This window comes from Nelumbo lutea, chromosome 1, assembly GCF_056320005.1.
Source record: "Nelumbo lutea isolate HS-2025 chromosome 1, American lotus-T2T, whole genome shotgun sequence".
NCBI classification, from domain to species: domain Eukaryota; kingdom Viridiplantae; phylum Streptophyta; class Magnoliopsida; order Proteales; family Nelumbonaceae; genus Nelumbo; species Nelumbo lutea.
The window spans coordinates 208,369,126-208,441,214 of NC_142684.1; the positions used below are offsets into that span (position 1 = coordinate 208,369,126).

Sequence of the window (72,089 nt, forward strand, 5' to 3'; positions counted from 1 at the left end):
GTGCCCCCAGTGGCCAACCCGAACCAGTTGGAAGACTTAATGCAATTCATGCGAGCCATGCAAGATCAAATGCAACAGTTCTAACAGTTCCAATTTTACCAACAACAAGTGTTGCATCAGGTCTCCCAATACTAGTGCTAGCAGCAGCTTCCCTCCTTGCCTCAGGCCCAGCCGCCGCTTCCCCCTCGGCACCCAGCCATGAAGCAGACCAAGCCCTCCCACCGAAGCGAACGACCTCACTGGGGAGAGGCCTCCCAGGCCCAGGATCCCGCCAAGAGCCAAGCCTCTTCCCATGGTAGGAAGGAGAGGCCAGCCACCCCTGCCTCATATTCTATGGGCAGGTCAGAGGCCTCCCAGCCAATCAAGCCCGCCTCGCCCCAAAATTCATAGTTCGAGCTCCCACTCGCAGAGAACCCATTTGAGGTCCTAGCCACAAACTACAGGCAAGGCTATTTAGTTCAGAGCCACTACCAACAATCCGAGCCCATTGAGCTCGGTGACATTGAAGCATCGGGCACCATCGTTGAGCCAGCAAAGCAGCAGCGGAGACGCCGGCAAGCTTGTCAGACTACTACCCGGGTCTCTCCTGAGCTCAGAGGAAAAGAGGAGGTTGGCAAGGGGATCAGAGTAGAGACGCTCCCGAGTCCAGCAGGCAAGTGGAATAGCCACAGAAGCAACCCCCCGAAGAGAGACTAGTTCAGGGAACCATCCACGTCATTGTTGGAGGTTCAATTGTGGCGGGCTGCACCTCAGCTGCAGCTCGCACATCAGCTCGCGAGGCCGCCAGGGAAGAGCAGAACCCCCCAAAGCGGCCAATGATGGAAGACCCCATCTTCTTCACAGAAGACGATGCACGAAGGGGCCACTACCCCCATGATGACGCGCTCATCATAAAGGTGAAGATCAACGACTTCGAAGTCAAGCGCATCCTCGTTGACTCAAGCAACTCAACGGACATCCTCTTCAAAGAAGCCTTCAACCAACTTCAACTCCAAGAGAGTGACTTGAAGCCCGTGAATATTCCCCTAGTAGGCTTTAGCGGAGAGGAAGTCAAGCCCCTAGGAAGGATTACAGTACCCATGGAGGTCGGCACTTGGCCTAGCATAGTGAGGCTCAACCACGATTTCTTAGTGGTCGCAACCCCCATCCCGTATAACATCATAGTAGGTCAACCGATTACCCATGCCTTATGGGTTGTGGTGTCCACTTACTACTGCCTTCATAACCGAGCTTGGCCTGTACTCCTACAAGGTCATGCCCTTTGGGCTAAAAAATGTCAGGGCAACCTTTCAAAGACTTGTAAATAAACTGTTTGAGCCATTGATTGGCCAAAAAGTAGAATGTTATGTAGATGACATGGTCGTCTAAACACAGTTTTCATGTGACTTAATACAAGACTTGCATTTTGTCTTTGAAATTCTGCGTAGATTTAATATGAAGTTGAACCCAAATAAGTGTGTCTTTGGCATCACCTCGGGTAAATTCCTGTGATACATTGTAAATCGGCACGGCATTGAGGCCAACCCGGACAAGATAAAGGCCATCCTAGACATGAGACCACCCCGAAAAATGAAGGAGGTTCAAAGGTTGAATGATAGAATAGCTGCTCTAAGCCGCTTCATGTACAAGTCGTCAGACCGCTGCCTACCTTTCTTTAAGGCAATTAAAAGCAAAGGGTTTGAATGGACCCAAGATTGTCAGCCCACATTTGACAAGCTCAAAAAGTACCTTGCTAGCATACCGGTCTTAACCTGGCCCGAAGAGGGCGATGTTTTAGAGCTGTACCTCTCGAAAAGTGACGAAATGGTCAGCTCGGTACTAATAAAAGAAGTAGATCGGGTCCAACGACATATCTACTATGTTAGTAAAGTGTTGCAGGGAGCAGAGACAAGATATCCGGAGATAGAAAAACTGGCATATGCACTGGTTATTACAGCCCGAAAGCTTCGTTCGTACTTTCAAGCTCATACTATTATCGTCCTCACCAACAAACCTCTGAGGCAAGTCCTACTCAAGCCCGAGGTCTCTGGTCGACTGACGAAGTGGGCCATTGAGCTTAGCGAGTACGATCTCCAATACAAGCCATGAACTGCTATTAAGGCCCAAGCCTTAGTAGACTTCATCGGGGAGTGCACTTTCAGCTCTGAAGTCCCTAGGCCGGTTGAGCACGAGGCCCCTAGTTCGGGCGAGCCCAGTGCTCCCAGGCCGGTTGAGTCCGAGCACCGTGAGGTAGCAGCCAATGCGGCATCTCTCCTAGTTAGGCCAAGCGCAAATTGGGAAGAGGAGCCCTGGATCCTTCACGTAGATGGCTCCTCGAACCAGCAGGGTAGCGGAGCCGAAATAGTTCTGCACTACCCAAGTGGTACGCAACTGGAGTATGCACTATGCTTCGAGTTCGCTGCATCCAACAATGAAGTAGAGTACGAAGCGTTGATAGTCGGGCTAGCTCTAGCCAAAGAAGTGAAAGCCAAGCATATCATCATTTGCAGCAATTCCCATCTCGTGGTGAATCAAGTCACAGGTGAATACGAAGCTCGCGAACCGACTATGATTGCCTACTTAGCCAAAGTAAGAGAGGCTCTGCTCAACTTCCAGTCACACTTCATCAGGTAAGTCCTGAGGTCGGAGAACGTTGAGGCCGACGCTCTGTCCCGGTTAGCCAGCACCAGTGATAACACCATGAGAACTATGTACATAGAGAACCTACCTCAGCCTAGCATTCTCACGGAGGGGCAGAGGAGGTCGTTCCTGTCAGTCAAGCAGAGCCGAGCTGGATTGACCCGCTCATGAGCTTCCTGCTACATGGGACCCTCCCTGCAGATCACAATGCCACCAGAAGGGTAGAGCGTCAGGCGGCCAAATATGTCATGATAGACGAACGACTGTACCGAAGATCCTACACGCTCCCCTACTTGCGCTGCTTGCGACCTTCCGAAGCTGAGATCGTACTCCGCAACACTCATGAGGGCCTGTGAGGCGGACACTTGGGGGGCAGGGCCCTCGCCCAAAAAGCACTACGACAGGGGTACTACTGGCCAACAATGAAAGCAGACACTATTGAGCTCGTCAGAAAGTGTGACAAGTGCCAGAAGCATGCCAATATCCACCACCAGCCAGCTGTCGACCTCAAGTATCTTACCAGCCCGTGGCCTTTCGCACAATTGGACATCGATATACTCGGACCGTTTCCACCATCGTCAGGCCAGAGGAAGTTCATAGTAGTAGCAGTGGATTATTTCACCAAGTGGGTAGAAGCTGAACCTCTCGTGACAATCACAACTCGAAACGTCCAGAACTTCTTTTGAAAGAACATAGTGTGCCGCTTCGGGTTACCTCGGGTACTGATTCTGATAATGGTAAGTAGTTCGAGGACATTAAATTCCAGAATTGGTGCCAAGACATGGGGATCCAATAGAACATTACTTCAGTCGCACACCCTCAAGCAAATGGTCCAGAATAGGTCATGAATAGAGCTATCCTCCGCGGACTGAAGGCTCAGTTAGACTGAGCTAAAGGACTATGGGCAGATGAGCTACCCAGTGTTCTATGGGCTTACCGAACCACAGAGAAGACCGCCACAGGAGAGACCCCCTTCAACCTCACCTACGGCACCGAAGCAGTCATCCCATTTGAGATCGAGGTTCCCTCGCTATGACTGGAAGCATATGACAACAAGGCAAATGAAGACGAGCTACGTACCAACCTCGACCTACTAGATGAAGTAAGGAACCTCGCATATATCAGGACCACGGCTTACCAACAAAGAGTAGCTTGGTACTATAACGCCAGGGTTAAGAAGCGAAAGCTTCGCGTTGTTGACCTGATCCTTCGCAAAGTTATGGTACCTGAGCCCAACGTGGGTAAGCTTGGACCGAATTGGGAAGGACCCTACCGAGTGAAACGGGTGCTCGGGGAAGGTACATACGAGCTCGAAACCCCTGAAGGGAAACAAGTACCTTGGGCATGGAATATTGTCAACTTAAGGCAGTATTACTTGTAACTACTGAGTAGACCACGAGTCACTCACAGAGCCTAAGGGCCAAAATGCCGAGCTTATACGACATCGGCGCAATAAGACCCAGTCGCCTCTATGGCATGGGTGAACTAATGAGTAGACCATGTGTCGCTCTCAAAGCCTAAGGGGTAAAATGCCGAGCTAACACGACCTCGGCGCAATAAGACCCGATTGCCTCCATGTTATGGGCAAAATCCAAGGGCAGACTATAAGTCACCCCCTCAGCCTAAGGGCTAAAACATCGAGCTAACCAAGACCTTGGCACCATGAAAGACTTAACCACTTCATTGGTAAAGGTGAAGTATGAAGTACCAGAGATGCAAGCAGCTCGGGTCTAAACCCTACGAAGCATAGCTCGTCTCAGTACATCGGTTGAACCAAATAAGGAACAACCTACAAACATACAGTTCGGGCATACATGGTAACTATTTCATGGTATACTATAAAAATGCCTCAAAACACTAAGGGATAGCTCGGGGTAATAATTACCGAAAAATCCTATTTCGGGTATGTAGCTCTAATAGCTCGAGTGGTGAGATCGCTTTGGCAAAAAATAAAAGAGCACACCATACTTAGCAGAAAAAAGGGAAAATTTCATTACTATTTCATAAATAAAAACCGAGCTAAAAAGCTTAGAAAAATTCAACAAAAAGTAAAAAAGGGCACAACTACCCAAGAAGAAGATTTTTGAAAATCGAGTTTTGGCACCCGGGAACCACTAGAAGTCAATCAGAAGAAAAGAAAAATAGAAGAGCCGCCAGCCTCAAGGGTCCACCTCGTCCTCATCCTCCGGGGAGTCAGGCTCCTCCTCCTCTGCTTGGTCCGCCATCTCGGGAGCCAAGCCCTTCATTGTGATGTCGTCGAGGTTGAGCTCAAAGAACTTCTTCCGGACCAACCAATGGTAGAGCTTGAATCCAGAGCGGTACGAGCTTGAGCCATACTCCACTTGAAGGTCGTGATACTCCTGGGAGTCCTTGAAGTCCTAGACTGCCTTAGCCCGCTCGCCCTCCACCATGGTGTTGAAGTTCCGAGTTCGGTCTAGAAGTGTAGACTCCAAGCCTCGAACTTGCTGGCGAAGGAGCTCCCTCTCTGCTGCCACCCTCGACGACTCTTCCCTGTAGTGCGCACTCTCCTCAGAAAGCCTGGCGATCTGCGCCTCCTAGTCACGGGCAAGCAGCTCCTGGGCCTTGCTCCCCTTGCGAGCCTGAAGGATCTCACCTCGGGCCTGGTTGAGCTTGCCTTGGAGCTTCTGGACGTTGGCCCTCTGATTGCGAGCGTTGGCGGAGTGGTTGTTGGTGTGGAGGGCCATGGCATGGATGGCGGAGTTCACCTGCCAACAAGAGACTAAGGTTAGAAAACAGGAAAAGAAAGGAAAGAACGAGAAGAAAGAGAAAAGACCACTTACCACCATCCAGTGAGAAGCAACAAGTGCGGAGAGCGCCTTGGGCTCCATCTCCCCCCACCTAGTAACCTCCTCGTGGCAGATCGCCCTTTGGCTCTTCCGCCCAGTCATGAGGTAATCATTGACACCCTCCTAGTTCCCCATCGGGAACTGCAGATAGGGAAATAGGCGGGAAGGCCCAGGAGGAAACAACCCTTGCCTCAGGAGCTCGCCCTCCTCGAGGTCGCCTTCTTTGGCACCTCCTTCAGATGGGATCGGTGGAACCTCAGGCGGTGGAGAAACAAAGTCTGGCTCAGCAGGCTCGAACTCAATGCCCCTAGAAGTGGAAGCTCGGTCAGGATGCAACCTCTTCACCTTACGCTTCTGGTTGCTGGAAAGAAGGCGGCGCGCATATATATATATATGTATATGTATATTTTTAATGGACTAATACCTTGTGGTTTTCTTGCAGCCATCATGTCTGTATATATATATATATATATGTATACTTTTACAAGGCACTACGCAACCTAAAAGGCAACCTACCTGGAATCAGGCAAGCCTGCGCGAGCTTTTCCTCAGTCAAGTAGTCTGAACAAAGAAGGCCTATTGCTGCCCAAGATAACAGCATTTTCTGAGTTTCAAGGTTTCGGGGTCCAAATCAACCCCAGAATCCTAGATGGTAGCCCTCCAAGAAGTTGGGAAGGGCCACCCCTCGGGGTTATGGACCACAAAATATTCCCGCTTCCAGGCCGGAATCCTATTCGACAGCTTGTGCAAGAGCTTGAAGCCGCAACGGGGAGAAAAGTAGTAGGAATGCCTTTCCGAAGGCGCTCCGCGAGTAGCATTCTTGACGTAGAGAATGGAAGAAAAGATATCAAGATCAAGGGGAAGACAATACTCATAGCTCAGAGAAATAGCCCCAACTACATTCCGAATGGCGTTGGGATGGAGCTGGTCAATGGTGATGTTGAAATGATTCAACACCTCCACTATTAGAGGGTGCAAAGGAAGACGCAGGCCAGCCTCGAGCTGTTCCTAGAAAATCACTATGTCATTGGGACCATGCTCCCAGGGAAAGTTACCGAAGGGGAGACTGTAGATGAGGTCCCCGGTAAGGTTAAACTAGTGAACTAGAGATCTAAGTCTCTCCATCGTCATAGAGGAGGGACAGAAGCTATTGGGCTCCCTGCCCCGAGACGTAGAAGCCATCTCGCCAGAGGCCTCCCGAGCCTCTGAAGCCTGCCCCCAAGCTCTCCCCGAGCTCGAGGGGGCATCATCCTGGTTACCGTCCCGGGGATAAATGTGGTACGGATACCTAGACATGATTGACAGAATGATTAGACTCACTAGAAAAGATGAAACAATGTGAACTGGAGAAGAGCTCGGGCAGACTAGATGGATGCGCAACCTCAGAATCCGAAGACAAAGCAAGTTAGCATAAAAGAAATTGAGGCCTAGGGGGCCCTCCTATTTATAGACACTGTGCCCCCAAATCAATGGCCCAGATTGAGACAGATCTGACGGTTCGTAGTCAAGCTGACCGCGTGAATTCTGAGACCGAAATGTGACTGGATGCACGTCTTCCATGATTGAGGTAATGACGGCTGCACGACATTCGGAATTAAGAGCCGCTTCGGCGCGTTTCTCGATATTCGAAAAGTCAGAATCCCTTGGCTTCCGCATGCACATTTAATGCAAGCAGTCAATCAAGTTTGAACTTTGGTCAAATTCACCCGTTACACTTCATGAACTCCTCACACTAAGGTAGCACTCTTAGCCCGAGGAGTGGGGGACAATTGATGGAGGATGATTTGACCCGACCCCTTGAGACGATGACACGTGGACCCTACTCAGCACGAGCAACAGCTCAACATCACAGCCCGATTGCGACTAAGTAACGAGCTCGCAGGATAGCTTGCTTCGTCATAGCTCGCTATAGGGGGAGTTCGCTATAATGCGAGCTCGAGGACCTCTGATCTACTGAAAGGGAATACTCCAATTCTATTCCACCTCGCGAGCTAGGGTAATCAACTCGCTCCAACACTTCGGCAAAAAAACTATCCCAGCTCGAAGCACCCCTAGGAGCTCACTATAAAGTAGCTCGCGATAAGGTAGCTCGCAACTAAGCGACGCGATGCTTTCAGGAAGCTTCTATTTGACAAGATCATACCCGCCAGACTGCGCCATATCTCCTGGCTGACGGTGTAGTCCCTACCAATTCAACAGACTGCACCCACGTCTCTCGATAGATGGTGGCGCGCCTGTCTTCCCGGGACGTGTTACTCACCCGATTGGGTAGTACCCTGCAACGGTTACCTGTGCAGCCCTGGTAGATAACGGCTGTGACAGAAGCCCAGTGGCTGTTACACCCGATTTGATAAGAACACCTGTATAAGAGCCCCTTAGTCGAAGGGGAGGGGATGGGATCTGAATTTTGGGTCTTGAATCATCTTACTTGCTCTCGAGCTAATCTGGAGCACTTAGTGATCTAGCGCGACCTACACTCTTAGCCTCTTTACACTCTTTACTATTTTCCCCAGAGTTCTAACTTAAGCATCGGAGTATTCCCACCGGGCAAGTCCCTTGGGAATTCTTCACTGTCTTCTTCTCAGGTGCCATCCGTTGCTAGGTAGGAGGCAGTCAACAACCCGCTAGGAGTGCCCGAATCGTGCAGCATCAGTATTAAACTTTAATGTCATAAAAATAATAAAAATTAATAAAATATAAGAATAAAAAATATATGCATATTTTGCAAATAAAAGCATTCAGACATATGTATAACTAGTAAAAGTGTACATGCATTGCATGTGGCAATACCAAATGATGATGATGATGATGATAACAGTCAACAACCAAATGACCTTTTTGGTTGAACCATTAACCTATTTAACAAGGAAAATGGACTATGATTAAGACATTAATTCATTTTTTCTTTGTATTTTAGCCATTTCTATCTTTACTAACAATAATTTTTATTTTTCAAAGATATTTTTGTTTAATATGAAGAATATATATTATTAATGCATGTTCAAATTTTTCTATAAAATTCATAAAAAAGTTATATGTTTTTATTTATTATTATTTAATTTACGAGATAATAAAAACTACTTATTTACCAAGAGATAAAAATGTAATTCCAATATATTTTTTGAATATTAGTTTTTAATATTGTGGTGAAATCAATTATGTTTATATATATCATTTATATATAATTATATAATATATATGTTATTTATTATTTATTTATAAATATGTTATTTATATTGCATTTTTATAAACATATTATATGATGAAAATAGTTGAAAAAAAACTTATATTTTTATTTTTCTTTATTTCAACTATTATATTTTCTTTTCCTTTTAATAATTTATTATTTTTTAAATTAAATTGGGTCATATCAGATTCGGATATCCAACATATTGATCGGATTCAAATTTGAATCAATATTTATGAGATCTAATTAGATCTTTGGGTTGAATCGAATTCGAATATACATTGATTCAAATCCGACGTAGTCTATTTGCATCCCTACCAAACCACTTGCCCACAATGACCTATCTAATTAAATCATTAAACCACTTGTCATGATTAGTGGGGTCATGTGTTAGACATTAATGCCCTTTATTTTTTATCCCATTTCTATCATTAATGAAAATAATTCTCATTAGTCACACTTTTTTATATGATGAATATATAATATTATAGAATGTATCCAGAATTATCGATAAATTTATACATTTTCTAGAATTTTATGTATTTCATTATTTAATAATAACATTGATTTGACATGGATAGTTTAACTACTAATTCATCACTTGGATGGAAAAACCATTTTCATTGTCGATAAAAGTAATTCTTATTTTTGTATTTATTTTTGTTTAATATTGTGAATATATAACAATAGGATTGTATCAAAATGCTTTATACAAAGCTTATATTTTTCTTTGAGTTTATATGTATGTATGTATGTATTTAATATTTGTTACTTAATTATGACATCATAGATTGACCCATTTGACCTAGAATGTTAGATCATTGACCTACCTACCAATCTAGATATGTAAATGGTTTCATTTTTCAAACTGATTTAAATTTTGCATTTCATTTATATCATTGATAAAATAATTATTATTTGTCATATTTATTTTGTTTATATTATTAGTATATAATATTATAGATGTGCCCAAAATTGTTTCATATTTTTTTGTACTATTTAAAAAAAATATTTTTAAATATACATCATGGGTTAACCTATTTGACCTGAAAGGTTGAACCACTAACCAACCCCATTGGTAGGAAGACGACTTAATTTCCCATCGGTTTTAAGTTGTATATTTGATGTCCATCATTAATAAAATTGTATATTTTATCATATTTATTTTTTAATATGACAAATATATAAGAATAGAAACACACCCATTTTTTTATTCAAAATTTATTTTTTTTTATATTTTTTGTATTTCTTATATTTCTAAATTTGTATTATTTATTCATGACAACATCAAATTATCCATTTGACCCAAATGGTTTAAGTACTTACCCATGACCTAGCTAGATGGAAGACATGATTTCATTTCTAGGTTTATTTTAAAATATAAAATTTCATTCTATTAATAATTATTGTGTATGGATTTATTAGTGAAATTTAATGATGATAAACAAAAGTATAAATATTGGATTTAATGAGAGAGAATGTGATTTATTTAATGGCTCAAATGTGAGGATTAATGAGAGGTAATTTAATGTACTTAATGGAATTATTTAATTACATTTTTTTTGCCATTTCAATGGAGATGAACTAAATTCAAGATGAAGGGTATTTTAGTAAAGAAAAATCCAGAAGCCAATACCTCCCCATTCACACTTTTATAAGTAGTATAGATGTCACATATTTGCCATATTAAACAAAAAGTAAGTGTAAAATATCAAAATTAGTTTTACACACAAAAATACAAAAAACTATAGTAAAAATTGAACACATCTATAATTCTAATTTACACTACTATGAAAAATATGAATAAGATTGTGGAATTTAATTTTAACTAAAATACCCATTTTTGAATTTAATCCCTATTTAATTTTGATGTTTAATTTGCAATTGAACTACTATTTTTTACCACATTCAACTCACTCTATTTAAATCTTACATTTTTTTTGATAAATGAACAAAAAAAAAATGATACACAAAAAAAAAAAACATTACAAAATGATGAATCTAGCCTAGTAGTTGGGGTGCAAACAAATATCTTTTTGTCGAATTCGGAAATCCATAGTTGGGAACTTTGAATCGGATCAGGTTGGATAATACGATCCGATAAAAAACTAGATCGAATTTGGACCATTCCCTATTCGATCCAATATATATATGTATATGTTATTTATTTATTTATAAATATATTATTTATATTGCATTTTTGTAAAATTGTTATATTATTTATTTTTTTGATAAATGATGAAAATTGTTGAAAAGATACTTGTTTTTTGTTTTTATTTATTTAAATTGTTATATTTTAATTTTTTAATATCTTATTATTTTTAAATTAAATTGGAATAGATCAGATCCAAATATCTAACTTCCTCATTGATTTCGTATTTAAATCCATGTTTACGAGATGCGATCAGATCTGTCATTAATGGTATTGGATCAAATTTGGATATACCATGATTTGAATCCGATTCTATCCGTTTGCATCCCTATCAAGCAGGTAAGCTTGTCAATAATATATGAAACTTTACAATTCAATCCGATTATCACATATTTGGACGAGGTGTTTATGTAATCGGGTTTGGATTTTGTAATATACATTCGATTAATAATAAAAAATAAAAAATATAAAAACGAAAAAAAAATTATAGAAAATTATGAATATATTATTACTATCATTATCACCATCTAGATCATTGTCATGTACAAAGCATGTGCATGCTTATTAGAATTGATTAATAACGGGATATAATTCATTGAAAGCCACCATATACAGGTTACATGTTATATACCGGTCCTAGGCATCCTCAATCTAAGCAATCCTTTCCAACCCCAACCTTAGACAAAGAATCAGCCTGCATGTTGACACTCCGAGTCCTAGACACCCACTCAAATGAGATGTTTAATGCAACACCTAAAGAATATTTAGATAACAATTGATGGGGTTAGTAGAATCCTGTAACCTTCATTATCCATGCTTTTTAATCATGCTTCTGTAAAGACAAATTTGGATAAAAGACAAATACAATGCTTGATGGGTTTTTTCTTTCACCTAAGTTCAGTTTGAAAGTAAATACAAATATGTAGAATACAAAACCTTGTATTTTGTATTCATTTGCACTGTACATATTGTATTTGTACTCTTTCCAAACTGAGCCTTAGGTTATATTTTTTTTGCTTTCTTAAGATTTAATCTGTTTTTGTTGATTAAGGGGGCATGTGTTTGAATGAATGATTGAAGTGGTGGGAAGTTCAATTCATGATGAAGTTGGAAGTGCATAAATGTGGATACACAGATTTCAGTCAATATATAATCCCCTTTAAAGGTCTTACACTCCTGCTAAAAATTTTTACAGAAATTGAACTTCAACATTTTACAGGCTCTTCCAAGAGGCCTTTCAGCGGGATTTTCATCCTAGAGTTCCTGCATGTTGACTTGCGTCTTTGCTGTAAACTTCAACAGATCTCAGCCTCTTTTGTACTGTATATTACAGAAGGGTGCATCCATTTCAACTCTTGATATCCCACTTTCTTCAATTCCAAATGGCTGCAGACTGCAGCCATCTTTTAGGCCCTTATTTGGCATCTTTCTGTCGTAGACAACAACAAGTTTTAGGCTGCATTTAGTATTTCTTATTTTACGAATTATCTCCTTTTTGCACTTAAAAACTCAGTGTTCAGAAGTCCTTAAAATAAGAAATGTCAAATGCAGCCTTAGTTCCTTTGGTTTCTGTTGCAGATAGCAATAGATTATAATGCTAAGATGGAATTCACTTCTGCGTCCCACATGGCACACTCCAAAAAGGCCCCACAGCACATCCCAACTGTGTATTAGGAACATCTCCCAATGACAAAGTACAGGAAATGTAGACAACAACAAGTTTTAGGCTGCATTTGGTATTTCTTATTTTACGAATTATCTCCTTTTTGCACTTAAAAACTCAGTGTTCAGAAGTCCTTAAAATAAGAAATGTCAAATGCAGCCTTAGTTCCTTTGGTTTCTGTTGCAGATAGCAATAGATTATAATGCTAAGATGGAATTCACTTCTGCGTCCCACATGGCACACTCCAAAAAGGCCCCACAGCACATCCCAACTGTGTATTAGGAACATCTCCCAATGACAAAGTACAGGAAATGTTCTCAATGCACGCTTAGATGTTCTGTGGGGCGATTTTAGGGTGTGCTGGGTGGGGCACAGATGTGAAGATGATGATTGGTTGAATTTTGATATCTTTGATCTGAACATGATTTTCTCATTTTCAGTCTTGATTTGCAAAAGCAAAAATTAAAAAAAAAGAAAACAAAATCATGATGGTTGTGTTTTGCATTTCATTCTCTTTTAACTTGCTTGCAGCTTTTTTATTACTAATTTGCAAAATAAAAAAATGAAGAGAAAAAGAAGAAAAGAGAAGTAAAGTGAATAGCAAAGTTGTGCATGATTATGATATAATTCTATTGTATTTTAGTTTTTTTTTAACTTAATTGATGATTCATTTTTAGTTTTTTTTTTTTAACTTAATTGATGATTCATTCATTTAATTATAACCCTTTTATTTTATTTTGTTTTCATTTGTTAATTTAATAATAATATGTTTGATTTGATTTGATTACTTAATCTTAATTTTCTATCGACCCATGAATTGCATGGGTGGTTTGTGAACAAACTTAGGACCCATTTGGTACGTGGGAATAGGGTCTAGAACCATTTTGATTCCTTGTGAACCAGACGGACCGTTAAATCGGAATCGGAATGATCATTCTAAATTCTAATTCTTCGCTTGTATGGTTCAGACGGGAATTGAAATCGGAATAAACTGAAATTAATTCTCACCATTTCGATTCCGATTTCAGACTCCTGTTCCCGCGAGCCAAACGGACCCTTGACCTCGAACTTCCTCTTTCCCCACATTAACTCGAATCTTCCTTTCGAAAAAGGCATCATTTCCACCAGCTGCCTCCTGACGGGCGACGGCCTTTGCGATAAAGATCCCATACTTTTACATTCATTTCTTCCATCTGAGACGATTCAAGTATGAGTGGAGTCGCTGCAAGACCACAGAACGGTGAGTCGTTTTGTTTTTGATGTTTGTAACATCTAAAAATGTAGGTGCTATGCACTTCTCGGATTTGATTTCCCCATGAACATGGTGGAGCCAATTGGATCCGTTTCTCTCTACTTTTGTTCCTTTCTGATCAGTTTGGAACTGCGTTGCATTCAACTACCGTTTATTTTTTCAGTTTGCTTTTTCTTCTCCTGGAATTACAATTGATTTCAATCAATGGTCGGGCTTTTTCTTTTCGCACTGCATCCTATATTAGATCCAACTTATGCCAAAATTCTGTCAGGAATGTTTTGTAGCGAAGCACAAGTAGGTGCGTGAGGATGTGTGCTTATGCATCATATCCAATTGGGAGTAAGAAACCGCTTGGTGAAGGTTCTTAATCTATCCGTTTATGGCGGACTATCACTTTGTATACAAGGATGTTGAAGGAGCGAGTACACAGTGGGACGATATACAGAGAAAACTTGGTAACCTACCTCCCAAACCTGCTCCTTTCAAGCCTCCCGCCTTCACTCCGTCTCAAGACGAAGATTCGAAATCCAAAGACAAGACATGGATTGATGAGAAAACTGAAGAGGAGCTTGAAGAGCTTGAAGACGATCCTGATCTTGACGATGACCGATTCCTTGAAGAGTACAGGTTCTATATTATATCTTCAATCTTCTTATTTTTTATAATTTTATGGGACTTAGTAGAAATTAGGTTTCCTTTTCTTTTCTGATATGAAGAAATCAATTTTATTTATTTATTTAATCGTCTTAAAGGAAGAAGCGGTTGGCAGAGATGAGAGAGGCAGCCAGGATTTCAAAATTTGGATCGGTGATTCCAATATCAGGAGCAGATTTTGTTCGGGAGGTGTCACAGGCTTCTCCAGATGTTTGGGTTGTGGTGTTTCTGTACAAGGAAGGGTAATGTGCCAGATATCTTTTTTTGCCTTTCCCTTTACCTGTTTTATGTGATATTTCCGGAATTTATCTGTTTTAACATTCTCTTACCCAAATTATTTTCGGAGTTGTTTAAAGTTGCTTTCTGTATCCTGTGTCTGTGTTGCATATAGCAATTTTTACAACAAACAAACAATAACATAGCGCTAAAAACATTTAATTTGCATCTAAGGAGTTTTTTTAGTTTTAATTTTATTCACACTGTCTTGATTAAATTGTTAAAATTTTCTCCTAAGTTTTATCCTAGTAAAAATGGAGTTGGCCAATAATGGCCATCTTATGGAGACAATCGAAGTAATATATACAGAGGGATACCTTTATTAAGAGACCTCGATGATCTCAACGGTCCATAAGATTCATGGCCAAACCTCTCCAGATTATGGAGTTATTTCTCATCTTCTGAGGATAAACACCTTGATAAGACAAGTATTTGGCTTTTAACACTTTGACCCAAATAGCATGAGATTTGTTTATGTACTCCCAAGCCAACTTTGTCAAGTTAAATTTATTAATCAACTCAGCTAACCTGAGACCTAAACCACCATAGATTTGGGGGTACACATTTGCTGCCACGAAGCCCAGGACATTGTCTGAACCACCATAGACCTAACCCCGATCACCTTCCTGACGCCACCAAAAGGCTCTCTGTATACCATCGTTCAACACTTTATTTGGATATTGTATAACAGGACATTGTCTGAACAGGAATCGCCTGAAAAACAGATTTCATTAGGACTAATTTCCCAGCTTTGGACAAAGAACAGGCTTCCCAACTGCTTAGCTTGACTTGAAGTTTATTAATAATTTCCTGCAAATTAGATGGTTTGCTCCTGCTCCAGAACATGGGAATTCCTAGAGTATTTATCTAAGATATGATAGGGTTGGCTTTGACACCAAAAAGCTCTCTCAAATTTCTAGGTGTTCACCCAATAATTAGGTTGACTTTAACATTTGATTCAATCTTGCTCCTACAGTATTTATCTACGATACTGTATTTGCTGATGGTAACTTAATACATATACATGTTTACATATCTTGTATGGCTAGAAGGCTAATTATTTTTTTAATGATATTGGATCCATCTTATCCTCACTCTTTATACAGGAGTATTTTTTTAGTTGATTTATGTTGTAATTTGTGGCAGAATTCCAGAATGTGGGCTACTTTTACGTTGCCTGGAAGAGTTGGCTTCAAGATATCCAGCAACCAAATTTGTCAAAATAATATCTACAGACTGTATTCCAAACTACCCGGATCGTAATCTTCCTACCCTATTGGTGTATAATAACAGTGCTGTGAAGGGAACATATGTTGGTTTGCATCATTTTGGTCGAAGATGCACACCTGAAGGTAATTTCCTGTTGAACATGCATTATGTTAACATTTTATTTAATCTGGGTATCTCTGGTTCTATTTGTCTAATGTTTTATGGGCTAATAACAGTTGTCAGTTTTAATTTACTTTGTGTTGTTGGCAGAGATAACTACACATAAATATTTCTATAAGCCTAATAAACGATTATGATTGTTTCTATATTCAAGTGAAAATAGAGATCAGAGACGAAATACAAAATATGATATTTTCACTCTAATCCTTGATTTAAAGAATCTTGTTAACTTGCAGTACAGTCACAATTTCAATTCTCTACAGCTTTGATCCTTGTATTAACTCTGTCAATCGTTATGATGTTTAGTGATCGTTATTTGTTTCTTTGTAAAATTTCAGGCGTCGCACTGGCTCTATGTCAATCAGATCCTGTACTTAACGATGGCCAGGGCGGAAGTGATCATCCATCACAAAAGGCTGTCATTGAAGGAGTTCGAAAGAGGTTTTTAGAGAAGGTTGTGGTAGAACATGAAGACGATGATGAGGATGGATACTCTAGTGACTAGAAGGGTTTCATGCAATGCTTAATGCTTCATGGTGACTTGTCATTTGTTCTAATCTGGTTTGTTCATTATTAGGACAGCCCTGGTAACCCTCTTCAAATGTAAATCACTGGTCGCATGTTTCCATAAATGCTTTCATTCATGTAATCACGGGTGGTGGGTTCAGCTTCTATTTGCCAATACATCAGATGCACATCTGGTAAATTCTATCACAGTGGTTTTTTTGATCGGTTATCTTATAGTGGTTTTGATCCTTTACCAATGTCACTGAGTCTATCACAGATACTACTATTGTTTACAAAGGAATTCGCTTTAGGTTGTTTTCTTCCATTGCAAACATCAATACTGCTAACGTTATTGCTTAAGGAATCTGTCCTTCATCTACTCTCCCATTTATGGGAAGATGATCTCAGTGCACGGCTGAGGACAGGAACTCCAGATTTTCAAATGGTGATCGTACTGTGTAAGTTGCCCAATGTCTCGACCCTGTCCGACACCGATCTTAAAGAGGAGGATATTAGTATTACCAGTTTGGGTCTCTTTGATTTTTTCTTTTTTTTTTTAAATTTTCGTTAAGTAATAATATGCCGAACCGTGTAACAAAAACTCAGTTTCTTTTCTAGAAGAAAAGTGAACAACAGAGAGTATACACATGAGCAGGCATATACATCAAGCACGTCACGTAGGTATAGAATAGATGATGACATTGTTATGTGGAACAGTGGAAGAGACTGGGTAACTACACCGACTCTGAGCTACTTCAAAGAGGACCAGCGAAGGTTCCAAGTTCCCTCTGTTCATTCCACTTGTCAATCTGCACAAGCACAGTGAGTGATATTATATAATTAGTCTGTATGTATGGACACATGACACAGCTCTTCTTTTCAAGATAAGTTTTACAGTGAAGTTTTGGTTACCCATTCGGAAGGACACAGTGATCGGTAGGAGCGGGCGAACTTCTCACACTCTGGCGCCTCATCTCCCTTTTCCCTGATACACCTGTGGTACTCCATATAGCGTGCAAAGCAATGGCGCGTTTGGTTTGTGGACGGGAATCGTATGTCTGCCGGAGCTGTCTTCAACGCCACCTGATGATAATCACAGGATCAGTAATGTTTTAGAGAGAGAGAGAGAGAGAGAGGACCTGAATTCGACCATCGGTGGGTGCTGGCGGAGCTTCAGAAATGGAACCGGGTTCATGGGGTGGGCGTGAAGCTTGTTCTCCTCGAGCCACACGACCAACATCTCTCCCTCTCATCTTCTCATGTGGGTCGATGGTCGACACAGACATGGTTTCCCACTTCCCTTCGAAGTTTGAACTTCAGCCGTCACCCTCTTCTTCTCAAGCTTGCGTTCAGGCCAACGCTTGTTATTATATTCCCATGATCCCATCTTCAACGCTCAAAGACATGACACGACACAAACACTTGTCATGCAGAGCATAAAGACGTGCCGATTCCCCAACTACATTAGGCTTTTAGGACAGCCTAAAGGTGTAGCTCTTGGTCTTTAAGTACATGAGATTGCTTCGTCGGCCGGCTCATGACTCATTAACCCAAAGGGCAATACTAATAGTAATAGGATAATCCTCTATTGTCAGAATTAGAGATTAAGAGGATGAGTGCTAAGTGCTAACATATACACGCAAACGCATACTCAAAGGACGTTACACATCAAATTATAAGAGGCAAAGTAGTTTCTCTAACTTCCATTTGATCAAGTCATCAAGTGAAGATCCAAGGGTAAAACAGAAAAAAAAAATCAAATACACAAACACTCCCGCCAGATTTTGTTCCTGCTCATTGATAAGAAAATTTTACAATATTCAAAACTCAAAAACACGTAACTCAATCATTCCTTCTTTCCTCTTGGGAGAATACCAGGCCACAACTTTCCCCGAACGCAAGAGCCTCAATGAGTAAGTTAAGCTGTACATCATGTCTTCAACAATGGGGCCACGCTTCCCACATGAGGAATCTAGTGAAAACTTTGAATCCACTCGAAAGAGGATTGGTCCCAAGACCTGCAGGGTAAAGGGTTACAAGTTACAACATTGAGAACATGGAACAAAGATACAGCCTTCCTGCTAACGAGAAAAACGAACTCGTGGATACAAAGTAATAATGAAACTACTTTTGAATGAACTTTGTATAGTAGTGATTCTAAAATTTCAAGTGGTTTTAAAGTTACTTTTGTTTCATTAATTGCCAGAGCCGTTTTGATAATCTGGAGAGGTTTAACTCTCTAATTTCTCCAGTTTTCTATAAGCAAAATGGCTTCTCTGTCATCTCTAACGGCAAGCAAGATCCTCTACATGTGTTAAATGTTCAATCCACTTTCGGTCCAGACAGGCAATTTGATTGGTCAAAACATAGAGAAAAAGAAAAACAACCAAAATGAATGACCATAGGCAGAGATGTGCTGCATTTCTTGGATAACTAGGATATAAAAGAATCTGGTTAGGAAGGGTGAATATGGGCTGTAAGTGTATTGTGGTCACTTAATCTAGATATCACTGAAAGTGCTGTAAGTGTATTGTGGTCACATAATCATGGATGCCTGTCATCCTACCATCCAAATGCAAGTACATAGAGGGACTGGCCAGTAGAGTGAAGGGAACGTATACAAGTTTTCAAGAAAGTTCTTTTCATGATAGGCAAATTAGTTAATGGTTATGCAACAGGAAGGGTGAATATAGGCTTTAAGCGAAGGAATGTAACATTGATGTCAGAGCCCGCCAACTCTGCAAGCTGGCATTTTTTAACTTGATTTGAAATTGTATTGTACTTTAGAAAAATATTTTAAATAAATAACAACAAAATAACTAGTTCCAACCTGATTATCTAATTTGGTTGCAGTTACGCTATCATATCAAGATGGGAACTGCATAGTAGAGCTGCTACATCCACCCCTTATAGATAGTCATTTGAATCCATCAAAAGACAGAAGATCTTCAAGGCCAGAGAATTAACATGGTTTGATTGGGTAGTTTGGCCAATATACACATTTTTTCTGCATCATACAGCTTTTACACTTTTTTTTTGATAAATGATACAGCTTTTACACTTTTCATTCTGTTGTTAATAGTTGTTTAGCATTTATTTGTTTATTTATGTTTTACCTAGAAAGTAGTCATCAACATTCAAATGTGACTAAAATGTCATTTTTTTTTATGAATGACTAAAATGTCATCATAGCAGGGATGAATAACAATAATAGCAATACCTGCTGTTGAAAGATCACATTAAGTCTTGGGGAAGAAAGTGGATTCACTTCACTTCTGTTTGGAGATCCCCTAAAAATGCTAGAAACTAGATGAGCGGCACTTTTTGCAAAAGCTGAAGCAGAAGAAATGTCCAAGCGAGCATCTACTCGTGTCAGATCTCCATACAGTTTTCTGAACTTCCCATGTTGGACTGTGTAGCAGATTGAACCAAACATGTCTGTGCTCAATGCATTTCTCTTCCTGGCACTTGAAGTAGTAGCCTCCCCATCTCCTGATTGAGTCCTTGAATTAACAGTTTCTGAGATCTCCCTTACCCCAAGCCAAGCTGTACAGGTACCACCTATGACGGTATATGTGAAACCCACTGGTTAAGAGTCTACAAGCATTTCTATAACATCAGCATAGCAAAAGTGACTAAGCAACAACATGGACCAGGGAGAGTCCTCAATTTCTTATTTGGATTACTTAGTATGTCATTTAAGTGCTATAATGATTGTTTAAGTGTCAGACTGTCAATAACTTAAAGACAATATTTGAATGAAGCCTCATCATATAACTGATTAATCCTTAGAACAATCTCTTCAAATCCCCTTATGTTTATGCATAGTTCTTTCCTCCATAGAAAATACTTCACTAGCTATTTGAGGGAAATAATAACTAAGACACCAGAGTTCTGATTTATGAATTTCCAATTTTAGACAAACATTTAAAAACAAAAGCAAGTGGATTCACCCTCAGAAATATAAATACTAAAATATCAAGTAAGACCTTTATAAATCTAAGTAAATCCATCCAAAGAAGATTTACTGCTTCCCTTGAATGGAGAGACTACCAAAGCATCAATCTGCTAGATAATGTTGAGATATATGGGTCATACTTTCCAAGGCACAATGGAGCGCCTAGTGGAATGGGCACCTACCTAGGCATTACCTAGACAATAGAAGTTGACAACAAGAGAACCTAAATTCTGGGCTCATTCCTAGTTTTTTTCCTCCTTTCATACATCAACGACCAATCATACAAATTGAAAAATAGCCACCTTCTCATTCATATCAAAACGATGAAGTTATTATATTCAATAAAGAAAAGATAGCATTTAAAATATATTAAGTTCAATAAGACACAAATTCACAATGAATTAGTTGTGTTTTTATTAAGGCTGTTTATAATACCAGATTGTCTAGGCAAGTTGGTCATGATTGACACCTTTGATCCAATTTGAGAGGGAGTGGGAACAAATAGATGTTTACATTATATTTATTCTTTCAAAATAAAATGCTTCTCGAGGGCTTATCCTTTGCATCATTATTGATTCTGATTAACAATATTGTGGGGACCTATGGATGTTAGTGGGCCGGGTTAAGTGATAAACCTGCATTGACTTGACCCTATTGTGTTATGGTTTGGCAGCCTTATTTGGGGTAGGTCATGTTAAACCCAATCCATTGACATTGCAGCATTGGAATATTTGTCTATATGGGCTTGGTTGAGTATAGATAGGGATGCTAGTGAGTCAGCTTAATTGGCAAACCTGCACTTAACTGACCCTACTGGGTTAGGGTTGGGGCAACCTTAAGTTTTGGGTCAGGGTCAGGTCAAGATGAACCCATGCTAAACCTGACATGTTGACATTGCAGCACTGAAATATTTGTTTGAATTGTTTACAGTTTGATGTATCAATAGTGGTCACAAATAAAGGCTGGCATACATTATTTAGATAATTCTAAAACTTCGCTGAAATTCATGAATCTTTACAATCTTCTTACAGCAATGCCAACTTGAATCACATCAGAGGAAATAAATTAACATAACAATACTTAGAAATAAAGTTACCTTCAAACTCAAACTGATAGTCAATGAAAGAGAAAAAAAAAAAGAAAAGAAATGAAAAGAAAAGAAAAGAAAAAGGATTAGGTCCATCAAGTATATGTTAAACTCAAGGTTTTATTATTATTAACATGTTAAACTCAAGTATTCAAGAACATTTTGTAACATCATGCATATAGCATTCTGTGGGCAATTGTACAAAGAGAAAATTTCAGGAGCTAGTCCAAATCTCTTATGACAATGCTCCATTCGCAAGAACTCAGGGCTTACTCCAAAAATATAACTTAAACAATAAATTAAATGTTTTAAGTAAACTAACCCAGGAAAATGACTTCTGCATTCATCCTAGCATACTAAATGGTTCAAGATAATCCACTCCTCCAGACAAAAAAACTACTGAACACAATAAACATCATTTCTATAACAATCTGAATCACTTAAAATGGCGTTCCATTAACAAGAGTTCAAGTTTTACCCAACAACAAAACTTCAAACAATAAATCAAATGTTTTCAGTATATTGACCCTGGAATGTGACTTCTACATTAATTTAACCATGCAAAATATTCAAGACAAACAAACATTCTAAACATGACAGTTATCCATCACTATAAAATGAAGCCTGACGAGAAACAACTGGATAGAACAGACTTCCATTACCATAACATTGACATCTGGCATAAACTTTGACAAAAATAGAAAGTAAAAAGCAAAAGGAGGAGAAGGGAATAACTCTATACTGAAATTTCCAATTTTACTATGAAAAAAATTGGAATAGTACTAGAATGACTTGACAAAATAATTTCAGCAAAAATTAAATAGAAGCAATATTACCAATAATTCCAGATATAGCTGCATGGGGTTCTCTTAGTCGTACATCATATGAAGGCCACCAATACTCGCCCTTCTCAGTTTTTACAATGACATCCTTTTTCGTCTCCTTTTGCCTCCAGATGTCTCTGCTCTTCTCATAAGAAAAAGCAGCTGTTGCACACAAGCCAGGCATCAGAGCTAAGGGTGGTTCACCACTTGTGGCATTAAAAGCCTGGGGAAGGCCACTACTTTTGTGGACACCAAAACGGTATCTAAATCCAGATTCAGAAACAAGGGATGACAAATCTAAGGATATTGACTCAGGCACACTCCAGTATCTTCCATTCTGGTCAATGAATAGTTCAGGCCATGCTGCTTCTACTGTAACATCATGATGTGGAAGCTGAAATATATAAGAAACATTTCTTGTCATAAAGGAGTAAAGAACACAAAGAAGAATGTGAGAAATGTTGAGGAAACATAGCCAACAGGATTGACATGAGAAGTGAACTTAGGAGAATGGAATTCTCAAGCAATATCAACAGATGAAGAAAAAAATGCTGAAAAAAAATACTTTCTCCTAAAAATCAGAAAATTTGCAATTTAGACGTGGGAACTTGGTCTTATAATCCTGGGAAATCTTGGGCCAACAAACATGAGAATGTTGGTTCAAGTTTAGGAGTGGCCATTCTGTGAAGAAAATGCCAGAGGTTAGGTCTGTATTCATCTATTGCTCCCAGTATCCCAGATGGCTGGAACTGAAATTGGGCTATGGACTTTTTATGCTAGATAAATTACCTCAGAAAACATGAAAGTTGATGTGTCTCTATCATGCTTATGTGTGCAAAAGTAAAAGAAGCACATACATCACATTTTATTCAACTAACCAAGAGTATGAGATGTATGTGATTGTTACTATAATTTTATAGGGGCTGACTTGAATTTTGACCAAGGAAAACTCCAAAAATTGGACTTACTGATTGTTGACCACCAAATCCTGAACATGCATACAGCATGGGAATGTCATGAGGAAAGAGTTCAGGAGTCCTGTTATCCTAAGGATAAGAGTGACAGAGGTGTACATGTATCTGTCCAAAGATAGGTAGATACATAGAATCCATCTCACTAGTAATATAGCATACTTTACACGTGGAGCGATGAGGGGGAGCCAGAAAAAACAAGGATCATCATTTGATGAGTCCTACTTAGAATATATGCTTATCATTTGATGGGTTAGAATAGCACAATCCAATTGAATGCTTTGGATAACTAGGATTGCACAATTAGCATGGTCTGTTAGGACTTGGTCCAGCCAAGATGGTCTAATATATTGATCACTCAAATGTTCAGCATGTAACATTAACATAACAACTGAGAAAAAGATGGCTAGAGTTTCCCATTACTTTCAGAATGACCAACCTAATATGTTGGTACAATATCTACCATAAAGATTGAACAAAAATATAAGAAAGATGCCTGGAAAGCTTACCTTGTTAAAGAGCATTGCTTTATTGCTATGCCCCTTTCTTTCACCATGGGATTCTTTCATGAGAAGTAAGGATGAGGTTGGAGTCAGAGAAATCTGTGCACACAAACCAAGTGCATAGAGCGACTTGTCCAAGAAATGCTTAGCCACATCTTTAAATGCAGGCAGATCTAGCACATCATCAACTGTAATTTCTGCTTTAATGGAAGATAATAGTTTCTTGGGACGGAATTGCCCAAATATTCCCAACCATCTACGCCACACAAAGACCATGTAACATACTACTCTGTTTCAGGTAAATAGAAGGAAAACCAAAGCATGCATAGCCAAAATATATGAAAGCCAAACACCCAGAAAGGACTACTAGGAATTTAAAATTTAATTCATCTTTTATCTCATTTTTGGCAGGAGATGTATGGTTGAAGAAAGGGGAAATCAAACCCTAAAATACCAATAAGAGAAATTGCACTTCAGATGTCTCAACCATGGCAAGTGTTACTAATTGCATCCATAATATTTCACAAAAATAAAATTTTCAAGACGGAAAAGGTAGTGAAGTTTAAGGACGGTCTTAGGAATGATTTGCCCATTCTTAAAGAATATAAAGTTTTGGGCAATATATTTATTCATCTGGATGTAATGCTGAAGATTCTGACGTCTGTATAAGGGAAATGTGTTTATGTAAACAAATTGGATGCGAGGTGCTGAAAGTATTTCCATGTGGAGGTTCCCTTCAAAATCGCTAGAGCATCAGAAATTTTCTAAAGAAAGACATACCCAATGCCTTCTCGACCAGAAACTGTATAACATTCCAACAACTTGGAAGAAGCTATCAAATAAGAATCCAGAAATAGCATAAAAAATTTAGTCCTAAACATGGGAAATTGCATCTATTTTTTTTTTTTTTAAAGTTGCTATATCCAACCTGGAACCAAAATCTATCTCCAATTCATAAACAGAAGTGAAACGCGGCATTTTAGCTCCAATACGATCCCAAAAGTGAAACATGGCATTTTAGCTCGAAAATTCTCAATAAAAAGATAATCAAAGTAACTTGCGTTCAGATAATAGTTTATTTACTTCAAGAGATGTTGTCAACCCATTTTAGGAACAGCAGGAAGAAAATAACCTATTAGCCAAATCGAAATTTTATATAGTTAAAAAGAAATTAACACGCCATTCCCAGTCCGACTCCAAAACCATTCTCTAGCACATTACGAAGAAAAACAAAAAATTCATAGCATTGCATAAAGTACCAAGCTACAGACGCCTTTAGAAGAAAAGAAAGTAAATACAAGAAAGAATAGAAGGGATAACATTCAATCTTACGCGTTAGAAAAGGCGGTTTTGAGCAACAACGACTGAATAGAGAAGGAGCCAAGCTCCTTTTGAGACGTCGGGGAGTAGGAAGGGATGATACCAAGAGGGAAACCACCGCCCAGTAGTGAGAGCTGCTGAGCTCGCAGTGCTCGACTGGCTCTGGCCCCCTCAAGCGGCAAAGGCTCACCAGGCACGTGCCGAGCTGAGCCGTCTAGGGTTTGAGGGCTCGAAATGTTGAGGTCCCAGAAAGCAGCATCCATTGCCGTTCTCAGATTCGCCATTTTTTGCCTTTTCTTTCTGCTCTGCTTTCCTTCTTCTCCTCTCCTCTTGCTCTCTTCCTTATCTGTCCCGTACTTCGGATTTGAAATATGTGGGGCTTTTGTTTGGGACTCGGGAGCACCTTCGACTTCGAGCGACGACAGCAGGGCTGGTTGGTTCGGAACCCATAATTTGCCACGTGGCAACAAAAAAGATGAAAAAGCGATCAGCAGTAATAGGGTCATATGGGTCCCACCAGGACCTGGTGGCTTGTTGCGTGGAATTTTTGAGTTTTGACTGCCTGGGGACCTGGGGCTTAGCACGGGGAATTATTCTGCTGGTCCAGGTTCGGTCCGGTTACCGCGCCTTTCTTTCTTTTTTTCGGTAAACAAGTAATTTATTTTAGAAAGTTAAAGCGGATACAAACTATATTGCAAAACGCAAAGTCGCAAACATGCTTTTTGTACAAATTATATCATTTCCTACAATACCCCTATTGTTTTATAGATATATTTAAAAGTTTTCATTTTACTAAAAAATCCTCTATAGTTTGCGATGAGAGTGATTTGGCCTGAGCACATAATAAGTGACACATGGATATGACTTGATATAGGTGACAATTCGGCATAGTCAGTTCATTATAAAGTGATACTCCATTACCTCGAACTAAGGGTTCTTCGAGCTGAAATCATCTCAAGCTAAGGGCACCTCGGTACTAGGTCGTGGCACCAGTACATAATTCAGTTCGAGGTGTACGAGCCTTAGCTCAAGAATATCAATTCGAGGTAGAAACCAGCTCGAGTATAATGATTTGCCCTCAATATAACCTCGAAAGTCACTCCAACGGTTCCCGAACTTTGCGGGATCGGGCCTCGTAACAACTAAGCATTATCTCCCTGTCCGATTCGGGCGGAAGTGATTAACCTTATCAAATATAATGTTATCTCCAGTTAACGCGGAAACAAATTCTATCATGGCAATGATCTTGGAACTACTCCGCGAAGCCCGCGAGGACTCCATTATATAAAGGCCTCCCTCTAGGGGCCCAAGGTACACACAATTATTGCTCACTAGCCTTCTTATTTCCTAAATCACTCTTAGCTTGCAAGTTACTGACTTAAGCATCAGAGCGACCTCATCGGGTAAACACCCTCGGGTTCTCTGATTTTCTTTGTGCAGATCAGCTAGCCCCGTCATCTACTGGAAGCCATCTTGTCTCTAGTTAGGAGTAGCCAGATTGCGTCGCATCAATTGGCACCGTCTGTGGGAACGCTTCAAAAAGCCCTTTTCCACAAAGCATTTCATATCCAGCTCCCATGGCATCTTCCAGCAACGCAGGGCGCAACACTGACATGAACGTCTCCGGGGGCCAACTCCAGGTGCCAACCGTGTGCATTGGACAATTCACCTTTGTTATTCCCTCGGTGGTCAGACAGAATCAACTCGATGACTTGGTACACTGCATGCGGGCCATGCAGGCCCAAATGTAGCAGGTCCAGCAATTTCAGTTGTACCAGCATCAAGTCCTCCACCATGTTTATCAGCAACAGTGCCAACAGCAGTTCCCTCCACTGCCGCATAATCAACAGCCGGTTCCACCTCGGCATCCGACCACGCAGCAAACCAAGCCTCACTACAAGAGTGAACGCCCTCCTCGCCGGGGAGAGACCTCCCAAATCCAGAACCTTCTGGGGAGTAAAGTCTTGTCCCGCGATAGTAGGAGAGAGACAAATTACTCCTCCCACCTTGCAGCAAGTAAATAGGTCGGGAGACACCTAGCCCACCAGGACCGCTTCACCTCGGCCTTCATAGTTCAAAGTTCCACTTGCGGAAAACCGGTTTGGGGCTCTGGCCACAGACTCTAGACAAGGCCCTTCAATCCATAGCAGGCGTCGCTAGCAGTCCGAGTAGTTGCCAGTGGGAAAGGCGACGCTGTAGAGCTCGCCGAGCAACAGTCCAGAACTTCCCTGAACTGCCTAAAGGAAAAGAAGAGGCGAGCTCGGGGACCGTGAAGACCACTCCGCTCCTTTCTGTGCCATCTCCTTTATCTCCCGAACTCTTGGCCACCCCAATACCAAAAGATTTCAAGGTACCTCCCTTAGACAAGTATGACGGATCGTTTGATCCAAACGACCATTTAGATTCATTTCAATCTCAAATGCACCTGGCCGGAGTAGATGAATCTTGCATGTGCGTTGCTTTCTCCACAACTTTTAAGGGGGTAGCTCACACATGGTATAGAAACCTTGCGCCCGGGACAATCAAGAGTTGGGCGTAGTTCGTGCAGATCTTTACCTCGCACTTCATCACTAGTAAGAGGTGCCCGAGGTCACAAGAAAGCCTGCTCGAAATAGTCCAGAGGGAGTGGTAATCTATCTGGAGCTACATCAAGAGATTCAATGATGCATGCTTGCAGATTCCCGATCTAGATCCCATTGTAAGACTTAAAACTGTAAAGAGAGGAATCACCCACAAGGAATTCAAGTGGCACGTGATCACCAACAAACCCAAAGACGTTACTAAGTTCCTCAAGCTCACCGACCAGTTCATCGGAACAAAGGAAGAGACGAAACAGAAGAGCGGGAATCCACCAGAGAAGAGGAAAAGAGAAGGTGAGACCTCAACTAACGGGGGCAACAAGAGAAAGAAGGATGAGCCAGTTCGAGGAGGAAAACCGGATCAGCCTTTCCGAGCTCCTCAAGCTAAAAGAACAAATTACACTCCCTTGAATGCGAAGCGAGCAGAAATCCTCATGGCGATCAAGGATGCTTCTTACGTGAAGTGGCCACCTCAGATGAGAGGAGACCCAAACACAAGGAATAGAAATGTATACTGTCACTTTCACAGACATCACGGTCATAGCACCAAAAATTGTAAGAACCTCCATGACGAGATAGAAGAACTCATCCGTCACGGATATCTGAAAAACTTTGTATTAAATGATAATAAAAGTCAAACAGGTTGACAGGGGGAGTAAAATAAAGATGCCCCCGAATCTAGCAATAGGCAAAATGAGCAGCCCGCAGAGACAACTACTCAAAGAGAGGCCAGTTCAAGGAGTAATACAAATGATACTGGCGGATCGATTGTCGCGGGCTGCACTTCAACCACAGCGAAAACGTCAGCTCGTGAAATAGAGAGAGAAGAACAGAATCCTTCGAGGTTAGAAGAGCTTATTTTCTTCACCTAGGACGATGCACGCAGAGTCTAGTATCCCCACGATGACGTGCTCATCATAAATATTAGAATTAATAATTTCGAGGTGAAGCACGTCCTGGTCGACTCTAGCAGCTCGGAGGACATACTCTTCAAGGACACTTTCGACAAGCTACAACTCCAGGAGAGTGACATCAAGCCCGTGAACACTCCCTTGGTAGGTTTCAGTGGAGAGGAAGTCAGACCCCTGGGAAGAGTTACAGTACCTGTGAAGGTCGGTACCTGGCCTAGCATAGTGAGATTCGACCACACTTTCTTAGTGGTCGCAACTCCCTCCTCGTACAATGCCATAATAGGTCGGCCTAACACCCATACTCTATGCGCAGTGGTGTCCACCTATTACTTGGCCATGAAGTTCCCCATGAACTTTGAAGTTGGGGTAGCGCGAGGTGACCAGCTTGAGTCTCGCAAATGCTACGTTGCCGCCCTCATAGGGAAAGCCAAGGCAGCAGAAGACCTCGAGTTGGAGCGACCTATAGAGTACCATGAGGAGTGAGCTTCGCCAATAGAAGAGACGACCTCTATAGCCATTTCAGTAGAAGATCCAACCAGGTCTCTCCAAATCGGCACTTCGATTGAGGAACCTCTACGTTCTCAGCTGGTAAGCTTCTTACTTCGAAACTTAGATGTTTTTGCGTGGTCCACGGTAGAGATAACCAGCATAGACCCTAGAATAATCACTCACAAGTTGAACACTGATTCTATAGTTAGGCCTGTTAGACAGAAGAAACGCAACTTTGCCCCAGAGTGTTGGAGAATAGTTGACGAGGAAGTCGGGAAACTCCTTGTAGCCGATTTCATCAGAGAGGTCCATTACCCGAGCTGGGTGGCTAACCCTGTTCTGGTAAAAAAGGCCAACGGTAAGTGGTGCATGTGCATCGACTATACCGACTTGAATCGAGCTTGCCCAAAGGACTACTTCCCACTTCCTAAAATCGACCGTTTGGTGGACGCGACTTTAGGGCACGAGTTGCTGAGTTTCCTGGATGCTTATTTGGGTTACAACTAGATTAGGATGGACCCTGCCAATGAGGAAAAAACAGCCTTCACAACTGATCTCGGCCGGTACTGTTACAAGGTCATGCCCTTCGGACTGAAAAATGTCGGGGCAACATTTCAAAGACTTGTAAACCGACTGTTTGAACCGTTGATCGGCAAAAAAAGTAAAGTGTTATGTAGATGACATGGTCGTCAAAACTTAATTTTCAAATGATTTAATAAAAGACTTATATTGTGTTTTCAAAATTTGCACAAGTACAATATGAAATTGAATCCCAATAAATGTGTCTTTAGTGTCACTTCGGGTAAGTTCCTGGGTTACATTGTTAACCGATGCGGTGTCGAGGCCAATCCTGAGAAAATTAAGGCAATCCTAGACATGAGACTGCCCGTAAATTGAAAGAGGTTCAGAGGTTGAACGGTCGTATAGCCACTCTGAGCCATTTCATGTCTAAATCTGTAGATCGCGGTCTGCCTTTCTTCAAGGCAATCAAAAGAAGTAAGGACTTCGAATGGACCAAAGAGTGCCAGTTCGCTTTCGACGAGCTCAAAAGGTACCTCGCCAGCATCCTAGTTTTGACCCGACCCGAGGAGGGAAATATTTTGAAGCTATACCTCTCCACGAGTGACGAGGTAGTTAGCTCGGTACTGATAAAAAATGTAGATCGGGTTCAACGACCCATATACTATGTTAGCAAAGTTTTGTAGGATGTAGAAACGAGATATCCAAAAATCGAAAAGTTGGCGTACGCGCTAGTCATTGTAGCTTAGAATCTTTGGCCATACTTCCAGGCTCATACCATCGTCGTCATCACCAACAAACCTCTGAGGCAAGTCTTGCTCAAGCCCGAGGTTTCCAGTAGATTGACGAAGTGGGCCATTGAACTCAGCGAGTACGATATCCAGTACGAGCCCTGAATTGCTATCAAGGCCCAAGCCTTAGCCGACTTTGTCGCGGAATGTACCTTCAGCGCTGTAGTCCCTGTGTTGATCAAGCCTGAGCACGAAGAAGCTTCAACCAGTGCGGTACCTCTCCTGGTTGAGACGAACCCAACCTGGGATGAGGAGTCCTGGATCTTCCATGTGGATGGCTCATCAAATCAGCAAGGTAGCGGAGATGGAATCATTCTGTACAGGCCAAGCGAGGTGAAACTAGAGTACGTGCTTTGGTTTGAGTTCACTGCGTCCAACAATGAAGCAGAGTACGAAGCGTTGATAGTCGGGCTCTTCTTAGCAAACGAAGTATGAGCTAAACACCTCATTATCTGCAGCGATTCCCAGCTTGTGGTCAACCAGGTCACCGGAGATTATGAAGCCCGCGAACCGACCATGGTCGTCTACCTAGCCAAAGTCAGACAAGCTCTGCGTGATTTCCAGTCCTACTTCATTAGGTAGATCTCAAGGTTCGAGAATGCTGAAGCCGATGCCCTATCTCGATTAGCCAGCACAAGCGACAACACCATGATAATCGTGTACATAGAAAACTTGCCTCGGCCTAGCATTATTGGGGGGTAGGGAATGTCGCTCCTGTTGCACAAGCAAAGCCAAGCTGGATTGATCCACTCGCGAGCTACCTGCTCCACGAGACCCTCCCTGCAGATCATAATGCCGCCAAAAGGGTAGAGCGTCAAGCAACCAAATACGTCATGATAGATGGATGGCTATACCGAAGATCCTACACGCTCCCTTATTTGCACTGCTTACGACCTTCCGAAGCTGAGCTTGTACTCCGCGACACTCATGAGGGTTTGTGTGGCGGACACCTGGGGGGCAGGGCTCTCGCCCAAAAAGTGCTACGACAGGGTTACTACTGGCCAACGATGAAGGCAGATGCGATTGAGTTCGTCAAAAGATGCGACAAATGTCAAAGGCACGCCAACATCCACCACTAGCCCAGTTCTGACCTAAAGTACCTCACCAGCCCATGGCCCTTCGTACAGTGGGGAATCAACATATTTGGACCATTCACGCCAACAACATGACAGAGGAGATTCCTAGAGGTAGCAGTGGACTACTTCACGAAGTGGGTGGAGGCTGAACCTCTTGCGATGATCACAACATGAAGCGTACAAAACTTCTTTTGGAGGAATATAGTTTGCCGTTTTAGACTACCTCGAGTGCTTATCTCTGACAACGTCAAGCAGTTCGAAGACATAAAGTTCCAAAACTGGTGCAAAGATATGGGGATACAACAGAATTTCACCTCGGTGGCGCACCCTCAAGCCGATGGCCAAGCGGAAGTCACGAACAGGGCCATCCTCCGTGGACTTAAGGCACGCTTAACCCGAGCTAAAGGATTATGGGTTGACGAGCTGCTCGGCGTACTTTGAGTTTATCGAACCACTGTGAAGACCACCACGGGCGAGACTCCCTTCAACCTCACCTACGGCACGGAGGCAGTGATCCCAACTGAGATCGAGGTGCCTACGCTATGCCTGGAGGTGGATGATGAAGAAGTAAATGAGAGCGATCTATGCACCAACCTCGACCTACTTGAAGAGGTACGGGACCTTGCATACATTAGGACCGTGGCCTACCAACAGAGAGTAGCTCGATACTATAACGCCAGAACCAAGAAGTAGAATTTCCGCGTTGGAGACCTAGTTCTTTGCAAAGTCATGGTGCTTGAGCCTGTTGTTGGTAAGCTTAGACCGAATTGAGAAGGACCCTACCAAGTAAAGCGGGTGCTTGGGGAAGGTACGTATGAGCTCGAAACCTTAGAAGGGAAATAGGTACCTCGGGCATGGAACATCGTCAACCTAAGGCAATACTATCTATAACTGCCAAACTAGGGAGTGGACAATGAGTCACTCCCTCAGCCTAAGGGATAAAAGTGCCGAGCTCACAAAAGACCTCGGCACCATATAAGTCCCAGTCGCCTCCTCGGCATGGGTGAACTCCAAAGGAGAGTGGACAATGAGTCGCTCCCTCAGCCTAAGGGCTAAAAGCGTTGAGCTCACAAAAGACCTCAACACCATATAAGACCTAGTCGCCTCATCAGCATAGGCGAAGTGCTTTTAATGCCCAAGGCGTAGGCAGCTCGGGTATGAGCCCTATGGTGCATAGCCCACTCCAGCATACAATAGGGTGAACCCGTCAGGGACAATCGACATCTATTTAAGTAGCCCATATGCAGACAGGTCGGGTATATACCCTACTATGTCGCTCACCTCGGCGTACATCATGAAATTGCCCCTACTAAGTACTAGGTGACAGTTTAGGGTGACGACAATTGAGAAACCCCCAACTACGGTTATCTAGCTCGATAGCTCAACACTTAGCAAAAAAGTGCATTTCATTATAAAGAGTTCATTACAAAAAAATATATCGAGCTCGCAGGCTCGAAGTATAAAGAACTGTTAGGGGCACTCATCGCCCTCGCCCAAAGCTTCGGCGAAAGAACCAGCCTTGTCGTTGGCACCAGCTTTGTCGCCGGCACCGGCCTCTTCAATGTCAAGTAGCTCACCATCGCTCTCCGCCTCGGAGTCTCGGTCTTCAGCAGCTTCAATGTCAAGTAGCTCATATCAAGCTGCGGGAACTCGCGCTTGGTCAGCCACCTACTAAGCTTGAAGCCTTTACGGTAGCTCTCTGATCCGACCTCGATCAGCTCTCCCTTGAACTCCTCCGAGCTCTTATAATCCTCGATGGCCTTGACCTTGGCTTCCTCAATGGCCTTGAGAAGAATCTCAGTTCGCTCCTTGATGTCGGCCTCGAGGTTCTCCACTTGGCGCTTCAGATCCGCCTTCTCTGACATCAACGATGCGATAAGCTCTTTCTGAGCTCGTGCATTGTTCTCCAGTTGACTGATCATGCCATGAGCTAAATTCAGCTCAGTATGAGTTTCACGGGACAAACTCTCAACAGCCAGAGTCCGCTTCAAGTGCTGCTCGGATTGGTAAGTCAAGGCGTGCACGATGGAGTTCACCTGCCAAGAGTATAAATTAGTACCAGCAAAGCTACAAATAAAAAAATTAAAGTAGAACAAGACTTACCACCATGCAGTGGGTAGCCGCCCGAGCCCCGAGCTGAGTAGGCGATAGTTCAACCCAGCTTGAAACTTCTTCAGCATACACAACTCCTTTCCTCTTATGGAGGCTGCATTGCGGGGTCAGGATACTCCGAACTGTTTCTTCGCTCCCTGAAGAAGCAACAGTTGTTGTAGGGCGGGTCCCAAAGATGTCTCGGGCGCACAAGTTGGGGCCTTCTCTGACTCCTCCAAGTTAATCACTAGAGGTGCACTGGAAGGCTGTTCGGGCTCAGGAATGGCGGGCTGTGGAGACTCAGTACGAGCTCTTTTAGTAGCTCGCTTCTTCTTTCCTTTCATCCACCCAAAAAGCTTGTCCGCACCGAGCTTCATGGGAGTTGCAACAAAACTTGGCGTTAGCGATGTTGACAAGAATATAGTACCAACTATCAAAATAAGATACCAACTCTAAACCAAGACGACCTACCAGGACTCAAGCCGGCCTGTACGAGCTTATCTTCTGTGATGTAGTCCGCGAAGTTGAGGTTGAGCTCCGCCCAAGACTGGAGTGTCTCCCTTGTCTTCAGGTCCAGTTTAATATCGGAATCCTGAACGGCCACCCTCCAATGGGTTGGAAAGGGCCATCCCGCGGAACTGCGGACCATGAAGTAATCCCGCTTCCAGGCTGGGATCCTATTGGGTAGATCGTGTAGAAGTTTATAGCCCGGGCGAGGGGATAGATAGTAGGTCCGCCTATGCTCAGGGAAAACACAAGAAGCATTCTTCTTGATGGACAAAATAGAGGAAAAGGTATCGAGGTCGAGAGGCAGGGCATAATCATAGAAGAGTGAAATGGTCTCGACTACGTTACAGATAGAGTTCGGGTGAAGCTGGTCTATGATTACGTCAAAGAACTTTAAGACCTCTACTATTAAAGGGTGTAAAGGAAGACGAAGACCAGCCGCGAGCTGCTCTCCAAAAATCACGATCTCATCGTGACTGTGCTCCCAAGGGAAGTTGCTTGAGGGAAGACTATAGGTGTACTCATCCGGGAGGTTGTATTGATATATTAAAGCCCTAAGTCTATCCACAATCATCGTCAAGGGACCGAACTTGTCCGGCACCCGACCTCGATGAGAAGTGGACATTGGTTTATCCATGGTCTTTCATGCCTCCCAAGATGATTGCACCTCAGGAGGACCGACCTGAGCAGAGGTACCTTCCTCAGGCTCATCTAAAAGACTATTGAAACTAAGATTGGACATAACTATGAATTGAACTAAATTGAAAAGAAAGGCTAGGGAAGACTCACCTAGAAAAACGACCGAACTGGGAAACCCAAGCTAAAGAATCTAAGCACGACCTCTGAGCGAAGGCTAGTGAACTTATGGCGAAGAAAAATGTCTTGGGTCCCCCCTATTTATAGCCGCAATGTCCAAGAATCAACAGTCAAGATCAAGGCGATCCAACGACTCTCAATAAAACTGGCAGCGTAACTCTCGAGGTTGAAATCAGTTTAGCGCATTTTTTGGCATTCGTGGAATTTATAGATCGCGTGACGTCCGTGCGTAAACCATACGCAACCCGGGTTATCCTTGATTGAGACGAGCAGCGAATTGGTCCAATCAACGAACTATTCGACTAGACAACCTAGACTTTGAGCCAAATCCACTCGTCATGTCGTGAACTCGCCACACCAGGTCAAGACCCATGGCATGGGGAGTGGGGGACAATTGATGGAGAGTGATTTGGCCCGACCTCATAATAAGGGGACACGTGGACATGACTTGACATAGGTGACAACTCAGCATAGCTAGTTCGCTACAAAGTGATACTCCACTACCCAGACCTAAGGGTTTTTCGAGCTGAAATCATCCCGAGCTAAGGACACCTTGGTACTAGGTCGCGACACCAGTACATAATTCAGTTCGAGGTGTACGAGCCTTAGCTCGAGAACATCAATTTGAGGTAGAAACCAGCTCGAGTATACTGATCTGCCCTCAGTATAACCCCGAAAGTCATTCTAATGGTTCTCAAATTTTGCGGGATCACGCCTCGTAACAACTAAGCATTATTTCCCTGTTCGATTCAGGCGGAAGTGATTAACCTTATCAACTAATAATGTTATCTCCAGTTAATGCGGAAACATATTCTATCATGGAAATGATATCGGAACTACTCCGCGAAGCCCGCGAGGACTCCATTATATAAAGACCTCCCTCCAAGGGCCCAAGGTATGCACAATTACTGCTCACTAGCCTTCTTATTTCCTAAATCACTCTTAGCTTGCAAGTTACTGACTTAAGCATCGGAGCAACCTTGCCGGGTAAACACCCCCGGGTTCTCTGATTTTCTCTATGCAGATCAGCTAGCCCCGTCTTCTACTGGAAGCCATCTCGTCTCCAACTAGGAGCAGCCAGATTGCGTCGCATCAATTTGTAACCTATTTACTGAATTGACTTTTTATTATAAACTAATTTATCTTACTATCTGAAAATAATAACATGATCACTTAAAATGAGTGGAAAACGTTCAAAGGCATAGGCCCATGCTTGTTTATTTCAAAAATACCTCTAATACATTTTCGTAAAGAAAACAAAATTAACTAAATAGAACAAAATAGAATGGTTATTCGTGGCTTATTATGATATTTTCATTTTTATTTTCTTTTGATTAAATTTATCTGAATGGATGATAGTGTCAAAATTATAGGGAATATTTTAGTAAACTGTCACTTCCATCTAATGAAAGGTCAATTAAGTAAATTAATTGCAAACTATAGGGAAAATTTTAGTAAAATGCAATCTATGGGGTAAATTTAAGTAAATCTATGAAACTCTACGAGGTGTTTTAGTAAATGGCCCAATTATATATATTAATACATTTGGGATACTGACACCTTAGGCCGAACTTTCATTTTCCACAAATACCCTCTTTGAACTTCCAAATTCCATCACTTTGCTCTAATCCCTAGTAGTGGGGTTGGTAGTAAGATAAAACTACAAAAATGTTCATACAAAGTTTTGCATTCTTTTGTATTTTTATGTGTCTTTTTCTTTGTTTGCAATTTTACAGATTTTTGTTGTATTTTCTTAATTCTTTTTTGTTGTATTTTTATTTTTTATTTTTCATTGTGTTTTATATTTTTTCTTTTCTTTGTTACTATATATATATATATATATATATATATATATATATTAATTTACTGTTTTTAGTATTTTCTTCTTTTTTATTTTTATTGTATTTCCAGCATTTTCTACATTCTTTTTTTTGTTATATTTCATCAATTTTTTACAAAATGTTCTCATAAGTTGATATGAGGAAAATTTGGGGTTTTAAAAATGTTTAAACACGCATATGGCATTGGACAGTCATATATATGAAGATATTGCTTGAAAAGTGATGGAGGCCCATCACAAGGCCCATCTCATCCCTAGGGGCGGCAGCTCCTAGGATAAGGTCAAGAATTCAAGATAAGTCAAGAATTCAAGATCCATCAAGAATTCAAGAATTCAAGACTCATCAAGAATTCAAAACTCATCAAGAATTCAAAGAATCCAAGACTCATCAAGAATTCAAGAATTCTAGATAATTCAAGATTCATGCAGGGATAAGATCAAGGGAGATCGGACGGGGGAGATCTAGTCAAGAAGAGTTCGATCCTATCTGCAAGTTTGAGATGTTTAGATCAAATCTAATTTCTTTTCCTAGTTCTTTTACAATTTCCAAATGTATTATAAATACTGCTATTTTCCCAAAGTTAAGAATCAATTTCATACTTCAGATTTTCAGAATTTATTCAAGTTCTCTTCTTCCTATTTTCGCTACATTTTTCTCTCTCCTAGAGAGATCGGTGTTTTTCGCTAGGTGCTAGCGGACGCCCGGTGCTTGCATAGCCAGCTCCGGTTTTCATTGCTTCCACGCTGCGTCAGGTGGTATCAGAGCAGGGAATTCACCCAGTCATGTCCAACCCAGACGGTAGCAGTCGCAACCCACCCCGTGACGGAGATCAGGGGTTCCCAGCTGTTTGGAGAGCAATCGAAGAGCAGCGTACAACCACACGTAACATCGAACAGAGGTGACTGAACAATTGCAAACCTTGTTACGGGAGGTTGTCCCACGAATCCGGAAAAATCCACAGCAGATCGCAGGAGATGACCACGACAGACCATCCGTCGCTACTGCGTCCCAACGTCCAGTTCTTGATGACGACAGTGATGATGATTTCAAATTTGGTGGTGCTCCAATTCTTCCCGGCAACGACAGAAATGGTAGAAATTGGCACAATCAAGGTAATTTCAATCCCCGTAGGAATAATGATGAATTTAAACTCAAGGTAGATATTCCTACTTTTAGTGGAGATCTTGGTATAGAGGGACTTCTGGATTGGATCACAGAAGTCGATAGGTTCTTTGATTACATGGAAATACCAGAGGAACGAAGGGTAAAATTAGTAGCTTTTCGATTAAAGGGAGGCGCATCTGTTTGGTGGGAATGGATGAGAGAGACCCGGATGAGAGAAGGAAGGGGTCCTGTTCGAACCTGGAGGCGCATGAAACAATTAATCAGAGGTAGATTTTTACCTCCTGACTATGAACAATATATGTTTGAATCTTATCAGAGGTGTGCGCAGGGTTCTCGTAGTGTTAATGAATATACATCTGAATTTTTGAGATTAGCTGAAAGAAATCAATTATCTGAAAGTGATAACCAGCAGGTAGCCCGTTATCTAAGCGGTTTAAGACCGTCTATCAGAGATAAAATTGGTGTACAGATGGTTCTTAGTGTGCAGGAAGCAAGGAACCTAGCCTTGAAAGCAGAATTAATGTTCCAGGACAAGGCACACAGTGATAATTATTGCCGGTACAACGGGAGCGACAATAGACCGGCAACTGTTGACAGGAACAAGTCAGTTCCGGCAGCACAACCTTCTCACCTGGCAAGTACAAGTAACGCCGGTAAGGCTACTACAGGAGGACATACTCGAGGTAATCCTTCCAACCCTCCTAAACCCAGTAACCCTTATGCAAGGCTTGCTCCTATTAAATGTTTTAAATGTAATGAGGTTGGACATAGATCCAGTGACTGTCCCAGGAGGAAGGCAGTTAATATGGTAGAAAGGGAAGAGGAAGAAGATATTGAGGAAGAGGTATATTGTGTACCTGATGGGGAGGATGAAGAGGGTCCATATGAACATGAGGAGTATACTTGTGTGGTAAGAAAATTAATGTTGTCCCAGAAAAATAAGGATACTTCTCAACGGCACAGATTATTTCGTACCAGATGTACTATCAAGAAAAAATTATTTAATTTAATTATTGACAGTGGTAGTCAAGAAAATATTATTTGCAGGGATGTCATCCAACAATTACAACTGATTCCTAAAAAACATCCCAACCCATACACAATTGGGTGGATTAAGGAAGGAGGCGGCGTACGAGTGGATGAACGCTGCAAGATACCTTTTTCAATTGGTAAGTACCATGATGAAGCATATTGTGATATTGTAGATATGGATGCTTGCCATATTTTGTTAGGGAGGCCTTGGCAATTTGATACAGATGCAAGGCACATGGGTAGGAAGAATACCTACCAACTTGAAAAAGAAGGTACACGTTATACTTTGGTACCCATAGCAGAAAAAAATATTACAAATACTCCAAAGGCACTTGAGAAAAATTTCCTTACCATTACCCATCATCATGCGGAATTTGTTAAAGAATGTAAGGATACTCATGAGATACATTTGTTAGTAGTAAAAGGAGAAGATGTTAATGATGAATATACAATTCCAACTGAGATACATGGACTACTGAATGAATTTAATGATGTAGTTCCAGAGGAGTTACCAAATGAACTCCCTCCCATGAGAGATATACAACACCATATTGATTTTGTTCCAGGTGCTAGTCTACCTAACCTCCCACATTACAGGATGAGTCCTAAGGAGAATGAAATTTTACAAGAAAAGGTAGAAGAATTATTGAAAAAGGGACACATTCAAATCAGCATGAGTCCTTGTGCAGTACCTGCCTTATTAACACCTAAGAAGGATGGCAGTTGGAGAATGTGTGTCGACAGCAGGGCCATTAACAAGATCACCATTGGGTACAAATTTCCCATTCCTAGGCTGGACGACATGCTGGACCAACTAAGCGGAGCTGTAGTTTTCTCAAAAATAGATCTCAGGAGTGGATATCATCAAATCAGGATCCATCCCGGAGATGAATGGAAGACAACCTTCAAGAATAGGGATGGCTTGTTCGAATGGTTGGTCATGCCCTTTGGACTAACCAACGCACCCAGCACTTTCATGAGACTAATGAACCAGGTATTGCGCCCTTTCATTGGTAAATTTGTGGTAGTCTATTTTGATGATATTTTGATATACAACAAATCTATCACTGAGCATGTGGGAAATATTAGGGAGGTCTTGAAAACATTGAGGGAAAATAAATTATATGCTAATTTGAAGAAATGCATCTTTATGAATGATAATTTATTATTCTTGGGATTGATTATAAGCAAGGATGGTGTGAAAGTAGATGAGGAAAAGGTGAAAGCCATTAGGGAGTGGCCGACCCCATCCACTGTCACAGATGTCAGGCGATTTCATGGGTTGGCAACCTTCTATAGGCATTTTATTAAGAATTTTAGTAGTATCATGGCTCCCATTACTGAATGCTTGAAAAAGGGGAAATTTCAATGGGGAGAAGAACAAGAGCAAAGTTTTGCTCTCATAAAAGAAAAGTTATGTACTACTCCTGTTCTTGCCTTACCTGATTTCAATAAATTATTCGAAGTTGAATGTGATACCAGTGGAGTTGGCATAGGGGCTGTATTGTCTCAAGAAAAAAGACCCATTGCCTTCTTTAGTGAAAAATTATGTGAAGCCAGAAGAAAGTGGTCTACTTATGACAAGGAGTTTTATGCTGTGATAAGAGCCTTGAAAACATGGGAACACTATCTAATTGCAAAAGAATTTGTTCTCTATACTGATCACCAGGCCCTAAAATATCTTAGTGGGCAAAAGCAATTAATAAGTGATTTACATGCCAGATGGTATGCTTTCCTAGACAAGTTCCTATATAAAATTGTGTATAAGACAGGACAGCAAAATAAAGTGGCTGATGCACTTAGTAGGCGTGTAGCTCTCATCAAGACCCTCAGCGTTGAGATCGTGGGTTTTGAGTGCCTAAAAGACTTATATGCCCGAGATGAAGACTTCCAACAGGTATGGGAGAAATGTGTGAATAAGCAGCCAGCGGAAGACTTCTTTATTTATGACGGGTTTCTTATGAAAGGGGAACAACTGTGTATCCCTTGCACCTCCCTCCGCGAAAAGATCATCAGGGATTTGCATGGGGGTGGACTAGCAAGACACTTGGGAAGGGACAAAACAATAGAAGCTATTAAGGGGCGATATTACTGGCCGAAATTGAGAAGGGACGTGTCTACCATCGTAAGCAGGTGCTATGTTTGTCAGACAGCTAAGGGACAAACCCAGAACACAGGTCTCTACATGCCCCTACCCGTTCCTACTGCTATATGGGAAGACTTGTCCATGGATTTTGTGCTAGGCTTACCAAAGACCCAAAGGAACATGGACTCCGTCTTCGTGGTAGTTGATAGGTTCTCAAAAATGGCCCCTTTCCTCCCATGCAAGAAAACAACAGATGCATCCGCAACAGCCAAATTATTTTTCAGGGAGATTGTTCGCTTACATGGGGTACCCAAGACCATCACTTCAGATCGTGACACACGGTTCCTCAGTCACTTTTGGATAACCCTATGGAGGATGTTTGATTCATCACTTAATTTCAGCAGTACAGCCCATCCACAGACAGATGGACAAACATAAGTGGTAAACCGAACCTTAGGGAATTTAATCCGCAGCATATGCTGGGAAAGGCCAAAACAGTGGGACTTCGCCATTGCCCAGACTGAGTTCGCCTATAACAATGCAGTGCACAGTTCTACAGACAGATCCCCATTCTCCATCGTATACATGAAGGTCCCTAACCATGCACTGGACTTAGTGAAGCTACCCAGAGTACCCAGCACAAATATCTTAGCAGAACAGATGGCAGAACAAATCCAGTCCGTCCAAGAAGCCGTGAAGCAGAAGCTAGAGCAATCCAATGCCAAGTACAAGATGGCCGTAGACAAGCACCACCGACCTCAAGTGTTTGATGTAGGTGATGAGGTTATGGTCTTCTTAAGGAAGGAAAGGATTCCCGTAGGTACTTACAACAAGTTGAAGCCTCGGAAGTATGGTCCATATAAGATCGTGAAGAAGATTAATGACAATGCCTATGTAGTAGATTTACCAGATCATATGGGTATGTCCAGGACCTTCAACGTTGCTGACCTTCATCGGTACCTGCCGGAAATAACACTCGCCTACCCTAGTTACGACTCAGAGTCGAGTTCTCTCCAAGTGGGGGAGAATGATGGAGGCCCATCACAAGGCCCATCTCATCCCTAGGGGCGGCAGCTCCTAGGATAAGGTCAAGAATTCAAAATAAGTCAAGAATTCAAGATCCATCAAGAATTCAAGAATTCAAGACTCATCAAGAATTCAAAACTCATCAAGAATTCAAGATTCATGCATGGATAAGATCAAGGGAGATCGGACGGGGGAGATCTAGTCAAGAAGAGTTCGATCCTATCTACAAGTTTGAGATGTTTAGATCAAATCTAATTTCTTTTCCTAGTTCTTTTACAATTTCCAAATGTATTATAAATACTGCTATTTTCCCAAAGTTAAGAATCAATTTCATACTTCAGATTTTCAGAATTTATTCAAGTTCTCTTCTTCCTATTTTCGCTACATTTTTCTCTCTCCTAGAGAGATTGGTGTTTTTCGCTAGGTGCTAGCGGACGCCCGGTGCTTGCATAGCCAGCTCCGGTTTTCATTGCTTCCACGCTGCGTCAAAAAATTAACCGATGAAATGCTAATGATTAGGTTAAAGTGTTGGAATCTAAAAGTCGAGGGTGGCAGTTTGTAATTTAACTTACTTATCGTGAAAGATGATCTCAAACAAAGACTGAAACAGCGTCTTATGATTATTTATGGATTAAAACATATAAATATATGATAACTAACTAAATCCTGTGAGTTTCAAGCCAATCTAGAAATGTAATTAATCTTTATTGCAAAAGTCTATTGGGTTTAAACCCTTTATTTGTGATGCAACTTCATTTGCATTAATGCACAAAGGCTAAAATTCCCATCCTATTGTTAATGTAATTTCATTTCAAAATATATTTTGGAAATCATTGGTATAATATACCTTATCATCATCATCATTGTCGTCATTGTCGTTGTCATCGTTATCATCGTTAAGGAGGCTTTTGATGATGGATTATAAAGTGGTGGATCGAGTCAGGAATTTTCTGTTGAGGGTCGTGGAGGGGGGGAGAAAGATGGTTAGACACTAGTATGGTATTTGACAATGATAAGAGGCTAAAACAAGAGAAATGACTTGCTGGTTTGTGTTCAAGTTACATTAAAATAGAAGCTAAAACATGTAAAAGTCATAAGAGGCACCAAGAAATTAGGTAATGGAAAGATGAATAATACTTAGTTTGTAAGCAAAGTGATTGGAGCATAATTGGAGTCATAGAATAAGAGAAAACGAAAAAGTGAGGAAATAAGGGGTGAGGCCTTTACGAGAGAGAAAAAAAGTTTGGGGGGGGGGGGGGCAAGGACCCCACCTTATTACTAGTATTTTCAACTCGCCGTTGACCGGATTGGTTGAACCATTCAAATCATTACATGGTCAAGATTTTGGGTCCAGTTTGCATGAAGTCCATCATTTGATAAAAATCCATTGGCGTGGTAAAAAACTGTTTGATCCGAGCGGTTGAACCATTTACTCATTTGACCAGTCATTGGGTCATGGATTGCACACTCAATGTATGTGCAAAGTTCGGAGGCCACAACTTTGTGCTTGGATGTCCAATTGGTGTGATCTTTTTTTTTTCGTGGATACCATTTTGAGATCTATACGCCCCTTGCCCCCCTATTTTCAGCCAAAAAGGTCTTTTTATTGGCCTCAAATTGCAAATTTTAACATTTTTTACAAATAAAAACTAAAAACTATTAAAAAATAGAAATAAAAACAAAATAGTATCTATATATATATGTATGTATGTATGCTGACATGACACAATTTGATTTATTCAGCCCGGATGATTTATTCGGCCCGGATGAGAGAAACCTATGGAAATGGCAAATTTGATACTTTCCGAAAGAGCAGTGGCTTCAGAAACAAATGGAGGAGAGAGAATGATAGGAATAGCTTGCACAAAAATGAAGGAACCTGTGTGGTCTCTCACAACAAAACCTGCTACACCTAACTTTTGAGAGGAATTAGTGCCATCAAAGTTGATTTTTAAAAAGCCATTGGGGGGCTTTGTCCATTGCATTGGCTGCACCAATATGTTGCTTGCATGATCCATCAAGTTATCATGATAATTAGAAAAGATCAAAAAGTTATGATGAGCTAAACTGGTGGCGCGATGAGCAATAAAATGAGGGGCCTCGAGCCTGTTCTTAAAAATTAGCGCATTCCTTGCAAGCCAAATATGCCAAAGAAGAGATATGAATTTTAGTAAGTCAACATCAGTGATGCACCTTGATTTAAAGAGCTTTATCCATGTTGTGATCGAATCTGCTAAACTCCCTTTCTGAGTTTAAGTCAGAACGGATAGAAATGTCCATACCAAACCAAATTTGCTTAGCAAAAGGGCATTTGAGAAATAAGTGTTCAAGAGATTCTTCTTCATCGTCACAAAGAGAGCAACGAATGGTTATATGTTTCAGCGCTACTTTTAGTCTTTTTTTAACAGGACGATCATCATGCATAATCCTCCAAATAAAAATCTGTGGTTTAGGAGGAATGAATTTCAGACTCCAAAAATAATGCCATGAGATCCTGTCGCCGAAGAGATGAGTAGAGGATTGTAATGGTTTTTCGGATAATAGGAGTTTATACCCCGAGGCTGTTGTATATTTCCCATGCGGAGTGAAAGTCCAAATCAAAGTGTCTTACATCTTTGCATTTGGGACAGGGAGAGCAATATTAAAACTTTGATTGGATACTGTAGAGTCAAAGAGAAGGTTCACCAGATCACAACGCCAAGTCATTGTTGAATGGTCGACTAAGCCCGCCACCTTTAAAGGCATGTATTGTTTCAGAGAAGAGTTTGGTTGAACACCAATAGGTAACCATGGATCATCAGTGATGTTAATGTTCTAACCATTAGCCACCAGCCAACGACATCCCTTGAGAAGGTAAGATTGACATTTCAGAATTCCCTTCCAGATATAAGAACCACTATTATTTTTTATTTTCCAAAAAACCGAGTTCTTAACATATTTAGCATGAAGAATCTTTTACCACAAAACATTGGGGTTGCTCAATAAACGCCAACCTATCTTAATAATGAGTGCCACATTCTTCAAATTTGCACCACAGAAGCCAAGCTCACCAAAATCCTTTGGTAACATAAAAGATGACCAGTTTTGAAGATGTAAGAACTTGGAGCTCGAGTCCAACCACCAGAAGTTACAACAAACACTGTTCAACTCATTACAAATTGATGTTGGCAATAGATACATTTGCATTACATATTAGGGTAATGCTTGAAGAGTAGTAGTGATGAGTTCACTTCTTTCGGCATGAGAGAGAGTATTCCTTTTCCAAGTTGACAATTTCAATTTTAGCCGATCTACCAAATAATTCCATTCTACAGTCTTAGCTCTTCATAATAAGAGAGGTCCACCCAAATATTTATCCCCTCGGTTCATGAAGGAAACACCAAATATGCTAGCTATGCGGAGTTGTATTCTTCTATGAGTGTTGGTGCTGAAGAAATAGGATGATTTGTTAAAGTTAACCTCTTGACTAGACCAGTTACTGAACATTTGCAACACTTCAAGGATGCGAGTTGCCTCAGTATAGCTGCATCTCCCAAAGAGAAGAAGATCATATGCATACATTAAGTGAGAAATATGGATGCCGGTTTTGGTGAAGTTGAAGCCATGAATCTCCCTTTGCTGAAACTTAGATTCAAAAATCCTAGACAACATTTCCATACACAAAATAAAGAGGTAGGGTGATAGTGGGCATCCTTGTTGCAATCCTCTACTTGGATAGAAAGGAGTACTTGGCTTGCCATTTACTAGCACTGCAAATTGGGTTGTAGAGACACACTGATAAATTAAGTTACTAATTTTAGCTGAGAAACCAAAGTGGTGAAGAACAAATAGCAAAAAGGACCATTCCATTTTGTCATAAGCTTTAGCCAAATCATGTTTAAGAAGGAAGTTTCCAACTCTACCTTTTTGCTTCTTCATGCTGTGAAGGACCTCCTGAGTGATTATTGTGTTGTCAGTTATATTTCGTCGAGGAGTGAATGAACTTTGGAATGGGGAAATTAATTCAGGGAGGATCAATTTCAAACGATTACAAATGACCTTTGCTACAATCTTGTAAAGAACATTGCTTAAGCCAATGGGTCTGAAGTCTTTTGCACTTTCAACTGTATCAGTCTTTGGGAACAAGCAAATATAAGTGGACTTCACTTGTTTGATGTCCTCTGGATTTCTGAAAATTGGTTGTACCCAATCTCTGATGTCATTACTCACAACTAATCATTGATGCTGTAAGATGCCTGCATGCATTCCATCAAGCCTTGGCGATTTCACTACAACTCTCTTGAACATATGAATTTGGATATGCTGCTAGCAAAAAAGCATTAACATGTTTTCTGAAAGCTAAAACTCCATGTACATAGTATACCATGGTTTTGAAAACTGGATCAAACCAGGCGGATTGACCCAGAACCAGTCATGAGTCTAGGTCTGGTTTTGGACCCCAAAACCGTCTGACCTGGGTTTGGACCATACAATCGGATCGTTTGACTTGGAAATTGGTGGCCAAATTGGTCTTGTTTCTAGTCTGGCTTTGAAAACCATATAGTATACAACCTGGTTGGATGCCCATTCTTTTAGTGCGTATGTAGAGTTTTTGCTTTAAGGGGATCATGTCTCCAATATCAACAAATCCAATCTAATATCTGGATTTGTGGTAGAGTTAGGGATTTTCTTTTTCTTTTCTTTTTTTTTTCCAGGGAGGAGGTTATATAACATTTTTTTTTGTCTTATGGTAATGAAAAAATCATGATAAGCTAAACTATTAAAAAATAATCTCACAAATAATTTTCTAATATCTTGATTCATTATTTATTTAGAGTATAACAAAGACGAGAAGTTTGGCATGAATATATACATAAGAAAGAAATCAAAATAATTAAACATCTTTTAATAAATGATTTGGTGAAGATGGGAAAAGAAAAGGCCTAAGGGAGAGAAAGATAGTTACACACTAGTATGGTGTTGGGCAATGATAAGAGGCTAAAACCAGAAATTAGTGCCTTCCGCAAGTAGTTGATGATAAGCTTTGAATCACCTTCAATAACAATCAAAATACCATGAAAATTGAGGGCAACATTATGAGCTTCCTAAGCAACCCAAGCTTCAGCAAGATTAATGGACACAAAACTAATAGAATATGCTCTCACATCCAAGACCCTGCCAATATGGTTCATAGCTATGCAAGCAATTGAACAAAAGCCATTATGTCCACACGAGACATCAAAATCAATCGTTATAGCAATGTTCAAAGGACCGAATTGGGCATTGACTCAGAAAAGAAAGAGGTTTATAGGTCAGAGGCTCAATTGGGGTCGAACCATAATGATGTAATATTAATATATATTCAAAATATATAATTATATTCTGTTATAACATATTTTTCTTTTATTTTATATTGTAGTGTAATGTAATATAATATATAATATATAATATTGTATAATATGCACAATTATATGATATAATTATGTATATAATAATATTAATTATATTCATAGATTCAAAATATACAGTTATATTCTTCTATAACATATATTTTTATTATGGTTTCAAATTTTTATATTACAAAATTAATATTTGAAGCAAAAAAACATGTTTGTTAGCAAAAATAGTGGGGCAATACTCATTTGGAACCTTGGGAACACATAGATCTTGAAAAGTTATCTAAAATAAATAAAAAAAAAGATCACCCAATCAGGTCACTGGTTTTCCGGTTCAACCATCCAGGTCACCAGTTTTGGTTGCTTTTTTGTCCAATGCAGAAAATTTGGGGGTATGGCTAAACCATCTAGGGGCCGATCACAATTCAATTGGTCCAACTGGCTGGTTTCCTTCGATTTTCTAAACACTGCTTTATAGTACCCTCATGGGGACATTTCCATAGGATAGTCTGCCATGCCTTCTCATTGCTATATTTTGAATCGGCCTCCCTACCATGCAAGAATACATATCCATAAAAAATTTTGAGCTTTTTCAAGTAGGATAGGAGGGGGCATCAAACAATTGTTGAAAAATTTTCCATTTCTATTTTTTCAATTGTACCACAGAATAACCACCCTTTTTTCCCTGATAAGCATATCACCACTTGCTTTAATCCCAATAGAAATTCTACTCCACCAGTCACGGATTGAGATATCATCTTCATTTTTTTTTTTATTTTTTATTTTAATTTTGCCGCAAGATACCCTTTTCATTTTGGCCTCCCTTGTTAGGACCAATAGTTCTCCAAACCTGATTAACAGGTCGTCTCCCATACTTTATATATTATGGTGTTAAAATGTGTATTAGCATACTCTTGCAAAAGAATAGATTTAGGCTGGACTCTAAATACTCACAGACATGAGTATTTTATCCATAGACAATAACGTGGATCAAAGGTGGTGGTCTCTATATACCAATTTAACTAGGAATTGGTATATATATGGTATAATATCTTTTATATATTGTGGTATGATATTTTATTAAATATATATAGTAAGTAAGTATTAACTGCATGATATACGGTATTTAGATTTAACTTTTATCACTGCAACGAAACTAAGACAAATATATATGATATAATATTTTTTAATAAGGTATAATATCTTATATATGGTTGTATGTATGTATACAGTATGATATATTAATATATAAACAATAAATTATTATATATTTTTCTGTAATTTTGATTATAAAATTAAATTATAATTCTAACTTTAAAAATATAACTTTATTAATTAACACAGACAAGCCCGGATGCCCAGCCCGGGCCCGGGCATCCCTAAAGACTCGGCCAGGGCCCGGCCCAGCCCATGATCATCCCTAGCTTAATCCTTCACGTACAGTCGGGAATTGGTCAATCCATTCATTCCAATTTTGCATATGTATATTTTTTTTCCTTGGAACAAAAAAGGGACAATGGAGAATTAAAAAATTAACGTCGAGGCAATATTATCCTGTTTCAGTATTATAATTTTTAAACTTTTATTTAGTAATTGCTTGACCTAAATGGGGACGTCAGATTTTTCCGTCTCCACCTATAGAATTAATGGGACACCTGGCTCTGGGTATTGGTATTTACTACTACTCAATCTCGACTTCTACTTTTGGCCTCACTGAGCTATTTTAGTGTACTGATCATATTAGAAAATGAAAGAGAAATTATTCCATCAGCTGCCAATCAGTCTCAAGGTCGTCTTGAGACGATGATCAGACCACTCAACCAAAAAACAAGATCAGCTGTTGTTTTGGATTTAAAACAAACGGTTGAGACGGTGATCGCAGCTGATGCAAACTCGGGTGAGAGGAGTGGAGTGCATGCAGAGTGCCCGATCGAGTAAGAAGAATTGATTAATTAATTAAGTGCCGGTTTTTCCGTCAATAACAAGATTGAGTTAGGATTGGGGCCTTTTGAGAATTAATAAATAGGGCCATGAAGGAAGAAACGAGGCACAGAAGAAGAGATTTGAGATTTCAGTCTTGGCATCGGAAAAGATGAGGCGTTCCATTTCTTTGTTCTCCTTGGCCATCTCTCTGCTCATTCTTTCTCAAGTTGCAGTTGGGGAAGATGTTGTAGCGGAAACCTGTAAGAAGGTAGCGGCCAAAGAGCCGAGCATGAGCTACGACATCTGCGTGGCATCCCTCGAAGCAGACCCCAAGAGCCGAACGGTGGACCTGCCGGGACTCGGCGTCATCTCCATGCAGTTGATGATATCCAATGCGACCAACGTGAATGAATACATAAAGCAGCTCTTGAGCGATGGGAAACTGGAGAATATGACTCGGCAGGCCTTAGAGGATTGCTCGAATCTGTACTCGGATTCCATCTCTTCTGTGAAGGATGCCATCAATGACTTCCAGTCGAAGGATTACAACGGAGCCAATATAAAGATCAGTGCGGCCATGGAAGGATCCACGACGTGTGGAGAAGGTCTTTCGCAGGGGAAAGCCAACGAGTCTGGTTTGACGGAGCGGAACGATGCTTTCTACAAACTGACTGGAATTGCTCTTATAATAACCACCCTGTTTAATTGATCAATGAACTTCATTTTAAAATTTTAATGGTTGATGGTTGTTGGTAATGTGTCTACCTACTAGTCGTTGTTTGGGAGTGTCTTAATTTATTGAGGAATAATTGATGGCAAAAAGTGCTTATTTCAAATAGAATAGCATTTTTTTTTTTTTAAATCTAATCCTACGCCTGAATCCGCATAGGGGCTGTGCTTTTTTTTTTGCTTTTAGTGATTGTAGGAATTGAACCCTCATCCCTGTTGAAACAAACCAGCTAATTAAGGTACCAACTGAGTTGATAAATGGGGTAGTTTAGGTATTTTGAAAATTAATCCCCAGCTAAGATGGGCCAAAAATATAATATATAATCGCTATGGGGCGTTCTTTTCTTGAATTTTGAGAAAGGGAGATCTGATGAATGGGATTTTAGTTTTTATTGATCAAGAAGGGTTTTTTTGACCTTCAACGAGCACTTAATTGATTGTGTCCTTCATTTAATGGTACTTTCTTTTTTTAATGAATGCAATAGAGTTGAGGTTGTCTGGTTGGCGATTTACTAACCTCCTTCCAGACCACTTCTGGTAAAATATTAACCCCTGTCCCTTAAACTCCTGGCTGTCAATGGATTCTAATTAAAATCTGATACTCAACTTGACAATTCAATCGGATTAAAATCTGTCAGATTTATAATATACCAAAATAGTGCATTTATACAGATATTGCATACAATTATACAACGAGTATAACTAATAAATTTAAGTTGTATTTAATTAGTACTATTGCCACTTTTACTTGCAATCTTTTAAGTTGGCCAATAAAAATTTTATTAGAATATATATTTTTTTCTACCATAAATGCTTTGAGTTATCAATACAATATTTGGTAACATTGTATTGTTTTTTTAGTGGCCAATAACATCAAATTTGGCATTTCTATTATAAATGCCAACACCTAATCCATGCCTATGTTTTTTTAGTGGAAGAGGTTATCTGGTGTGATGTGTCCAGACAATTTCTCAAAAATTTATTTTGACCAATACAAAGCATTGCAAGTAGAAGTGGCTAGGGGTGTACACAGTTCGGTTAACCGAACCATAGAGATTTTTTTGAAACTAAACTGGTCCTACTGGTTTTTCCATGTCCCCAAACCAAAACTGAACCGGTTAACCAGTTGATCAGTTTCAATTTTTGACCAGTTCAGTTCTTTGATTTTTTATATTTATAACATATAGAATAAATATATATAATATTATATTATAAATGCTATAAACAATAATATATTGTATATTTTTAAATAGATAAATATAAATAAATAATTATAAGTATAATATATGTATATATAATACACTTATATTTATATATAATATATAGATAATATGTATATATATATATGTGTGTGTGTGTGTGTGTATATGTATATATATATTATATAGATAGATAGATAGATAGATAGATAGATAAATAATTATACATACATACATACATACATACATACATACATACATACATCATTTTCAAGCTCTCGTCTCTCTATGATGATGACGTCTCCCTTTTCAAGTACCAGCTACCCGAAGAAGATCTTGATGTCCTCATCTCCGTCAGCAATGACGAAGATCTCGAGCATATGATGCTTGAATATGACCATTTGTACCGTGCCTCTACCAAGCCTGCTAGGCTTCGTCTCTTCCTCTTCCCTCAAAATTCTTCTATCTCAACTATGTTTTCTTCTAATGAGGAGAAACTTGATAAGCAATGGTTCCTAGATGCTTTGAATAATATCCCGTTCTAGTCAGTTGATGACTCCTCCCCACCAGCGGTTGCCGCGTAGAATAATCTAGATTTTTTCGGGGGTGGAACAACCTGTGTATCTGATTCCGACGCCAGGTAGCATGTATCATGCACCAATTGGGCACTCAATAACAGGTTAGATAGGCCAAAATTACTATGTGATGCCAAGAGTGGTTCCAGAGGTTTACAGGAGGTAAAAATTAGAGAACACAAATAATGTTTAGGCATACTGAATTGGCCATTGGCCTTGAACTGTATTTATAATAGAAGAGTTCTACAAAGAGGAAACTCTATCTTAGATAGAGTCCTAGATAACAACCAACAAAGATAACCAACAGATCTCATCTCATTAGGATAACAATTATCCTAAGGATATACACAACTGGGTATAATGGATATACTCTAATACGCCCCCTCAAGCTCCATGCTCATCATGAACATGGAGTTTGTTTCTCAAGAAGCAGAAGTGATCATCAACGAGAGGCTTAGTGAGAATGTCAGCAACCCGATCTTTAGAAGAGATAAAATGGACAGTAAGCCGTTGTGCAAGAATTAGATCCTGGAGAAAATGGAAGCCAACCTGAACATGCCGAGTACGAGCATAGGACACAGGGTTGGCAGCAAGATAGGTGGCACCAATGTTGTCACACCGAATAGTTGGTATCTCAGAAAGTGTAACTCCAAGATCTCGAAGGAGAGATGAAATCCAAAGCACCTCAGTGGCGGATGTGGAACAAGCATGAAATTTAGGCTTATTGTTGGAACATGCCACCGTTGCTTATTTGTAGGAGCCTCCAAGCAATTAAATAGGGTCCTAAATAGATAGCAAAGCCTTCGGTGGATCTGCGGTCATCTGGACACCCTACCTAGTCAACATCGGAAAAATCATGAAGATAAGAGAGGTAGAGGATGTCCATGAGAGGTTCAAACCATGCATAATGGTATGTTTAAGATAACGCAAGATGCGTTTCACAATTGCCCAATGATCATCAGTAGGAGCCTACAGGAACTGAGAAACTTTTCTTACTGCAAGCGAGATGTCCGGATGGGTGATCGCCACATACTGAAGAGCACCAACAATACTTCGATACTAAGTAGGATCAATAAGAGGAGAACCATCATGTTGAGTGAGCTTGGGATGAACCACCATAGGAGAGGAAATAGGTTTTGCAGCATCCATGTGAGACCACTGTATCAAATCAATGATGTACTGGCGCTGACTGAGAAGAACCCCATTAGGATGCCGAATAAGTTGAAGACCAAGGAAGAAGGCAACAAGACTTAGATCCTTAAGAGAGAAATGGCGAGAGAGCTCCTAAATGCAACAATGAATAGCACTTTGGTAGTTCCCAATAAGTAAGACATCATCCACATAAATAAGCAGATAAAGAGTAACGTTCTTGGAGCAGAACACAAAGAGAGAAGTATCATCTGTAGAGGCTCTAAAACCCATTTGTGCTAACTGATGAGTGAGACGAGCATACCAAGCCCGTGGTGCCTGTTGTAGTCCATAAAGAGCTTTGTGCAATTTGCACACAAGGGTCGACTTGGAGGGATCTTTAAACCCCTTGGGCTGTTTGATATAGATATCCTCATGAAGTACCCCATTCAAGAAAGCATTATCAAAGTCAATTTGATGTATACACCACTTCATCACAGTAAGAGAGAGAATGGTATGGATGGTTACGCGTTTTACAACCGGGCTAAAAGTAGCCATAAAGTCAACCCCGGGAATTTGAGTAAAACCCTGTGCTACCAATTGTGCCTTGTATTTGTCAATAGTACCATTTGCCTTCCATTTTACCTTATAGACCCATTTGCTCCCTACCACATTCATATCGGATGAATAGGGAACAAGACTCCAAGTACCATTAGAAATAAGTGCATTAAATTCCTTAGTCATGGCATCACACCAATGAGCAGATTTGACTGGTTGTGAATAATTGGAGGGTTTCGTAGTATCATCTTGAGACTGAACTAATAGTGATTGTTGTAAAGGATACCTGGTCGTGAGATGAAAATGGGGAGGAAGAGATCCATCCATAGAACGAATGACCATAGGACACTGGTGAGAATGCTAAGAAGCATCTGGGACTGTTACAACAAGAATGTCCTGCATAGGACGGGTCCCATGGGGTTCGACCTCAGGAAAAGACATACCTGTGGAGGAAGCTATCGAATGGTGATGGCTGTCAGTCGGCAATGGAAGATCTGAATTATCCTGTAATAGTGAGTCGGATGCTAGGGAATCTGTAGTGGAAGTCGGAGGCACATCTGGAGGTGCAGGCGGCGGTTGCAGATAAACTCCAGTTGGCTGAACCGATTTGGTGGGAGCAGTTGTAGAGTATCCTGGGAAATGATGCTCATCAAAGATAGCATATCTGGAGCTGTATTCTTCTCAGTCTTAGGGTGCAGACAGTGATACCCTTTGTGTTTGTTACTATAGCCAATAAAGATGCATTTCTGGAAATGAAAATCGAACTTGTGCCGATTGTACGAACGAAGTAGTGGATAGCAAGAACACCCGAAAATTTTGAGGAACCTGTAATCTAGAGGGGAGCCAAATAGAACTTCATATGGAGACTTGTGATAGAGAGTAGCAGTAGAAAGCTGATTAATTAAGTAAATTGCTGTAAGGGCGGCATCGGCCCAGAAGGAGAAGGGGAGAGATGAGGGAGCCAGTAGAGACATGATTGCTTCGATGACATGATGATGTTTACATTCAACACAACCTTTCTATTCATGTGTGTGAGGACAAGCAAGTCGATGAGCAAGTAAGAAGAAAGTTTTCGATATTCTCCACCCTAATCAGATTGCATAGCCTTGATGTTGGTATTAAATAAATTTTCAACATGATGCTTAAAGGATAAAAATACATAAAAAACATCTGATTTTCGTTGCAATGGAAATAACCAAGAAAATCCACTATAAGCATCAATGAAAATTAAATAATATTGAAACCCTACATTAGATGAAATTGGGGCTGGTCCCCATACATCTGAAAATATCAAATCTAGTGGATGAGAAACAATTGAAGAAGACAAGGGAAGAGGTAACCTATGACTCTTACTGACTTGACACGACTCACAAAGTAAATTAGAGTTGGAACAAAATTGACCTTCATAAGGTAGACTGAACTGAGTGACAACTTGCTTCACAATTTGCATGGCTGGATGCCCAAGACATTTGTGCCAATCATCAACAGAAGCACTTTTGCCAATCAATGCAGAAGATTGCTTTGTATTGATCACCTCACCCGGAAACTGATACAACCAGTCTCTACTGGTTCCTCGTAGCAGGATGTTCTCCGTATAATCCTTCACAAGAAAATAATCACCATGAAATTCAAAAAATAATTTGTTATCCTGAGCAAATTTCTGAATAGATAACAGATTTTTGGAGAGCTCCGGTACATGAAAAATATTATTTAAAGAAAAATGACGAGTAGCAGTATGCAGAATTGAAGAACCAATATTCTTAATTTCCAAACCTGAACCTTTACCAACTTTGACTTGATCTGAGCCACCATATTCAGATTGAGTTTGTAGATTGTCGACATTAGGCGTCATGTGATGTGTTGCACCACTGTCCGGGTACCGGGTTGGATCGAATACAGACTGAGAGGGAATAGTATTGCTGTTCTAGGCTATTGGTTCTGCCTCCTCATTCTTATAGTTGAGATCATATAATCGGCGACATTTAATCACTCCATGTCTCGACTTATTGCACAGTTGACAGATTATTGTATTTCCACGTCCTCTACCGCCATTGTCCATGCAGTTTTCTAAAGAACCATGCCCCTTGCCTCTCCCATGGGTGTTCCCAGAAGGGGAGTACTAATTATTATTTTTAAAATTAGCCATATTGGCTGTGGGGGTGAATCAACTGTGGTAACATTCTGTTATAACCAACCTTCATGGCCAAGAAGAATGCCTAAAATATCAACAATATCGAGGTCCTCCATATCGGACCTATTAGTAATGGCAGTAACAACATATTCATATTTGGATCCTAATTCAGCCAGTATATAAAGAATCAAATCACTCATCTTTACCGGTTCTGCGATAGCTGCAAGGCTATCGGCTATGGATTTAGCTTTTCGGACATATTCAAAAATAGATATACCTCATTTTTTGAGACTCTGAAGTTGTCTTATGTATTGCATTAGCTTGGACCGTGAGTAATTTGCAAAGGATTTAGCCAGAACGTTCTAGACATCATGGGAAGGTCGATGTCCTACAACTTGAGCGAACATGTTCACCGTGAGCGACACAATGATCTAGGATAAGACTAGTTGATCTTTCTCAAACCACTCTATATGTGTTTATTGAGAATCATCCAACTTCTATTTGCCGGATCTAGTATATATTGAGAAGGTGCAACAATAGAACCATCTACACTTGTTGGTGTAGAGAATTGGCAGCAACTGTGCCTTCCAGAGTAGGTGGTTGTCATTGATGAGCTTGATAGGAAGATAATGAATCTCACTATGGGGAACTGAATTCGAACCGACTGTGTTATTGGAGGTTGGTGCCTGTTGATTGTTGTGACGTAAAACTAAAGCCGTTGGAAGCCATAGGATTGGCAGAGCTCTGATATCAAGTTAAAATTAGAGAACACAAATAATGTTTGGGTGCAGTGAATTGGCCATTGGCCTTGAACTGTATTTATAATAGAAGAGTTCTACAAAGAGGAAACTCTATCTTAGATAGAATTTTAGATAACAACCAACAAAGATAACCAACAGATCCCATCTCATTAGGATAACAATTATCCTAAATCTCTAAGGGTAGTTGTTATCCTAAGGATGGAGTCCTAAGGATATACACAACTAGGTATACTGTATATACTCTAATAACAAGGAAGCACCACCACTCGTTTATAGTGTGGTGCACCGGCGACAACAACACCGGTAGTAGAGGCACAAGTGGAGGTAGGGGCGTATGTAGAAGGTGGTGTTGGAATGGTAAAGTCAATAGAAATGGAGGACGCAAGTTATACGTAGATCACCTATGATGGCGCGGGGAGGCAAGCGTACTATTATACAACATCACAACTAGGTGTATTGCCCCACTATCAGACAATGACAGCCATGAGCGTTGATCTCAGATGAGTAGCTACTGCTCATGCTGCTAGGGTGTTGAGTCAAGAAGGTAAATTGGTCACAAAGCCTTCCCATGGTTCTTTGTGATAGTGTGAATATGATTTTCAAAGGGTTGGTTTTGATTTTAGTGGATGGTTGATAAAGAAAATTAGGTGATACTTGAAGGGCATTTCTATCTTTTTTACATGCCACTTAATGATTGGTTAATGATAGGTGTTGGATTGTTGTGTTTCAAAAATTTGTGTACTGGATTGTTGCATTTCAAAAATTTGGGAATTTTTCCTAAAATTAATTGAAAAACGTTTTTTAAATGTTTTGTTATTTTAAGCACAATAAGGTATATGCAATTTAAACCCGAATTTTATCAATTACACATCAGATTTCGAATTTAAAGATTTGATAATTGGGTTGAAGGCGGATGTAGTATCTGATTACTTTCAACCCACACTCTATAAATCTATACTACTTTAAAAATCACAAATGGAGAATATTTTTAGAATTTTCTAAGGACAAAATTTACCTCTCTATATTTAAATTTATTGATAAAAAATAATGGCAAATAGGGGTAATCAATTGTTGATATTAAATGAGTTGAAAAGAGGTAATTTAAAGATATTCAATGCATTCAATTCCCTCTCATTAAATCCAACATTTAAGTTATTAACTTGCATTCATTTTCATTGAATCATATATTTAAATCATTTTTTGTTTCTTCTCATCATTATATAAGTTCTATTAATTAAATCCATACTTAATAAATTAATAATTCCAATAACATAAAATCTTATACTTTTAAAATCTACATAGCAAAAATAATGTTTTCATCTAGGTGGTGGTAAGAAATTAAATCATTTTGGGTCAAATGGGTTAATCCATGTTGCCATGATTAACTAATAAGAAATGTTTTTATTAATGATGTAAATGGAATGTAAAATTTAAAACCAATTGGAAATAAAATTTTTTCCTATTCTCTCTCTCATTAAATCCTATATTTAAGATATTTTTTTCTCATCATTAAATTCTTGTAATTAAATCCACAATATTAATTTTAATAGTACAAAAATAAATATTTTGAAAAGTAATTTGAAAATAAAACCATTTTCTTCCCTCCCACTGGTGGGTAAGTAATTCGACCATATGGGGTCAAATGGATTAATAAATAATGCCATAATTAAATAATAAAAAATTAAAATAAATAACTATGAAATGTAAGAAGTATTTTTATTAATGATGAAAATAGAATGCCAAATTCAAAATCTACTTAGAAATGAAATGATTCCATAGTTAAATAATAAAATTTTTAATAATAGAAAATACAAAGAATCACAAAAATAAAAAAAGAAGATAGAGAAAATTTTGGGCACATATCCAATGTTATATATTTATAAAAAATAAAATATTGGATACATCTCTAATATTGTGTGTTCATTATATTGAACAAGAATAAGTTTTATACATAAGAAATATTTTTATCAATGATGGAAATGTAATACAAAATTTAATGTCAAATAGAAATCAAACAATTTTTGTTTTTAGATGGTGGGTTAGTGGTTTGAGTCAAATGATACTATAGACAAACAAAAATTAAGTGTGATAAGTAAAAAATATTTTATATAATATAAATGAAATATATAATTTAAAGGAAAAATTATAATCAAAGTCGGTTTGTACATTTAAGTTAGGTTACAGGTTAGTCTAGAAACCAACAAAACTCTGACAATCGACTCTACATTTCAAATTGTAAAAACGTTCGCCATGTCATTGGAGGCTTATGTGGTTGTTGCCAACATGGGACTCTTAGTCCATGTTGGGCACATCAGAAAACCTATACCGAAATTAGGTTTTCAGTTTCTGTTCCACTCCCTCTATCTCTTGATCTCCCTCCCTTATCTCTCACTCTCACAATCATCTCTCGATCTCCCATTCCCTTTGTCTCTCCCACTCTCTCAGCTTTATTCTCTAGCCAAATCAAAACCTCTCTCTCTCTCTCTCTATTATTCTCCATCAATCTTTCTCATTCTTCTCCATCACTCTCCCTCTTGATCAATATCTCATTCTCTCTCAATCTCTATCATTCTCCAATTGGTGTAAATTTCATATCTAAGAACTTCTTGTGAATTTTTATCAAATTGGTGTATTGATTTTTGAACCATACCAATTAAGTTGGTCTCATGCTCTTTTATACGATCTGATTAATACCATATAAGTGTATAAGAAATTAAAAAATAAATGAGAGAGGGAGCGAGAGAGAAGCTGAGGGAGAATGATAGAAATCAAGGGAGAATGAGAGAGATTGAGTGAGAATGATATATATATATAGATAGAGAGAGAGAGAGAGAGAGAGAGAGAGAGAGAGAGAGAGAGAGAGAGAATGAGAAAAATTGATATAGAGAATGTAAATACAGAAACCGAAAACCATTTTTATTTATTTGCAAATCACATAGTCGTTGAGCAGATAAAGATGACTGTGACGGAGATTGAGAGAGAGAGAGAGAATTAAAACTTTTTTTTTCTAATCACCCAACATTAAAGAGAAGTTTCAGTATAAGTTTTTTGTTGTGTCCAATATGGATTAAGAGTCTCATGTTGGCAACAACCACATAAAACTCTGATGACATGGAGAGGATTTTTATAATTTTTTTTTCAATCCCAAACTTTACTCTAGGTGGAGGAGTGACCACTTTAAATTTTATTAACCATTTTCAAAAAGGGGATTTTTATAATTTGAAATGTAGAGCCAATTGTCAAAGTTTTGTTGGTTTATGGACCAAATTGTAGCCTAATTTTAAATGTACGGTCGGCTCCAACTATAATTTTTCTTAATTTAAAACTAATCCAAAAGTAAAGCTATTTTCTTATATGTAGATGGTGGGTTAGTGATCAAACTTTTCAAAAAAACCCATGATGTCATAATTGAATAATAAATATTTAAATTTATTTTTAATCATATTGTTACTTTTGTTAATTTCCAATTTCTATCTTAACTATAATATATCTAAAATTCAAATAATTAAAATGAAAAAAAATTTCTTATAAAAGTCAGCAATTTAATAAGATGGATAGTGATAGTTCTGGCTGGGGTGACCGACTAAGGAAATCTCAGGAAAAAATGAATACGAGCTTATTGTTTTCCGTTTTTATTTAATATTTATGATAGGAGTTGATTGGTTATATATTTTTTCAGATATGATTCCTGTCTGATATCATAGTCACGAAAATTCACGTTGGCTTCCCAAGGAGCATGTCCCATGCATAGCACATCCCACTTGTGCATTGAAATCATCTCCCCATGACAAGTATGGTAAATGTCTCTAATGCACGGTTGGGTTGTGTTGTCGTGCACGCTTTGTGAGGAGTCAATGCAAACAATCCAGTTTTTATCAACTGTTGGATCATAAATAAAAATTTGATGAAAAATTTCTAGCCCATTTAGATGCTGCACTGCAGCCCGTACCCAACACTGAAAAGCATAAATAGGCCAATTAGGACGTGAAAGAAGCAAACATAACAAGAAGTTTTATTAGTTCTTCTTGTACGTGTGTGGAAGAGATGATGAAGCATTCTCTCTTCATTTATTTGTTCTCTTTGTCCTTGGCTCTCTCTTCTCATTTTTTCTCAAACTGTGATTGGGAGCGGCGATCTTGTCGCTGTGATCTGTATGAATTTCGATGCCAGAGATCCAGTCGCGGGCTACGATTTCTGTGACGCATGCCTCCGAGCAGACCCCAGGAGTTCAATGGCGAACCTGACAGAGCTTGGCATTATCTCAATGGAATTGATCATAACCAATGCAACCAACGTAGATAGCTCTATAAAGCATCTTTTGAATGATCCGGGACTAAGCCAAAAGACCAAAGAAGAATTACAAAATTGTTTGAGTCTTTACTCAAAATCGATCACTACTGTGAAGCAAGCCATCAATTACTTGAAGTCGGATGAGTTGAATTCGGCCAACAAGATGATCAGTGCGTCCATGGAAGCACCGAAAGCGTGTGAAAGAGGGATTTCCATTGACGACAGAAAGCCAAACTTTATATCGACTGAATGAAATTGCTTTTGTAATCACCACACCCGTGACTAATTGATAAGAAATAATTACTTAATTTTTACTCTTCAATGTCTTTGGATCTTGTATTGTACCAATGTTCTCAATGTGTGGTTCTGACCTGTGATGTCTTGTGGAAAGAGATTCGGGACTGCAAAGTCAAAGGTTCAATGTTTTTTCTTTATTAAAATTAGTTCAAAGGGGGTTGATTTAAGTTTCAATTACTTGAGGAACGTATTGGAAAATCATCGATATGATACATATCAGCCCATACAGATCAATACATATCCATACTTTGAACATTCCTAAGCATAAACTTGGACCACGTGGACCTCTTTTTGAATAGATAATATTCTAGCTGCTCATGTTATTGTCAAAGGTGCTGCTTAGTTCTATTTACCTCAAACATGGTCTAGTGCTCCAATGCTCTTTCGTTTCTTTCAAACGAAGGTGTTTGGTTCCATTGCATTTTAAGTGCCACATAGGATCGATCTGATGTAACTCAGACGTGGACGTGGTGCTATTTCCTGAGAAAACGGAAATGAATCAAACACACCAAACACCACTGCATCAGCGAATGCATGTGCAGTAGGTATTTGCCGTGTTGGAAGGAAACTTGCCACGTGTAAATACAAGGTAAATGCAATTAGTAAGGAGTAATTATAATACGTGTGTATATTAGCTATATGTGTATGTGTGTATGTAGCCACGAATCGAGTTTTGCTTCTCGCACCAACATGGCAGCACTTCGCAACCATACATTGGATGCATCTTGGGGAACGTTCTGTGAGGAGCAAATCTGACTTATGTGAGGGCATTGAAGGGTGCGGTCTATTCATGAGAACTCAGAAAAAAATTAAATATATCCGATGGAGTGAAATAGAGATATAAATCGGGTCATATTGGACTGTGCCACAGGTGGCATGATCTGCTAGGTTGTGCCATGCTGTACTGGTATATGAACCTGAAAATCCCGGTCCAGCATAGCTTGCATTATCGTGCCTAATATGACTCAGGTTTCATAGTATTAAGCCATGGGCAACATGACTCCATTTATACATCTAAAATGAAATAAAACTCTCCGTACAGATTTGACATAGAATGTCATTGGATTAATAGTGGTTAGACATTCATGGGCTGGGCTCGGGCCGGGCTTTCACTCTGTATTAATAGATTTTTCTAAGGCCCAAGCTTGGGCCCAAAATTTAGCCCATGTTATTACTACTGAAGTGGCTGAATAGAGAAAGAGAGAGAGAGAGAGAGAGTGAGAGAGAAATTATAAAGAATATATATATATATATATATATATATATATATAATTTAATAAATATTATATTATTTATATATTTTATATAATATATAAAATACATAATATGTATTTTATAAAATATATAATGTTGAGTCAAGTCAGGCTCGATTCAGGCTTTTTTGACAAATTCTGAGCCCGGCTTGTAACACAGTCGGACTTACTGTGTTAGGCCCAAGGTCAAACCCGCGGGCTTAATTACATGACCAAACCTGACCGGGATGTGGACTGGACCGGGCCAGGCCGGGCCATCGAGCTACCCGGCCTATGAACATGTCTAATAATGGTGTAATGTGGGACATTTTTGCACCATCCACATAGTAGCGGGTCATATCAGCCCAGCATTGTTATTATAGTGGGCTGTGTCAGCACGGCCTACGCAGGTTGGGGGTGAGGTCTATCACGAGTTGGAATCCATCAAATTTTCATCCACGTTTATCTAATCTTGGTTTGGTCAAAAATTTCCCTATGTTATAAATTAATAGATGAAATTACTGTTCCACTCTTCTAGCTGGTGGTAGTGCAAACAAACAATTTAAGGGTTTTTCATGAACAAAAAGCTTCTAGAGTCTCAAATGAAGAATTATCCAAACGTTCAACCACAACATACATGGTAAAATTTAAACACTACACTCTTGTACGCTAGAGAACAAAAAATAAACACAAATCATTAACGAACAAGAATAATACTCACAAAAAAGGGTAAATTACAAAGACCACCATTATACTATAAGGTTAGTAAAAAAGACCCTCATGTACTTATAATTTGTGACAAAGACTTCCGTGAACTTTCATCATGCGACAAATACCCCTTGGCCATTAAAATTAGAAGATGGAATTGAATAAATTATCAAAATATGCACCTGAACTTTCTTTATTTTCTTTTCATTTCACTTTTCTTTTAAACCCTAACTTAATCTAATCTTCATATTCCTTTTCCCGGTCTTTGTTGCTCACCAATCACAATTTTCTCCTTTCCCCATGCTTCCACAGGCACCTATACCCCCTGCTGGTGCCATCACCACTCACCCTCAACATTTACCACAGTTAGCGGAATAGCATTTACCGTCCTCTTTCCAAGTCTCTTGATATCCCTCAATAATAGAGATCAAAATGCTATTTACCTTTTACGAAAAAATGGCTATATCAAGCAAAGAATGACACAATGAACAAAAATCACCAATTTAGGAAGATTGAACAAATTATGTGGATTTCCTAGACAGAAACCACCAATTGAAGAGGATTGAACAAATCAATCGTCATTGGAATCCATGGTGGTCTGGTCGATGATACTTCTCGTCATTCAAATAAATCTTCTCACCATTCAAATAAATGAAAAGGGTAGTTAAAAAAACCTTTAGACGGCTAAAGTGGGGTCTTTGACATTGAACTCATATTGGGGGGGGGGGGGGGGGGGTTCAAGAGCTTAATATAGTTCACCATTTGAATTTGGTGATCACTATTCAAGCATTTGAAATAGAAAGATTACTACTGTATGGAGTACGTATATATCGCTCCGATCACATGACTAGGGGTGTCAACAGTATTCAAAAATCTGATTTTGAACTCGAGTTTGGATAATTTGAATATCTAATTAGTTGAATTTGATTATCCTATTCATACCAAATAGTTAATCAGATTCAATTCAGATATGACTTTATTTTATTCGATAAATATCTGAATTTGATTGATTATTTAATTGTTATATATATAATATAAAATATTTAAATGTTTTATATAATTTATATATAATAATTAAATTATATAAATAATTTATATATTTATATACTTTATATAAATAAAATGTTTATTTTATATTTATTAATTACCTAAAATAAATTGAATTGAATATTTGAATATTTAATCGAATTCGAATTCAAATATTAATTTTCAATATCCATTAAATATCAAATTGAATTCAGATATCGAATTTTGTAATTAGATTTGAATTCGAATATTGCTTGATTCCATTAGAATTTAATCCATTTACACCTTACACATGACGCTACAAGTCTTAGCGCTTGACGCAACTTGAATGACAGTTTTGGGAGAAGATTGCACAGTTTCTTCAGTACGTAGTAGCTCTAGCAACTAAAAGCAGATTGGATGGAATCTTCATCAAGCATTTCCACGGAATCCCCAGCTGCTTCGGCATCAAATGGAACTAGGGGTGACCGAACCGTGAGCATATTTTTTGAACCGAATTGACCTGTTCCATTTTTTAACTATTCGAACCGAAACCAAACTGATGCAACCGGTTAACCAATGGACTAGTTAACTGCGGTTCAGTTTTTCAAATTTTTTTTTATGCAATTAAAATTAAAAAAAAAAGGAAAAAACCTTGAAACATTTTCTAAATTTTTCATTAAGGATTTCTGTTAACAGAAATTGTCAAGGACTAAAATTTGATCGTTAGTTGGTTTTTTGACCAGAAACAGTTAAGAATTATAATCTGTTTGCCTTTCAGTTCACTCCTCCCACTTTTACTTGTTTGTTGATTGACTCCTCTCAAAAGCATATATCAGAACACAGGATCAGTGGCCTTGAAATCCTCTTGTAGAACCAACTGCAAAGCAGAAATTGCAATCTACGTAATAGAGGAAAGGTGGAAAAGTTAGAGAATTGAATGAAACTAACAAATATATAAAACTTGACAATTAACTACCAATTGGAGGTTAACTAAAGTAACAAAAATCCTCTGCTTCAGACATGTTGATCAATCCATGCTTTCTTGTCTTACTGTGTCAAACTCCCAAGTGTTAGATCTGATTCCCATGTCCATGTCCATTGGAGATGCGTAAAAGACCTATATAGATAATACATGTAGAATTCCATCAAGATCACTCCCTACAAATCCCTCAATACATCCAGAAAATTCAATCTCACCCAAACCCAAAAATTAAAAATACTCCATTCTTTAAGAAGCTGAAAAAAAATCTTCTTCCCTCAATTAAGCCTTATTTAAAGCAGAATCCTTTTCTAATTCCATGAAGATTTTCTTTACAAAATGCTTAATGGGCCTCTGTTTCAACAGTTTTTTTTCCAGATCAACCTTCTTCCCTACCTTTCTCACTTTATCCAAAACTACCTTACCCTCTTCCTCTTGGTTTTTATCAATCTTTTCACAACCACTCTCCCCTCTTCAAATTAATTTTTTCTTCTTAAGAATCTGAAGCCATCTCCCTTAAGCTCCTCTTAGAATCTTCATACTATCAAGTGAGTTGATCTTCGCAGTACCTTTCTGAACTTTGATTTTCATCTTCATCCCCTTCTTATATAGACTCTCTTGAATTTATTGCTTGGACCCGCACCCAGAAGGCCATCCTTCTGTTGTAAACTGTGTTATAACCTTCCCTCTGATATCATACGGCTGTCACTTTTCAAGATCTATTTTCAGAAGCAAATCTCTCTTAAACTTCTCAGAGATAATGCTCTCTATGAACAAACAGTAAGATCATATTTCTGAAATCTCCCCATCTATATGCACGCAAACCCAATGTCTGTGTATGCTTAAGTTATTATTTTTTTCTTGGTAGCACCGCCAAGGAAAATCTGAGATGACCTTACCACTTATGTGGCAGCTTAATAGGGTCAACTTGTTTGCACATATGATTTCATGAGACATTTTAGTCACCCCTTGTCACATGGCAGAAAACCCCTCTTTGATGGGTATCTCTACTTAAGAGATTTTAAATGCTGACATGGCCATAGTCAAGTTTAATAAAATGATCCCACACCCAAGATTTTTTTCTAGAAGAAGTGGTACAAACTTTTGAATCAATCTCTGAACTAGCTGAGTGAGATGAATTACCATCATTAATTGAAGGTGCAGGAGAAGGAGATGGGTTTATGCTTGTGGTTCTAACTAGATGGTTGTTGGCACTTTGAGTTTGACTCTCCGACATTGTATTGTTATCACTCGTACTTGACATATATATGATAAATAAAAAAATACATGTGTAATTAAAAAAATAAACATATGATTTAAGCCAAAAATCTGAATTCTCCATAAAATTAGAAAAAAATAGACAATGATAAATAAAAAAAATACATGCCAACACTCGTACTTGACATAAAATCCGAATTCTCCGAACAATGAAAAATATACTACTGTAGTTTCAAACAATGAAAATTATACTAAAGTGAAATTCATTCATTTAAAGTTATAAATTCTAACAATCCAAAAAAAAAATTCATTCAAGCTGAAATGAAAAATATAAACAACATTCATTCATTCTAAAAATACAAAAAAAAAAAAGAAACTTAAAAGAGGTGGAGTGAGAGGGCGATTTACTAGTGTCGGACTGGTTGCCGGTTGGTGGTTGCTGACTTACTGTCGATTGTCACCTGAACTCTGAAGTGAGAGAGAGTGACTAAGAGTGAGAGGCTGAGAGAGATGAGTGGCTGTTATTGAGTTAGAGAGAGTGATTGAGAGAGATGAGTGACTGAGACTGAGAGAGATGAGACTGAGTGAGTGAGTGTCGAGTGAGTTTGAGAACAGTGAACAGAGAACTGAGAGAGATGAGAGATTGAGAGGTTGGAGGCCGTCGGTTGGAGCCCGGAGGATGAAGGACGTCGATCGGTTTGGCCCATTCGGGAAGAAGAAGAAGAGAGATGAGAGAGTGACTGAGAGTTAGAGAGAGAGAGAGAGAGAGAGAGAGAGAGAGAGAGCTGAGAGTGAGCGACAGTTGGCGGGTCGGTTGGAGGCTTAGAGCTCGGAGGTCATCGGACGTTGGTCAGAGCCCGAAGTTCATCGGCCCATTGGGGAAAAAGAGAGATGAGAGAGGGAAAGGGGAAAGCCGACTAGGTTAAAATTGAATTCTTTATTCAATTTTAAAAATTATAATATATCAATTATACTCTATATAATAAAAATATATATATATATATATATATATATATATATATATATATATATATATATATATAATATTATTGGTATATACCTGTTGGTTTAGTTAACTGGTGGTTTTTTTAAAAGGTTAACCAAAACCGAACCGAAACTATCAGTTTTTTAATAATATCAAACTGAAACCGAACCGATCGGTTTGGTTAACTGCTTTTTCAGTTTGGTTTCGATCAGTTCGGTTTTTTGGTTCTTTTTGCTCACCCCTAAATGGAACGGTGTCCTCGTCAAGCATCTCAGTAGAAGCTTCAGCAACTTGGTTGGTCGATCCATTAGGTGTTTGCATTGTAGGGTCAGACGCTAGCAAGGGCCTTTAATTCATACAAGGAAGCAAGGTTTTTAAAATTGGACTGGACAGGGAATCATTTCGGGTCTTGTTCTCAGGTTGAATAGTCCCATCATCCGGTCCGAAAAATAGCCCGTTCTAACAAAAAAATAAAAAACATAAAAACGATAAAAATTTGTTTCCAAATTGAACAGTTCAATTGCCTGAATCAACAGTTAGCCAAGTGAATTAAGACGTTGGACTTTTTATTCGTTGGTGGAGGAAAGACTACATGGATGTAAATGGCTATAATTTACATTAAATCAAGGAAAGTGATGATGAAGGTGTTACTCTATCCCTCGTTTTGGATGTTTAGTTTGATTGTTGTGCTCATTTTGGATGTTTAATTTTAACTAGTAAAAGTGTACGCGCATTGCACATAGCAGTATTATCATTCAACTCAAAGACCTAACTTCAAATGTTCTTATAGTTTCTATCAAAGTTTTTAATATGCAGTTGAACCATAGAGTTGGATTTAATGGTTTGTCAATTGGACACATTTTTTAGTATGTTTTAACCTAAAAAAAAAAAAAACATTAACTTGTTCAAAAACCAAATGAGGTCCTTAATGGTAGAACCACTAACCTATTTAACTAGCTAGGAAAATGAGCTATGGTTATTGGTTAATAATTAATTTGTTTTTTTTTGTATTTTATCTATTTCTATTTTTACTAACAATAATTCTCATTTTTTCAAATATATTTTTGTTTAATATGAAGAATATATAATATTAATACATGTTCAAAATTTTCCATAAAATTTATAAAAGATTTTATATTTTATATTTTATATTATTTAATTTATGACATAGCAAAAATTACTTATTTAACAAGAGGAAATGCGATTCCAATATATTATTTGATATTGGTTTCTAATATATATTGGGGTCAAAACAATTTATTAGATTGATTAACTGACCACCTAATTCAAGATTGTAGGTTCATTTACCACCAAGCCATTTGCCTATGGTGGCCTAGCTAATTAAATCATGGAACCATTTGACATGGTTAGTAGAGCCATGTGTTAGACATTAATGATTTATTTTTTTCTTAATTTTTATCCCATTTCCATCATCAATGAAAATAATTATCATTTATCACACTTTTTTATATGATGAATACATAATATCATAGAATGTACCCAAATTTATCTACTTTTTTCTATAATTTTGTATATTTTATAATTTAATTATAACATCATGTGTTGGTCCATTTGATATAGACAAATTGAACCACTAATCCACCACTTGGATGGAAAAAACCATTTTGCTTTTCTGGTTGAATTTAAATCTTGTATTCCATTTTCATCATTAATAAAAATAATTCTTATTTTTATATTTATTTTTATTTAATATTATGAATATATAACATTAGAATTGTATCAAAATGCTTTATACAAAGCTTATATTTTTCTTTGAGTTTCTATATATTTTTTTAATATTTATTTCTTAGTTATGACATCATAGATTAACCCATTTGACCTAGAAGATTAGATCGTTAACCTACCATCTAGATATGAAATTGGTTTCCTTTTCAGATTGATTTTAAATTTTGCATTTAATTTATATCACTAATAAAATAATTATTATTCATCATACTTTTTATTTATTTATATATATAATATTATAGATGTGCCAAAAGTTGTTTCTTTATTTCCTACATTTTTATGTTTTTATATTTCTAAATTTTATTATTATTTATAATCCATCCCCTAGATAGGAATTGTTTCATTTTCCATCGGTTTTAAGTTATATATTCTATGTCAATCATTAATAAAATTATGCCTATCGTATCATACTTATATTTTTATTATGACAAATATATAATAATATAATTGTGTCTATTTTTTTTTCAAAATTTCTTTATTTTCTATATTTTTGTATTTTTTGTATTTATAAATTTTTATTATTTATTTATAACATCATGGAATTAACCATTTGACCCAAATGGTTAAAAATATCAAATCTCATTATATTAATAATTATTGTGTATAGATTTATTAGTAGAATTTAATAGTGAGAAACAAAAGTATTAATGTTGGATTCAATGAGAGAGGATGTGATTTATTTAATGACTTAAATGTGAGACTTAATGAGAGGCAATTAAATGTATTTAATAGTATTATTTTAATTACATTTTTCCCTTACAATGGAGGTGAATCAAATTCAAGAGAAGGGGTATTGTAGTAAAGAAAAATTCTAGAAGCCAATACTTATTCACACTTTTATAGGTAACTAGTAATTAAGCAAGTGCGTTGCACGTATGAATTTTTTTTCATACTAATTACTTGAAATTTAGATATATCATAGTTTAGATATAAATTGATGGAGGGTGATTTGGCCCAACCTCGTAGCACGGGTACACGTGGGCGTGACCTTGCTCAAGCGATGACTCAGCGTGACAGCACAGCAAGCGCAATCGCAACTCGGTGGGAAGGGCTCACCGAGCTGAATCTGGCAACTCTGTGGGTTAGGCTACTCGCCGAGAGCCGCCTGGCTTGCGCCTCCTTCCTAAGGCTGAGGCACTCCAAGCTACCTCCGAGCTCAGGGCCCCCTGACCTTTTTTAACGCCCGAGCTCCTCCCAGTGGATTTTAGGCCACTCTCAAGCAGGAACACCACGATCCGCCTCTAGATATCCCCGAGGTAAAGACACCTCGGGCCAGACAACTCGGTGTAGTTTGCCACAGGTAGCTCACCACTTGTAGGGTAGCTCATAGAAGAGCAGTTCAACATATCACAGGAAGGCCTCCTACTCGACCACCGTACCTGAAAAACTTGGAGACTGCTTCCACGTCTCTCGTCAAACAGTGTCGTGCCCGCCACCTTTAGAAGGTGTCTTACACTTAACAGGTACGTACCCTGCAAGGATGACCCCACATGTACCACCTCAGCCCTGGCTATAACGGCTGCGGCAGGATGATAGTGGCGGTTATACCTGGCCTGTTAGAGGCAGGTGGGCCTGATTCGACAGAGTTCTGTTATAAGCAGCCCAATCCCAAAGGATAGAGGTAACTTCCACATACTCGCGCTATCTGCACTCTTAGCCTTCTTCTTCTCCTCTTGCATCTTTCGCAGAACTCTAACTTAAGCGACGGAGTGTTCTCGCTGGGCAAGCCCTCGGGGATTCTTCATCTTCTCCATCTTAGGTACCTTTCAGGAGCCACGCAAGTTTCAGCTAGGAGTGACTGGATTGTGCACCATCATTTGGCACCGTCTGTGGGAATCACTTCTAAAAGCCTCCCTCTAAACTTTCACAATTCCTTCTTTTCTGAAAACTTAGCACCCATGGCTTCTTCAAGCAATGCCGGACGTAGCATGGAGATGGACATCGCCAGGGAACAACTCCAGGCCCCTGTAGTCTGCATTGGGCAGTTCACCATTCCCCTTTTGGTGGACGGAGTCCCTACCCTGAACGTGCCATGAGTAGTGGCGCCTGTGAGTGTTCCCCTCCCCCCCTCTGTCGAGACTACCTTTGCTGAACCAATTGTTGTCTCTCTGGCGACTAGCCAGAACCAACTTGACGAATTGATGTAGTCCATGCAGGCCATGCAAGCCCAGATGCAGTTGTTTCAACAGTTCCAGCTCTATCAGCAGCAAGTGCTGCACCAAGTCTCTCAGTATCACTATCAGCACAATTCCCTCAGCTGCCTCAACTTTAGCCTCAGCTTCAATCTCAGCTCCCTCCTCGGCACCCAGCCTCACGGCAAGCTAGGTCTCACCGCCAGGATGAATGCCCTTCACACCAAGGAGAGGTTTCTAAGAGCCAAGCCTCCTCTCGAGGCAGAAAAGAAAGACCAGCCACTCTGGTCTTGCCGCGGGCAGTCAGGTCGGGAGGACCCCAGCTCGCCAGGTCTACATCATCTCAGCAGTCGAAGTTCGAAACCCCACTTCTGGAGAACTGGTTCGAGATCCTCGTTGTTGACTCTAAGCAGAACCCCTCTATCTGCAGCCATCACTAGCAGCCAGAGCTGCTTCCTGTGCAAACTATTCCTGACAGCATGGAGGTGAGCAGTACCAATGCGGAGCCCACAAAGAAGCAAAGACGCCGCCGCCGAGCTTGCCGAACTACCACCCACAACCTGCCCGAGTTCAGAGGCAGAGAAGAGGTAAGCTCGGGTGAAGCTAAAGCGCCCCTCCTTTCTGTTCCATCCCCCTGTCTCCCGAGCTCCTATCCGTTCCAATGCCCAAAGACTTCAAGCTCCCCCCTCTTGACAAGTACGATGGGTCGTTCGACCCGGATGATCATGTAGACGCTTTCTAGTCACAGATGCACCTGGCGAGGGCCAGTGAGTCTTGCATGTGTGTGGCTTTCTCCACCACTTTCAGAGGAATGGCCTGCACATGGTTCCGAAACCTTGCACCTGGATCGATAAGAAGTTGGGCGCAGTTCGCGCAAGCCTTCATGTTCCACTTCGTCACCTGCAAGCGGTGCCCACGAATTGAGGAAAGTCTTCTCAACATAGTCCAGAGAGAGGGAGAGCCCATCAGGGGCTATATCAAGCGGTTCAATGATGCATGCATGCAGATACCACGCCTGGACCCTACGGTGTGCCTTACAGCAGCCAAGAAGGGCGTG

At 39.5% G+C, this 72,089-nt stretch overlaps 3 protein-coding genes and 1 pseudogene across 5 annotated transcripts; 2 read left to right on the forward strand and 2 right to left on the reverse strand.

The window, feature by feature from the left end:
- Positions 1-13,247: 13,247 nt before the first annotated feature.
- Positions 13,248-16,831, forward strand: LOC148880673 (uncharacterized). 3 transcript variants are annotated; one of them, XM_088962655.1, is made up of 5 exons: positions 13,248-13,668; positions 13,952-14,307; positions 14,433-14,576; positions 15,757-15,962; positions 16,338-16,831. In XM_088962655.1, the coding sequence occupies exons 2-5, from the start codon at positions 14,060-14,062 to the stop codon at positions 16,502-16,504; spliced, it is 765 nt and encodes a 254-aa protein (XP_088818781.1). In that variant the 5' UTR covers positions 13,248-13,668; positions 13,952-14,059; the 3' UTR covers positions 16,505-16,831. The 3 variants fall into 3 exon arrangements, with proteins under 3 accessions (XP_088818781.1, XP_088818782.1, XP_088818783.1); XM_088962656.1 differs by having other exon boundaries at positions 13,395-13,668; positions 13,965-14,307; XM_088962657.1 differs by having other exon boundaries at positions 13,501-13,668; positions 13,970-14,307.
- Positions 16,832-17,098: 267 nt separating this feature from the next.
- Positions 17,099-17,820, reverse strand: LOC148880674 (cytochrome c oxidase subunit 6b-3-like). Its single transcript, XM_088962658.1, has 3 exons — positions 17,657-17,820; positions 17,419-17,589; positions 17,099-17,315 (listed from the first exon to the last, which is right to left on the reverse strand). Exons 1-3 carry the CDS (start codon positions 17,744-17,746, stop codon positions 17,262-17,264), a joined length of 315 nt encoding a protein of 104 aa, XP_088818784.1. The 5' UTR covers positions 17,747-17,820; the 3' UTR covers positions 17,099-17,261.
- Positions 17,821-18,179: 359 nt separating this feature from the next.
- Positions 18,180-25,544, reverse strand: LOC148880675 (TRIGALACTOSYLDIACYLGLYCEROL-like protein). Its single transcript, XM_088962654.1, has 5 exons — positions 25,182-25,544; positions 23,856-24,105; positions 22,388-22,769; positions 19,727-20,067; positions 18,180-18,524 (listed from the first exon to the last, which is right to left on the reverse strand). Exons 1-5 carry the CDS (start codon positions 25,451-25,453, stop codon positions 18,327-18,329), a joined length of 1,443 nt encoding a protein of 480 aa, XP_088818780.1. The 5' UTR covers positions 25,454-25,544; the 3' UTR covers positions 18,180-18,326.
- Positions 25,545-49,525: 23,981 nt separating this feature from the next.
- LOC148880676 (putative invertase inhibitor pseudogene) lies at positions 49,526-50,065 on the forward strand (annotated as a pseudogene).
- Positions 50,066-72,089: the final 22,024 nt, after the last annotated feature.

Excerpts from the sequence above, each read along its gene's own strand:
- LOC148880673 (XM_088962655.1), top strand. The coding sequence starts at position 14,060 with ATGGCGGACTATCACTTTGTATACAAGGATGTTGAAGGAGCGAGTACA. Across the intron at positions 14,577-15,756 it reads GTGTTTCTGTACAAGGAAGG|AATTCCAGAATGTGGGCTAC; the intron begins GTAATGTGCCAG and ends AATTTGTGGCAG. Across the intron at positions 15,963-16,337 it reads TCGAAGATGCACACCTGAAG|GCGTCGCACTGGCTCTATGT; the intron begins GTAATTTCCTGT and ends GTAAAATTTCAG.
- LOC148880674 (XM_088962658.1), bottom strand. The coding sequence starts at position 17,746 with ATGTTGGTCGTGTGGCTCGAGGAGAACAAGCTTCACGCCCACCCCATG. Across the intron at positions 17,590-17,656 it reads TCCGCCAGCACCCACCGATG|GTGGCGTTGAAGACAGCTCC; the intron begins GTCGAATTCAGG and ends GATTATCATCAG. Across the intron at positions 17,316-17,418 it reads CACTGTGTCCTTCCGAATGG|ATTGACAAGTGGAATGAACA; the intron begins GTAACCAAAACT and ends GTGCTTGTGCAG.
- LOC148880675 (XM_088962654.1), bottom strand. The coding sequence starts at position 25,453 with ATGGCGAATCTGAGAACGGCAATGGATGCTGCTTTCTGGGACCTCAAC. Across the intron at positions 22,770-23,855 it reads AAGCAATGCTCTTTAACAAG|CTTCCACATCATGATGTTAC; the intron begins GTAAGCTTTCCA and ends TATATATTTCAG. Across the intron at positions 20,068-22,387 it reads AGCTATATCTGGAATTATTG|GTGGTACCTGTACAGCTTGG; the intron begins GTAATATTGCTT and ends ATACCGTCATAG.